The sequence below is a fragment of the Lynx canadensis genome, chromosome X (genome assembly GCF_007474595.2).
Source record: "Lynx canadensis isolate LIC74 chromosome X, mLynCan4.pri.v2, whole genome shotgun sequence".
NCBI lineage: Eukaryota > Metazoa > Chordata > Mammalia > Carnivora > Felidae > Lynx > Lynx canadensis.
Window position 1 is genome coordinate 116,059,965 of NC_044321.2, and position 72,089 is coordinate 116,132,053.

Here is a 72,089-nt window from a genome sequence, read left to right on the forward strand (position 1 = left end):
TGACTTAAGACAAGTTTATTTTACACTCAGATGAGGTAACCCTCACTGTTCCACAGCGGGGGCTCTGTTACTGCACTTACTCAGTCTCCCAAGTTGTCAAGAACAGTCGTCTTGTAACACTGCTTGTCACTGTGCCAGAGGGAAGGGTGGGGGTGACACAGTCACCTCTGTTCACACTCATCAGACAGAGCTGGTCACACAGCCCACCCAATCATGATTCTACCATGTGCTCAGAAGAAAAACCCAACGTATTTGGTGGACAGAATTAATGGCTATCTCAATGGCACAAAAAGGTTTCTTTTGTTCTTTATCTAATGACTCTCAGGAAAAACTAAAGCATAAACATCTTAGATTCTCAGAGTTGTATATGTGATGCCTGTGATCATCTTCACCTAACTTTCCATTCAAAATGACAAGGTCCTCTGAACGATCCCAGCAGTCAGGCTGCTGCCCTCTGCCTGGTCTCTTTCAATGGCGGTGATCTCCCTATCTAACCAGGCAGGATGGCCTATATTTATACACCTGTCACTGATATTCAAGAATACTCATGTTCATACTTGGCTGATATTTGATTTGTTCTAACATTATTGGTTCAGGTTCTGCCCTCTAGAACAATAAGGGTATATTAAAAATAGTAGAAATAATAATATGCATGTATAAATATATGCATTTAATTACCAAAAGAACTCTTTGCGTTAGGCAGTGTTGTAACAATGTGATTTTTTACTCTTTCACATACCAGCCTTTCAAATACATAAAAATTAGTATTAGTGAATCATCCCTTCTTTCTCCAACTGTGTCTCATGAAATGGTTTCTAGCTACTTTATCACTTACTTGTCCTATTCTGAATGCACTATAGTTTGTTGATATCCTTCTAATGTTGTAGTTCTGAGAAATAACCATAGAAGCCTACACAGTTGGAACAGCACATAGTTCAACAGGATTAGACTTATTTTCAGTTGGTATATTATATTCCTGGTGGTATCCACTAAGCACAAATGGCATGTTTTATTTGTTTGCGTCTTCGTGTTGGGAGTCAGGAAATCATTCATCGTGTTCCAAATTTAATTGGCTTCTATAACCTCAGCCCAGGATTTGAACTATATAGTCAACTCTTAATAATCAATGACAGGTTAAACCCAAGATGGATGTTACTTAATCTAAGTATAATATTTTGTATCTTGGTCTATGGCGAGAAGAAAATATTTTATGCTAATTGTATTCACTTTGAGAAGATGGCATCCTCATATTCAGAAAGTAAAATACCGTCAGATGGGCGTGCTCAATATTAAGCATACATATGCACACACATCCTCCCTTCCTTCTCTCTTACTGTTAAAATAAAGTAGCTGTTTCTCTCAACTAAAGCTAATCCCTCTGCCAATACTTGGATGCAATCTGTCTTTCCTGAGAGCTTAGCATCAATTTCCCTTTTACATTTTAGGTATTTATCTTTTCCCTCTCAACTCAATATTTCCATCTCCATCACCAAGATACAAGCCCAAGCTACCACCATCTCTAATGCAGACTGTAGCATCCTCATCCACCCTGGCCTTGCCCTATTCCAGTAAATTTCTCCATACAGGAGCAAAAGTTATGTTTTTATAGTATGTTAAAGTCATATATCCAATAATATGGCTTTCGTGCTTAAAATTCTCCGATAGTTTCACATCATACTTAACATCTAAACTCTTGACTGTGACCTACAAGGTCATACATGATACAAGCTGTGCTTTCCTTTCTGACTTCTTTGCATTAGTTTCCTGTAGCTGTTGCAACAAATTACCACAAACTTGGCGACTTAAAATGACACGCATGTATTTTCTTACAGTTCTCAAGGTCAGAAGTCTAAAATAGGTTAGCAAGGGGGCACCTGGGTGATTTCAGCTTGGGTTGTGATCCCAGGGTTGTTGGATGGAGCCCCACATTGGGCTCTGCACTGAGCGTGGAGCCTGCTTGGGGTTCTCTCTCTCTTTCTCTCTCTCTCTCTCTCTCTCTCTCAAAATTAAAAAAAAAATAAAATAGGTTAGCAGGGCTCCATTCCGTCTGGAGGCTTGAGGAGAGAATCTATTCCTTGCCTTTTTCCTAGTTTCTAGAGTTCATCTGCATTCCTTGGCTCATGGCCCCACATCACTCTGACCTCTTTCCATCCTCACATCTCCTTCTTCCTACACTGACTCTCTTATTTCCCTTCTATAAGGACTAATGTGATTACTTTGCACCACCAGAATAATCCATGATAGTCTTCTTATCTCAAGATTCTTAATCATATGGGAATAGTCCTTTTTGTCAGGTAAGGTAACACATTTGCAGGTTCTGAGAATTAGGACATGTACATCTTTCTGAGGCCATTATTTTTTCAACCACAATCTCCTGAAACCATTCCCATTATGCTTCAGTAATACCAGCTATATAATTTAGGGCTCTAAATTAGAAGCAACAGAGGCTTATGTTGAACACTTAATAATGAAAGGACCTTATTAAAATGAATTTTAAAAACACTAGTGGTGGGAGGAAGGTTGGAGAAACAGGCTCCAGGCTATGTTTCCAGAAACAACAATCTAAATCATCTTCAGAAATGATCTCACAAAGAAATTTCCATTATGACTGCCAAAGAGAAAAAGATTCCCTTCCTCTCCCTCTTGTGACACTACTTCCTGAGTCAAAATTTCAAACAATTGTGTCTGATTGGTGGAGAACGCTTTGCAAGAAAGGCCAGAAAGGTAAATACTTAGTATTTAATCTCTTGAAGAAAGAGGCACACTTTGTGTCCCACTAAAATTCATAAAGAGAACACTTCTCAAAAGAAAAAGGGGGGGGGGGTGTTTAAGACACTGTGTTGCCAAAACAAATTGCAAATGTCTACAACCCCTTAGCTCTCTTTCTAGATTATCCTGTTTGTTCCTGTGTCAAAGCTTTTGTACTTGCAATTACTTCCTCTTCCTGGAACATCCCTCCTCACGCTCTTCAGATAGTTAACTTGTTCTTATTTTTCAAGTGTCAGCTCAAATCTCCTCAGAGAGGTATATCACGACCCGTTATCTAATGTTCTTCTCCGGTTACTCTCTAGTATTAACTTATTCTATTTTCTTCGTATCACATATCATTATCTAAATTTACCATGCATTTTTCTTGTTGACTAGTTATTGCTGTGCGTTTCCATAAGACTATAACTTCCACTAGAGTAGTGACCATATCATTTTTATGTATCACTACATCTGTCATCACTAGCATACCTGGAGCATAGTAGGTTGTCAATGAATGATTGCTGAACTAAAAAACAAATGCAGTGTACTAGAAAATGTACATGCTTTAGAACCATGTACATTTGGAACCATGTACCAAAAATACCTGAGTTTCAAGCCCTTGTTCTACCAATTAAAGCTATATCACCCTATAAAGACTCCACTAAAAAAGAAAATTACTGGCCAATATCCCTGATGAACATGGATGCAAAAATTCTCAAGAAAATACTAGCAAGCTGAATCCAACAGTACATTAAAAGAATCATTCACTATGATCAAGAGCGATTTATTCCTGGGCTGCAAGGGTGGTTTCAATATTCACAAATCAATCAACATGATACATCACATTAATAAAAGAAAGGATAAGAACCATATGATCATTTCAATCAATGCAGAAAAAGCATTTGACAAAGTATAATATCCATTCATGATAAAAAAAAAAACCCTCAACAAAGTAGGTTTACAGGGAACATACCTCAATATAATAAAGGCCATATATGAAAAACTCACAGCTAATATCATCCTCAAAGGGGAAAAACTGAGAGCTTTTCCTCTATAGTCAGAAACAAATTAGTGATGTCCATTCTCATAGTATAAAGTACTGAAAGTCTTAGCCTTAGCAATCAGACAACAAAAAGAAATAAAAGGCATCCATTCAGCAAAGAAAAAGTGAAACTTTCACTATTTGCAGATGACAGGATACTCTATACAGAAAACCCAAAACAGTCCACCAAAAACCTGCTAGAACTGATACACAAATTCAGTGAAGTCACAGGATATAAAAATCAATGTATAGAAATATGTTGCATTTCTATACATGAATAATGAAGCAGCAGAAATAGAAATTAAAGGATCAACCCATTTACAACTGCACCAAAAACAATAAGATACCAAGGAATAAACCTAAACAAAGAGGTGAAAGACCTGTGCTCTGAAAATTATAAAACGCTGATGAAGGACATGGAAGACAACACAAAGAAATGGAAAGACACTCCATGCTCATGAATCAGAAGAACAAATATTGTAAAAATGTTTATACTACCCAAAGCAATCTACACAAAATGCCAACAGCATTTTTCACAGAGCTAGAACAAACAATCCTAAAATTTGTATGGAACCACAAAAGACCCTGAATAGCCAAAGCAATCTCGAAAAAGAAAAGCAAAGCTGGAGGCATCACACTTCTGGACTTCAAGTTATATTACAAAGCTGTAGTGATCAAAACAGTATGGTACTCGCACAAAAAAACAGACACATAGTTCAATGGAACAGAATAGAAAACCAAGAAATGAACCCATAACTATATAGTCAGTTAATCTTCAACAAAGCAGGAAAGAGTATCCGACAAATGGTGTTGGGAAAACTGGACAGCAACATGCAGAAGAATGAAATCAGATGACTTTCTTATGCCATACACAAAAGTAAATCCAAAACCTAAATGTGAGACATGAAACCATTAAAATCCTAGAGAACACGGGCAGTAACCTCTTTGACATTGGCTGCAGCAACTTCTTACAAGATATGTCTCCTGAGGCAAGGGAAACAAAAGCAACACTAAACTATTGGGACCTCATCAAAATAAAAAGCTTCCACACAGCAAAGGAAACAATCAACAAAACTAAAAGGCAACCTACGGAACGGGAGAAGATATTTGCAATTGACATATCTGATAAAGGGTTAGTATCCAAAATATAAAACTATGCCACCCTATTAAGTGATTTTACCTCTCCGAGTATCAAGTTTTTCATTTTTAAGTGATAATGATGCCGCCATGTAGAGATGTTATGAGGACTAAAGTAGCAAACAAATTGAGAATGTGCGACACACAGCTGTTGTTCCTCTTAGCTGCATGCCATCTGAATATATGATAAGTCAGTCTTTTATGACTTGATCAGTGTTCTGAATATCATGATAAAAAGGAAATATGTTAAGATTAAGTCCTAGAGCATGTCACTGGTGAAGTTCCTAAAAGTCATCACTGATTCAACAATTAATACTAAAAAGAGTACATGAAAGTAACATACGTTTTAATGTGAAGAAGAATGGAGATGAGAAGGAGGACAAGGAAGAGGGAACTAAAAAGTGGTAGTAGAACAAAATATCCAGCATTGGGTATGGTGCATGGAACTTGGCATTTTCACGTAACAACACATGGCCATGATAAGTGAGATAACCACTGTGGAAAGTGATTTGTCAATGTCTACCCAAAGTCAAAAATGTGTATAGTATCTAGACTAACAATTCTTCTTCTAGGAATTTATCCTAGGGAAATAAGAAAGGACGTATGCAAGTTTCTAACTACTGCAATGCTCAGTGAAACACTCATGATAATAATGAAAAAATCAAAACTTAAAATATTCAACAACAGGAAAGTAGTTAAATAAATGCTATATATTTATATAACAGAGACACTAAGAAGCCATTAAGTTATGTTTTAAAAGAGATCTGATGATATGAAAAGATGTCTATATATGTTATTTTTACCAGCTTTATTAAAATATAACTTACATACCATATGATTTACCCATTTAAAGTCTACAGTTCAATGGTTTTTAGTATATTTACAGTTGTGCAATCATCACCATGATCAATTTTAGAACATGTTTATCATCCCCCCCAAAGAGACCCTGTACCCATTAGCAGTCATTTTCCATTCCCACCTCCTTCCAAACTCCAGCAACCATTAATCTGCTTTTTCTCACTGTGGATGTGCCTATTATGGAAATTTCATATAAATGGATACTATATGGATAAATGTGAACTTTTTGGGTCTGACTTCTTTCACCTAGCATTGTGTTTCCAAAGTTTGTCCATGTTCTATCATTCCTTCATTGTTATTCCTTTTTATTGCCAAATAATATTCCATTATATAGATATGCCACTTTTTGTTTACCATGCATCAGTTCATAAACATTTGAGTTGTTTCCATTTTTTTTGATACATGAATAATGTTACTCTGAACATTCTTGTTTAAGTTTTTGCTTGAACACAGGTTTTCAATTCCTTGGGCATATACCTTGGAGTGGAATTGCTGATTCATACACTGATTCCATATTTAACTTACGGAGGAATAACCAAACTGTTTTCCATCACAGTTTCACCATATTGCATCCCCACAACCAGTGTATGTGAGCTCCCATTTGTCCACAAGCTTGACAATACTTGTTATTATCTGTCTGTTTGCATATCTCCATCTTAGGAGATGTGGAGTGCTATCTCACTGTGGCTTTGATTTGCATTTCCCTAATGACTAGTAATGTTGCACATCTTTTCATTTATTACACATTTCTAGATCTCCTTTGGGGAAATATCTGTTTAGAGCCTTTTCTAATTTTTAAAAGCAGCGTATTTATCCTTTTCTTTTTGAGTTGTAACAGTTGGTCATATATTCTGGATAAAAATCCCGTATCAGATTTAGAATTTGCAAATATTTTCTACAATTCTGAGAGTGGTCTTTTCATTTTACTGATGATGATGTCCTTTGAAGCAAAAAGTTTTTAGTTTTGCTGAAATCTAATTTATGTTTTCTTTCCATTTATGTCTTGTCCTTCTAATGTGTTACCTAAGAAATATTTGTCTAACTAACCCAAGGTGATGAAAATGTACACCTATGTTTTCTTTTAACAGGTTTATAGTTTTAGCTTTCATATGTAGGTCTTCTATTCGTTCTGAATTGATTTTTGTATACAGTGTAAATGTAGATATCTAATTGCCCCAGCATCATTTGTTGAAAAGACACATTTCCTTACTGAAAGGTCTTGACACTCTATTGAAAAGCATTTGACTGTAAATGTGATGGTTTATTTCTGTACTCTCAATTCCATCCAATTGATCTATATGTCTACTGTGACTCCAGTACCACACTGTTTCTATTACTGCAGGTTTCTGGAAGTTTTTGAAAGTGAAAACTGTGAGTCCATCAACTATGTTATTCTTTTTCAAGATTATTTTGGCTATTCAGGGTCCCATCAATTTCCATATAAATTTTAGGATTCGTTCGTCAATTTCTGCAAAAAAGGGTGCTCGAATTTTAGTAGAGATGGCATTGCATCTGTAGATCAATTTGAGCGTTGCCATTCTGTCAACATTAAGTGTTTGCCTCCATGGATATAAGATGTCTGTTCATTCATTTAGATCTTATTCAATTTCTTTCCACAACATTTTGTAATTTTCAGTGTACAAGTGTTGTACTTCTTTGGATTCTTTTTGATGTCTTTCAAAATGTACTTCTTTCCTTAATTTCTTCTTCTGATCATTCATTGAAAGTGTGTAGAAGTAACACTGATTTTTGTATCTTGCTGTTATATCCTGCAACCTTGTTGAACTTGCTTATTAGCTCTAAGACTCTCTCTCTCTCTCTCTCTCTCTCTCTCTCTCTCTCTCTGTGTGTGTGTGTGTGTTACTTAGGGTTTTCTATGTACGAGATCATCTTATCTTCAAACAGAGATAGTTTTCTTATTTCCTCCTTTGCAAACTAAATAGCTTTATTTCATTTTATGGCTGAATTTCCCTGGCTAAAGTCTCCAGTACAATGTAGAGTTGGAGAAAAGTAGACATCCTTGTCTTATTTCCTGAGGGAAAATTTTTAGTCTTTCACCAATAAGTATGTTAGCTCTGGGATTTATGATAAAAATACTAAACAAACTAGAAAATTTCCTCAACCTGGTTTCTTTTCAGTATCAATTATATTGATGTTATTTTTCATCTGTTATTGATGTTATGAATTATATGATTGGTTTTTCCAAATGCTGAACAATTTCTACAATCTGAATAAATAATCCAAGGACAATATATAATATTTTCAGTATACTGCTAAATCCAGTTGCCAGTATTTTATATTGTATTCATGCATCTCTATTTTGCGTGAGCATAAATAAGATCCAGCTATAATTTAAATGATCTTTTCTATGTTTCTTAAAATTTTTATCAGGGTTGGGGTGCCTGGGTGGCTCAATCGGCTAAGCTTCTGACTTCGGCTCAGGTCATGATCTCGCGGTCCGTGAGTTCGAGCCCCGCGTCGGGCTCTGTGCTGATGGCTCGGAGCCTGGAGCCTGCTTCGGATTCTGTGTCTCCCTCTCTCTCTGCCCCTCCCCTGTTCATGCTGTATCTCTCTCTGTCTCAAAAATAAATAAATATAAAAAATTTAAAAAATTTTAAACAGGGTTATACTAGTTCTATAGGATTTATTGGGTTAATCTCCTTCTTTCTTTATGCTCTGAAACACATTAATAACATAGGAAAATATTCTTTGAAGAAATGAAATGACTCATAGGCAAATCTTTCTTAACTCAGTCTTTTAGGAACTAATTTATTTTTACACTTAAAAAATGTCTTTCATGTTTTTGGTCTTTTCAGATTTTCTATCTTTACATAATCAATTTGGTAATTGATAGTTCCTAGAAAATAATCATTTTCATGGATACTTTCTAAGCTTTCATTCACCTACAATTTTTATTTCTCAGACTTTTGGGAGATCTAGTTTTTTCTCCATTTTCTTTTTGTGTTTGTATTTGGTTATTGGATTTATTTATGATAGATTTATTTACCTTTATTTTCATGGTCTTCAATCCATCAGTCTATATATCACAATTGTTTTCTTTGAAATAAAAGCAACTTTGATTCTATTTAAGATTCTGAATTTTTAGTGGAATAATATTCTAGTCCCTTCTTTTGTTAACTAGGTCAGCATAAAAGAAACCTGATGTTTCAGTACTTGAAGTCTTAACTAAAGGACAAGTGTGTGATAACAATGTATCCTAATTTCAGACAAGGTATCCCAAAGCAAATAACCAGTTTTTTGTTTGTTCAGGGTCTAGTTCTGAGGATTACAATGAAAATTTCTATCAATATTATGCTTTCCAATATTGAAAATAACTAGCTGTGTCACTTAATGTTCTTGTTGTTAAGAGATTTTTTAATACTTTGACTGCAAATACATACAGCTTAACTTATTAATTTCCATGCATCTGAATATAATGGCTCCTCAGCAGAAATGATTTCTTCTAAATATCTATTGAGCATAATATGGAATATATATTTTATTCCATTTCCATTCAATAACATTGGGGCCATGCTATTTTCAAAAGGCATAGAAGTAATACCCCCCCACACACACATCTTAGAAATGAACTTTGCTCATATACAAATAAAATTGACATGAGTTCAACTGGACAGGCACTTGAGTACATGGATCTTTCTAATTGAGTTTATTCTCAACTAAATTATTACTCTAAAATAGCTGTTGTTGAAGACCTTGTCTCTGTGTATTTGATGATTTTTAGATTTCCTAAAATCTCAGCAAGAAACAGATTACTTAAGCTTGAAAAAAATCCATGTGTGATTAGACCTTCTTTGAACGGCATTTAGTCTCCTTACTTTAAGTAATGTTGGTAGCATAGCAACGAGGCTAATATTCAAACATGAATTACTATAGACCGTCTGGATTTGATTTCCCCAACATGTGTTTATGACAGCCCTTTCTTTGTGACTTATTTGTGAACTGCAGACCCATATTAGTCATTTAGAAGAGTTGAAACTTACTTGGTTTTGGAACTCCTAGTAGAAGGTGGGGTTTAATTTTGTATGCAATATTTGAAATGACAGAATGGTGTTTAAATGCAATAAAGTTTATTTACATGCCACAAAACCTAAAACAATAGATAAGAAAAATGGATATATGTGATAAAACTACGGAGACATTAAATTCCTTTAAAAATTCATTTTCTGGGGGCACCTGGGTGGCGCAGTCGGTTAAGCGTCCGACTTCAGCCAGGTCACCATCTCGCGGTCCGTGAGTTCGAGCCCCGCGTCGGGCTCTGGGCTGATGGCTCAGAGCCTGGAGCCTGTTTCCGATTCTGTGTCTCCCTCTCTCTCTGCCCCTCCCCCGTTCATGCTCTGTCTCTCTCTGTCCCAAAAATAAATAAAAAACGTTGAAAAAAAATTTAAAAATTCATTTTCTGTTTTTGTTAAGATCTATTTATTTTGAGAGAGAGAGTGAGTGAGAGAGAGAGCAAGCTAGCACATGACTGGGGGAGAGGGGCAGAGGGAGAAAGAGAAAGAAAGAGAATCTTAAGCAGGCTCTATGCTTAGCACAGAGCCAGATCTGGGGCTCGATTGCACGACCCTGGGACCATGACCTGAGCCAAAATCCAGAGATGGACACTCAACCGAGCCACACACACACCCCTCAAACCTCATTTTTTAAACCAATGTTTCCCAAATAGTTGGGCAGAAAACCTCAGCATCAGAGTGACTTGGGTGTTTGCTAAAAATGCAGATTCCTGAGACTTAGATTTAAGGAATTCGAAATATGTAGGGGTGAGGTTAGGCAATCTGCATTTTAACAAGTTTACCAGTTGATTTTTATCAATAATAAAGTTTGAGAATCACTGATTCCAATTTCATCTTGAATCATCTTTTACCCTTGTCTAGCATTTCCCTCAGCTTATAACCTCTAACCAGTTGTCAACTCCTGATGGTATTTTTCAAGAAACAAAATTATATTGTGCCAGTCACAGTATTAGGCCTTTGGAATAAAAGATAATTAAGACATAAGCCCTATCCTTAAGGAGTATAGCCTTGTTATGGAGCTATTCATGAAAACAGACAATTTTAATAAAAGAAAAATTTTATTATGATAAGATGTGCTCCAGGGACTATGAGAGGGTCAGGGAGGGCTACAGAAACCATTCTGGAAAAGAAATGCACTGTAGTTACCCAGAGGACATTATTATACCTTATTCCTAAAAGAAGGGGAGTAAACTACACTGAAAGTTAAGGCAATGACATTTTAAGTAGAGGAAATATATACAAAAGCATAATGGCAAAAAAGTCCTGTGCTTGAAAAAATATAAAAGCCACTTTTGTTCAAGTGTGCACTGAGAGATAGGTAAGCAATAAGTTAATCTGGGAATATAGTTAAGGGTAAGACCACAGGAACCGTTTCAAACACAGTGAGGGATTTGGACTTTATCCAGAGGGACATAAATATCCCCTGAAAGGGTTTAAGCAAAGGATAAGATGATCATATATGCAATTTAGAAACATAATACCGGCTATTGGGTGGAAAATGGATTTTATAGGAGCAAGCTTGGAGCTAGTACATCCAGTTAGGTGACAGTTGCAATCATTCAGATGAGAGAAGAAAGTAGGGAAGACTTATTTAGAAGGGATGTGCAAAGTGTGCAAATCTAGGAAATACTTAAGAGTTTAAATCAGCGGGATGAGAGTTTAAATGTGGAACGTGAAAAAAAAAAAACAACTAGGTTTCTAGAATGGGTGACTGAGGAGAATGTGTCCCAATCTGAGACAAAGTATATAGGACAAGGAGCTGACCTGGGAAGCAGAGATGATAAGTTCCATAAATGCCATGCTTAGCTATAGGTGCTTATTGGAAGTTTGTGTAGAAATGCTAGGTAGGAAGTTGGCAAGAGGAGCATGGAATTCAGACGAAGTATCTACACTGGAAATACAGGTTTTGGAGTCAGCCATACATAGATTAGAGTTAAATCCGTGAGGGTAGATGAGATCACGAAGAAAAGAACGTGTAGAGTAAGAACATTTGAACTGAAAACAGAACCCTGGAAAACACTATTATTTTCCCAAAGCCACTCATGTGTTTTAGGTGTGTGTTACAGCATTGCCGCACTTCCAGTTACCAAATCTTGTATTAGTTACCTATTGCTGTGTAACAAATTATCCCTAAATTAGCAGATGATCATGTCATGAAGTTTCTGAGTGTCAATAATCTGGGAGCAGCTTAGCTGGGAGGTTCTGGCTCAGGTCTCTCAGGAGGTTGCAGACAAGAAGCCCACCAGGGCGACAATCATCTGAAGACTTGATTGAGCTTGGAGAATTCACTTCTAAGTCCACAGACCTGGATTTGGGGAAGATTCTTCGGTTCCTCAAGAGACAGACCTTCTCATACAGTTGTTTACTTTATGGCATAGGACTTCCCCCAGAGTAAGTAATGTGAGAGAGAAAGAGATAGACAGAGAGAGAGAGAGAGAGAGAGAGAGAGAGAGACTGCTACAATGTCTTTCATAACATCATTTCAGAAGTGACATGCCATTAGTTCTACCATATTTTATTGGCTGCACAAGCCAATCTTATGAGATACACAAGGGTGTTGCCTGGCTATCACAAGTGCAAATCTCAATATCATCTTTTTTTAAAAAAAATCTATATATGTTTATTTATGTTTGAGAGAGAGAGAGAGAGAGAGAGAGAGAGAGAGAGAAAGTGAAAGAGCAACTGAGGGAGGGGCAGAAAGACAGGGAGACAGAGGATCCAAAGTGGGCTCCATGCTGACAGCAGAGAGCTTGATGTGGGGCTTGAACTCACAAACTGTGAGATCATGACCTGAGCCGAAGCCAGATGCTTAACCAAGTGAGCCACCCAGGCGCCCCTCAATATCATCTTTTTTATTCAGAGTTTCCCACCATTAGAAGAGGGATGGTTTCCAATTTCTCTTACAACATGATTGGTATTATTATTATTGATATTATCACAATTATTATAAATCATAAATCAAGTCACTTCACAAGTGCTTGCCATATTTTTTACCTTATTTACCATTATACCCTTCATGCAATGTAACTGAGTATTAGTGTGATGTATGGAAATGAGGTCAGATTCTGCAAATAAACAATCCTATTTAAAAATATGGTTTCAGTGTTGTATGAAAGGAGAGAAGGTTAGCACTCCCCTAGACAAGAATGGAAGAGGCCCTCAGGCTAGACAACATGTATACGGTTAAGCCATTTCCATCTACTTCAGTGGCATCTAACCATCATTTTTTACAATGGGTTCAAACTTAAGTGACCATCTACTTAATATGGACTGCTATATGCATAAGATGTTATATATGAGCCTAATGGTAACCACAAATCAAAAACTTGTAATAGAGGGGTGCCTGGGTGGCTCAGTCAGTTGGGCGTCTGACTGCGGCTCAGGCATGATCTCGCGGTCTGTGGGTTCGAGCCCCGGGTCGGGCTCTTTGCTGACAGCTCGGAGCCTGGAGCCTGCTTCTGATTCTGTCTTCCTATCTCTCTGCTCCTCCCCTCTTCACGCTCTGTTTCTCCCTCTCTCTCAAAAATAAGTAAACATTAAAAAAAATTGTAATAGATACGCAAAAAATAGAGAAAGGAATCCAAGCATATCACCAAGAAGGCCATCAAACCACAAGGGAAGTAAGCAAGAGAAGAAAGGAATAAAGAACTACTAAAACAACTGAAAAACAAGTAACAAAATGGCAATAAATATCTATCTGTCAATAACTACTTTGAATGTAAATGGACTAAATGCTCTAATCAAAAGAGATAGGGTGATTGAATGGATAAAAAAGCAAGATGTGTCTATATGGTGCCTACAGGAGACGCACTTCAGACCTAAAGACACATGTACATTGAAAATAAAGGGATGGGAAAACATTTACCATGCAAATGGAAGTGCAAAAAAAAAGCTGAGGTAGCCATGCTTATATTGGACAAAAGAGACCTTAAAACAAAGATTGTAACAAGAGGCAAAGAAGAGGGCACCTGAGTGGCTCAGTCAATTAAACATCCAACTCTTGATCTTGGCTCAGGTCAGGATTTCACAGTTTGTGGGATCAAGCCCCGTGATGGGCTCTGCACTGACAGTGCAGAGCCTGCTTGGGATTCTCTCTCTCCCTCTCTCTCTACTCTTCTCCTGCTTATGTGCACGTGCTCTCCCTCTCAAAATAAATAACTTTAAAGAAACAGAAAGAGACAAAGAAGGATACTATATAATGATGAAGGGAACAATTCAACAAGAGGATATAACAATTACAAATATTTATGCAGCCAACATGGGAGAACCTAAATACATAATTATTAACAAACATAAAGGAGGAAATTGATAGTAATACAATAATAGTAGGGCACTTTAACACCCCACTTATGTCGATGGATAGATCATCCAGACAGAAAATCAGTTGGTGTAGCCATTGTAGAAAACAGTAAGGTCCCTCAAAAATTAAAAATAGAATTACCATATGATACAGTAATTCTACTGCTGAGAATTTACCCAAAGAAAATTAAAACACTAACTCAAAAATATGTATGGACCCCTAGGTTTACTGCAGTATTACATACAATAGCCGAGATACAGAAGCAACCTAAATGTCTATCCACAGATGAATGGATAAGGAAGAGGGACTATTACTCGGCCATTGAAAAGGAATGAAATCTTGCCATTTGTAACAACATAGATGAACCTAGAGGGTATAATCCTCAATGAAAAAAAGTCAGAGAAAGACAAATACCACATGATTTCACTTATACATGGAACTGAAAAAAGCAAAACAAACAAGCAAAGAAAAAAAGACTAACAACCCACGCTCTTTTTTTTTTTTTAACATTTATTTATTTTTGAGAGTGACAGAGACAGAGTGTGAGCTGGGGACGGGGGGAGAGAGAGACACACACACAGAATCTGAAACAGGCTCCAGGCTGTGAGCTGTCAGCACAGAGCCCAATGTGGGACTCGAACTCACAAACCGCAAGATCATGACCTGAGCTGAAGTCGGATGCTTAATTGACTGAGCCACCCGGGTGCCCCTACACTCTTAAATATAGAAACAAACTAGTGGTTGCCAGAGTGGAGGTGGCTGGGGGATGGGTGAAATAGACAAAGGGGATTAAGAGAACACTTATCTTGATAGATGAACATTGAGAAATGTTTTTGAATTGTTAAATCTTTATACTGTATACCTGAAACTAATATAACATTGTCTGTTATTTATACTTGAATAAAAAAGAAATTCATAAAAAAAGATACAAAATAAATAAAATAAAACTATTCTGTTCCTTGAAAAATAAAATAAAATAAAAACAATTAGGTGCTTTTCAATATTTTAATTTTCTCATGTTCAAATTCTATTTACATGACTTGCTAAAAGTGGAATTTAAAGAATGATAAATGATTTCAGTGAGTGAAGTAAGGTGATTAAATAGAATATAGACATATGTGATGCTTATAACATGTAATGTAAACACTTAAAAATAGTATAAAACATTTAGCATTAAAAATATCTAGTTTTAGTATAAATTAGCTTAGTATAAGCATGTTATTTAAGTTTTCCCAGCTTCACTGCAGTATAACTGAAATATAAAAATTGTATATATTTAAGGTATACAATGTGATGATTTAACATACATATACATTGTGAAATAATTACCACAATAAAGCTAATTAGCATATCCATCACCTCACAGAGTTACAATGTTTGCCAAAATTTGCCAAATTTCTACCATAGTCACCATGCTATACATTAGATCCTCAGAAGTTATTGATCTTATAACTGAAAGGTTGTACCCTTTGACCAACATCTCCCCATTTTTGCCACACCCTTAGCCCCTGGTAATCACCAATCTGTTCTCTGGTTCTGTGAGTTTGACTTTCTAAAATTTCACATATAAATGAGATCATTATTTGTCTTTCTGTGTCTGGCTTATTTCACTTAGTATAATATCTTCGGGGTTCATCCACGTTGTACTGAATGGCAGGATCTCCTTTTGTTCAAAGCTGAATAATATTCCATTGTAAATACACAGACTGTATTTTCTTTATTCATCCACTGATGGGCACTGACATTGTTGCCATATCTTGGCTATTATGAATAATGCTGAAATGAACATGGCAGTGCAGATTTGCCTTTGAGATACTAATTTCATTTCCTTTGAATATGTAAATTTAAGACTACTGATTATATCTGGAAGTGAGATTACTAGGACATATGGAGGTTCTATTTTAAGTTTTTTATGGAACTTCACTACTGTGTTCCATAATGGCTGGAATAATTTACATTCCTACCAATAGTACACAAAGATTCCTTCTATCCACATCCTCACTAATACTTGTTATCTGTGGTCTTTTTCTTTTAAATGTTTATTTATTTATTTTGAGAGAGAGAGAGAGAGAGAAAGAGAGAGAGAGAGCAAGTGGGAGAGGGGCAGAGAGGGAATCTCAAGCAGGTTCTGCACTGTCAGTGCAGAGCCCAACACAGGGCTTGATCTCACAAGCTGTGAGATCATGACGTGAGTGGAAATCAAGAGTCAGACGCGTAATGGAACTGAGCCACCCAGCACCCCATCTCTTGTCTTTTTGATAATAGCCATTCTAACTAGTGTGAGGTGATATTGCATTGTGGTTTTGATCTGCATTTCCCTGATGATTCGTGTTGTTGAGCACCTTTTCATATGCCTGTTGGTCATTTGCCTGTCTTCCATGAGGAAATGTTTATTCACCCTTTTGCCCATTTTTACATTGGATTATTTATTTTTTGCTAGTAAGTTGTAGGAGTTCCTTACATATTTTGGATATTAATCTTATTGGATATGTGCTTTGAAAATATTTTCTCCCATTCCATTGCTTTGCTTTTCATTTTGTTGATTGTTTCCTTTTCTGTACAGAAGCTTTTGGGTTCTATATATCCCACTTGTTTAATTTTGCTTTATTGCCCGTGCCTTTGGTGTTGTTTCCAAAAAAAATCATTGCCAAGACAGATTTTCCAGAAGATTTTCCCTTATGTTTTCTTCTAGGAGTTTTACAACTTCAGGTATCACATTTAAGCCTTTAATTCATTTTGAGTTAATTTGATGTAAGATAAGGATCCAATTTCATTCTTTTACACATGGATACCAGTTTTCCCAACACCATTGATTGAAGAGACTACCTTTTCCACATTGTGTATTCTGGGCATCTTTGTCAAAGATTAGTTGACCATATCATGTGTAGGTTTATTTCTGGACCCTTTATTCCATTGTTGTTTATGTCTGTTTTTATAGCAGTACCACACTGTTTGGATTACTATAGCTTTATAATATAGTTTTAAACCAGAAGTGTGATGGCTCTAGCTTTGTTCTTTTTTTTCTCAAAAATGCTTTTGGCCATTCAGGTTCCATTTAAATTCCCTATAAGTGTTAGGACTGTTTTCTATTTCCATGAAGAATGCCATTGGAATTTTGATAGGGAATGAATTGAATCTATAGATTGCTAAAATAGTATAAATATTTTAGCAATATGAATTCTTTTAATCCATGAACACAGAATATCTTTTTTTTGTTTTCTTTAATTTCTTTCATCAGTGTTTTCTAGTTCTCAGAGTACATAGATCTTTCACTTTCTTAGTCAAATTTATTGCTAAGTATTTTATTATTTTTGATCATAATGTAAGTAGGGTGGTTCTCTTAATTTCTTTTTCAGATAGTTCATTGTCAGTGTCTAGAAACATAACTGATTTTGGTATGTTGTTCTGTATCCTGCAAATTTACTGAATTCATTTATTAGCTCCAACAATTTTTTCATGGAATCTTTAGTGTTTTCTTCATATAAAACCATATCATCTGCAATTTCACTTATATGAGAAATCTTTCTTTTCTATTTGGATGTCCTTTATTTCTTTTTCTTGACTAATTGCTCTGGCTAGGGTTCCCAGTCCTATGTTGGATAGAACTGGTGACAGTGGGCACTGTTTTCCTGATCTTGGAGGAAAAGCTTTCAATCTTTCCCCATTAAGTACGATGTTAGCTGTGGGACTGGCATATATGTCTTTCATTACGTTGAGGTACATCCTTCTGTACCTATTTTGTCGAGGATTTTTATCATGAAAGGACATTGAATTTTGTCAAATACTTCTTCTGCATCTATTGAGATGACCATGTGATTTTTATGTTTCAGTCTATTAACGTGATGTGTCACATTTATTCATTTGCCTATTGTTGAACCATCCTTGTATCCCAGGAATAGATCCTACTTAATCAGTGTATAAGATCCTTTTAATGTGTTGATAAATTCAATTTGCTAGTATTTTCTTGAGGATTTGGCATCTATATTCATCAGGAGTAATGGCCTGTAGGTTTCTTTTCTTGTATCTGGCTTTGGCTTTGGTATCAGGGTAATGCTGGCCTTGTAACATGAGCTTAGAAGTGTTCTCTTCCTTCAGATTTTCAGAAGAGTTTGAGAAGGACTGGCATTAATTCTTTTTGTTTTAAGTTTATTTATTTATTTTTGAGAGAGAAAGAAAGTGTGAGTGAAGGAGGGGCAAAGAGGGAGAGAGAGAATCCCAAGCAGGCTTCACACTGTCAGCATGGAGCCCAATGTGGGGCTTGAATCCACAAGCCCCAAGATCATGGTCTGAGCTGAAGTCAGATGCTTAACTGACTGAACCACCCAGGTGCCCCTAATTCTTCTTTAAATATTTGGTAAAATTAATCATGCAGCCATCTGGTCCTGGAATCTTTTTTGGGGGGATGTTTTTGATTACTGATTCAATCTCCTTACTTGTTATTGGTCTAATCAGAATTTCTTTTTTTTTTAATGTTTTATTGTATTTTTGAGAGAAAGAGAGAGAGAGAGAGAGCGTGAGAAGCGAGGGGCAGAGATAGAGAGGGAGACACAGAATCTGAAATAGGATCCAGGCTCCAAGCTGTGAGCACAGAGCACGATATGGGGCTTGAACTCATGAACCACGAGATCATGACCTGAGCTGAAGTCAGACGCTTAACCACTCAGGGGACTCTGAACTTCTGTCTTTGTTTTTGTTTGTTTGTTTGTTTGTTTTGTTTTTTAATGTTTGTTGATTTTTGAAAGAGAGACAGAGCACAAGCAGGGGAGGGGCATAAAGAGAGGGAGACCCACAATCTGAAACAGTCTCCAGGCTCTGAGCTGTCAGCACATAGTCTGATGCAAGGCTTGAACTCACAAACGTGAGATCATGACCTGAGCCGAAGTCAGATGCTCAACCAACTGAGCCACCTAGGTGCCTCTGAATTCTGTTTTTCTAACCATTGTAGTTTATATCTCCAGCACTGCATAAACACATTTTTCTTGGGTTATTTTAATAAGATTCCAATGCCTTTCCACCATCATGTAGCACCTTTTCTGTACATATTTAGGGTACAGTCAATTCTCAGGTAAAGGCTGGTCAATCATTTTGACACCTGCATTTTCTGCTTTATTTCTTGCTTTGTAAAATCTTCTCTTGATAGTTAACAGGTCTTTTTCAATTGCCTGCTTTGTTGACAACTTATACTTTTATTCTTTGTGTACATGCAATGGAGAAGTGCTTTGGAAGGAAAACAACGCTCTATCCAAAGAAAGGTTTAAGGAGGTGCAGGAGAGCTTAGGGTGATGCTAAAATAGATTTTTACCAACATGGAACAAAGACAAAATGCAAAGAGGTGAAATTTGGAGAAACTAGACAACCTTTGAGGATTTCAGGATTTTCTTTGGGGTCATTCCTTTAATTAATTTAAATTCCAAGATATGCAATAATGGAAGAATTAGTAATGTGACTTTGTTTTGCAAGAAGAAATAATTTGGAAGATGGGAAGGGGAGAGAGTAATTTTATTTATGAAGGCACGACATTTGTGGAGTTTCAATTAAGCAAGTCTAAAACAATGTTTTCTGTTCCTGGATGCTCCTAGAATTTTCTAGTGCACACGTACTGATGAAGATATGCTGCAAGTAGATGTGTAGTTGAAAGAAGGGGGATGATATTCTCTAGTGCCTACAAACTAATGAATACCACTTCCAAAAACCACGTATTTGTTTCGCTGACTGTTAGAATGGCAAAGGACCTTACAAGTCATTCAGAACAACCACTTAACTTTACATTTAGGAAAACCAAGTACCATAGAGAAGTAACTGTCCAGTAAACAACCAGTCACTGATAGAGCTGGGGCACAAAACTCTTTCCTGTCTATAAAACTGTGCCTAGCGCTCTATGTACCTCTTTAACTGCTTTCTACTGGATTGAACTGCTTTTTTTTTAATTTCTTTTTATTCTCCCATGGGTTGGAAGTTATATGTTTTGTTTATATCCATAGCATGTATCCTTAAATTTTTAGTATGTCTAATTAATCTAAAGTCTAAAGTTAGCCAACACCTCTCTCCTCCTCTGGAAGACTATAAGGACCTTAGAATACTTAGGCGGGCTATTTTGGTTGCCTAAACTACAGGGATGCATTCTTTCCTCTTCTTTCTTTCTAAAAGAGCCAGGGTTTTATTCAAATATTGGGCAAAATAAGTTCAAGGATGGCGAGTCTATCACAAGGTGATAATCATGATTAGTCTAAGTGAGACAGGAAAATAACATTCTCTTTGCCAATGATTGGTTGTGGCCAATGGGCTATAAATAAAAGTCTGCTCTCAAGCTACTGGAAAGGATGTCCTGACCTGATAAAAAGACAGAAACATAAGAGAAGATAGTGTTCACTGCTTTCTTTCTTTCTGCGTGAGAATGTGCTTGTGTGAGAACATCGTACTTGAGTTATTCGGACCGTGGGGGAAAAGAGCAGACATGTACTATAGAAGAAATAGCACAATGAGGAAGACAGCTTATGTCCTCAATTGCATAATTGGGCTGCTGTTACAACTCATGGACTATCCATCTCTGGACTTCATGATATACAAAATAATAATGATTTCCAATTGTTTAAGGCTCTTTTAGTAAAGTAATTGGTTATTTCCAACCCAAACCAACTTAAATCAATTGAATCTTTAAGTCACCCTTACATCCGACATATTATTTTTATGTAATGTGTTGGTAATTTTCACTCTTAATGCTTTTGCTAAGTCAATGCTTCTTTAGATTAACAAAAACGATAAACAATTTCTTTTTGACCATGACTTCTACTGTCTCAGGGCTTTCAAGCTTCAGTTTTCTCTTTCATGAAGTTCATCTCCTACTATTGTAATGGTAGTCTGGTAATGAAAAATTCTCAGTCATTATCTGCAAAAGTATTTAATTTGGCCCACTCTTGAATGATTATATATGTATAAAACTCTAGATCAACAGTTTTCTCCTAATTTTATTTCCGTGTGTCTAGGTGTGGATTTATTTTTATTTAATACTGCATGGAACTTGATGTATTTCTTGAAACTGAGAATCAATGCTTTTCAATTGTAGAAGTTTTCAAATATGATATCCTCAAATAGTCACAGTATTTGAAACCCTACGAAACATGTCAAACATTCTTCTTCTTTTGAATATTTTTTTTAACGTTTATTTATTTTTGAGACAGAGAGACAGAGCATGAACGGGGGAGGGGCAGAGAGAGAGGGAGACACAGAATCGGAAGCAGGCTCCAGGCTCCGAGCCATCAGCCCAGAGCCCCACGCGGGGCTCGAACTCACGGACCGCGAGATTGTGACCCGAGCCTGAGCCGAAGTCGGACGCTTAACCGACTGAGCCACCCAGGCGCCCCTTTTGAATATTTAAATCTCCACTCCATAACCATAACCTCTTTAACCTTCGGTGCTTTATTCTAGATAATTTCTTCAAAACTATCTTCCATTTTAAAAACAGTACCTCCTTAAAAAGCCTATTGAGTTACAAGATCTTCTATACATATCACAGTAAAATTATTTTTAAAAGTGCTATTGGCATTTTTTCCTGTCAAAATGAAAACGGGTTTCTTTTCTTCATATGCATGGTTTTGAAATGTGCTGATAACCTCTTTCATGTATGCCATTTTCAACATGCATACTTCTGATAAATGTATTACTTGAGGTTATTATGAGTCTAATTTTTCTTTTTGTTGTGACTTCTGACTCTTCCTCTTTTTAGCAGCTACATCCTGCAAGTCTTGGTGTGAATGTGTGTCCCTCCAGAGAAGTTTTGCATTTGCTTCTGCCTGGAAGCATCACTGGACTTGTATGAGTTTTTCATGTCAATTTGTCAGCTTGGCAGTTCCCAGATAAAATGGATATTAAACATTCAAATTCAAAGTTAATATGCGGGCAGGTCCATGATTACAAATTTACAGGGGAAGCTTTTTCTATCGTTAGCCCAGGCTGAGATATACAAGGGTCCTTTCCATCTCCCTTGGAATATAAATAAGTTTTGTTATTTTTTGACAATTTCGCTGAGCTTGTACATTCCCACCTCATGCCACATTCTCACAGATTCTCTTCCTTCCTCATAAAATTCACTGCTACCATTTTCTTATACTTGGGGGACCCTTGCAATACAAAATTTGAAAAGGAGGAAATGTAAGAAAGACCTCGTTCAAAATGCTAGTGATGTCTCCGTTGAGGAACATTGGCCTAGGCCAATCACAATTCATCCTCTGAGGCTGGGGGTGTGGCACCTGACTAAAGTTGGGGTTCTGTTAGTAAGGAAGAAGAAGGCCGCTGATGAACAGATAAATACCAGTGACTACATTAGGAAGGACCAAATATGGAACAACTAAAATATGTCAAGTGCTCTGCTAAGCAATCTATATACGTTAAGTCATCTTTTTCTCACAGCAAAGTTGACAGGAAGTTTATGATTATCCCCATTTCATAGGTGAGAAGACCCAGCTTCAGTCTGAGAGAGGCAAATCATTTCCCTAAGCTCATAAAGCTAACAAGTGGCATCACCCGGTTTCAAACTCAGCGTTCATAGAAACTTGACGTATCCATCAGAAAAAAACCCACAATACTTGATTTCTATGCTCATGAAGCACACACAGTGCAACAACTATCTCTGAATTTCCTTCTTCAAGTTGATAAGTGGCCAACATAGAAAAATCCTTAATGTCCCATGGAATTTAGTTCTTCATTGATTCTTTCGTGATGAGTGGTGATTATTAAATTGCCAGGACCATCCCTGAACCAGTTATAACTGGCTTTAGCATGAATTCTGACACCCAGCTCTGCTTTAAATAACCCACATTTTCAATATCTAGCGTAAACAGGGTATTTTTACCACTGATATTTGAAAAACACTTTAAAAAGCCTCAGAGTATGAAATATGCTGTAATACTGTATATATCGGTAAATTACATTTCCAGTTTGTCCTCAATTTCAAGAAAATCCTCAGCCAAATAAACTAGCAAGCAAATAAATCACTTTAATTATAATAAATGGCAGTTTCTCTAAATATATTTCTGGCAGCAAATAGCTTCTATTATTGACTTTTGCAAGAGTAATTTAAGGGGAAACTATTCTCAGTAAAGTTGGAGATGCCTGCTATTCCTCATCTATGTATATTATAATCCATTTAGGTTCCTACACCATGGGAAAACTAATTTCCAATTTTAAGGCACTTAAGCTGATATATTTATTATGAAATTATCCATCTTATAAATTATCTTCTTCATAGTGCCTCATTGGCTAAATTTAAGAATGCGATTTTCTATAGTGTAGATAGAAAAATCATGGCCAGGTCAGAAAAGAATGATTGTTTTTCTAGAATTACAATAAAATATCGTAGTATTAAAATGAGACACACTTTCGTTGTCATTTTTCCATTGGTAAGAAATTGTTTCTCATTAGAAATACTTTACACGTAGTGATAATTAAGTATGATAGATGTCTTGTGGTGGTGAACATTTATAGGCTTGAATTCATTCCTTTTCAAAAGAGATATACTATTCAATTTACACAATTTTTTGTGAGTTTGTAAAGTACCTAATGCAATATCTGTCACATCATGAATATTCCATAAATGGTAGTCATCGATAATTGAATTTTAATATTATTGTCATATATCATATGCTCATTTAGAGTCTAGAACTGTTTATCTATGTGCCTTGGTGGAATGTATAATCTCAATCAAGGATAATCAGATCCCCACTGGACCTGCTGGTCAAGTAATTTGCCTAATGGCAAGGATCCATGAGGGTCAGCAGTTAAGTGGGGATGGTGAAGTGAAGATGAATTTAAAAGCATATGTAGCATCCAAAGCATTGAATGACTACTAGAAATGAATGGGTAAGAATAAGTAGTCAGGATTATATCTGAGTTTCTGGCTTTAGTTATTCAGTAAATAAGAGTATCGTTTAACCGGACCACTTTCTCACACCATAAACAAAAATAAACTCAAAATGGAGTAAAGACCCAAATGTGAGACCATAAAAATCCAGGAAGAGAGGACAGGCAGTAATTTCTCTGACATCTGCTGTAGCAACATGTTTCTAGACAAGTCTCCTGAGGCAAGGTAAATAAAAGCAAACATAAGCTATTGAGACTACATCAAAATAAAAGGCTTCCGCACATCAAGGAAAAAAAACCAAAAACCTAAAAGGCAACCTACCGAACGGGAGAAGATATTTGCAAAGGATATATCCAATAAAGGGTTAGTATCCAAAATATATAAAGAACTTACACTCAACATCCCCAAAACAAATAATCCAACTAAAAAACAGCAAGTTTGGGGGCGCCTGGGTGGCGCAGTCGGTTGAGCGTCCGACTTCAGCCAGGTCACGATCTCGCGGTCCGTGAGTTCGAGCCCCGCGTCGGGCTCTGGGCTGACGGCTCGGAGCCTGGAGCCTGTTTCCGATTCTGTGTCTCCCTCTCTCTCTGCCCCTCCCCCGTTCATGCTCTGTCTCTCTCTGTCCCCAAAATAAATAAACGTTGAAAAAAAAAATTAAAAAAAAAAAAACAAAACAGCAAGTTTGAACAAACATTTCTCCAAAGAAGACATCCAGATGGCCAATAGATGCTCAACACCACTCATCATCAGGGAAATGCAAATCAAAACCACAATGAGATATCACCTCACACCTGTCAGGATGGCTAAAATCAACAATACAAGAAACATCAGGTGTTGTGTTGGTGAGGATGCAGAGAAAAAGGAACCCTCTTGAACTATTGGTGGGAATGCAAACTAGTGAAACCACTGTAGAAAATAGTATAGAGGTTCCTCAAGAAGTTAAAAATTGAACTACCCTATGATGCAACAATCACACTACTGGGTATTAGGGATTTATGCAAAGAACACAAAAACACTAATTCAAAGGGATACATGCACCCTTATGATTATAAAAGCATTATTTGTAATAGCCAAGATATGGAAGCAGCCCAAGTGTCTATCAATGGGATGAATGGATAAAGAAGATGTGAGATAGATAGATAGATAGATAGATAGATAGATAGATAGAGGAATATTACTCAGCCATAAAAAAGCAAGAAATCTTGCCATTTCCAATGACACAGATGGAGCTAAAGAATATAATGCTAAGTGAAATAAGTCAGTCAGAGAAAGACAAATACCATGCGATTTCACTCATACGTGGAATTTAAGAAACAAAACAAATGATCAAAGGAAAAAGACAGAGGGAGAGAGACAGACAAACCGAGAATTGGACTCTTAAGTATAAAGAACAAACAATGGTTACCAGGGGGGAGTGGGCAGGGGGATGGGTGAAATAGGCGATGAGGATTAAGGACTTCACTTGTTGTGATGAGCACTCTATAATGTATGGAATTATTGAATCACTATATTATACACCTGAAACTAATAAAACACTGTATGTCAATGATACTGCAATTAAGATGAAAAACTCAATACCTAAAAAAGCAGTATTATTTGATAAGAAAATGAATTCTCAAGAAGCAACAAATTTGAAGAGAGAGAAAGACCTTTTTGACATTTCAATTTTCAGTTTGAGGTGCCTGGGGGATATCTAAAAAGTGACCTCTCAAAGACAGTTGACTGAAGGGTCTGGAGTTCAATAGACAGGTTTGAGATAGATTTAGGGAAGTAGATATTATTAGTACAGTTGAAACAACTGGAGTAGTTGAGATCAATCTGGAAGTATAAGGAATGGGAAGGGGACTTTGAAAAGAAAAATGTCTCCAGACATGTATATATCTAACTGCTTATCAAAGGCCACATATCCTCTTGAACTTTATGTTCTAGATATAATGTATCACAGCATTCCAAAAGTGCCAACGTATATGCTATTCCTTCTACCTAATATTACCTTTCTATCTCCCCCCTACTCCCTCGTTATTCTTTAGTTGATTCCTTTTCATTTTCCAGGACTCCATTTACCATTGACCGAATCTGGAAATGTGCATTTTTCTTCTAACAATATGCATTCACATTCCTATCATAGTGCATGTTGTGAGCTGAATTTTGTCCCTGTACATTTCATACGTTGAAATTCCAATCCCCAGTACCTCAGAATGTGACTGTACTTGGATACAGGGCCTTCAAGGAGGTAATTCAGTTAAAATGAGGTCATATAGGTGGGATCTGATCCAACGTGACTGATGTGCTTATAAGGAGAGAAGATTAGGACACAGACAACACAGAGACCATGGAGTGAACATGTGAGGACTCAGTGAGAAGGTGGCCATCTGCCAGCCAAGGAGAGTGGCTGTAGAAGGAAACGACCCTGTCAGTATCTTGATCTGGACTTCCAGGCTCAAGAACTGTGAGAAAATAAATGTCTCTTGTTTAAGTAGCCTAGACTGTGCCACTTCGTTACGGCGGCCCTTGTACACGAATACAGTATTTTAACATATATACTGTAATTGCTTAAATATATGACTGAAGTGAACGCATCATCCCTAGAGAACACCGATATTTAAGGTACAAGGGAAGGAAACGATACCGTGAAGTAAAATTAAAAAGAAGTGGCTAAGAGGCAGGACGAAAATGAAGAGAGCTGTGTCAACAAAGCAAGGAAGGAAAGAGTTGGCCAGTATGGCTTCACAGATGTAGACAGAAGTCCAACTTATCGGATACATTTGAAATATGTGCAGTTAATTGTATGTCAATTATACCCTAATAAATGTTTAAAAAAAGATCGACTAACATGACCAAATAACACAAAAATGTCAAGATAAGTATTAAAGAATATTCATTGTATAAAGGCAACTAGGATATGTTTGTGAATATCTGGAGAAAGTGGAGCCAGGCGATATGGAATGAAGAGCAAAGTGCCCTTTGTGATACATCTGTAAGACAACTCAACACAAAAGATGACTATGGACTATGGATGTTGTGGTTCACATAGGATAACAGGCAAATATATTCTAGGATATAGCAGATCTTTGAATTCTCAAGGTACATATTTTGGTTACCAATGCTAAAAATTTTACCCCTGAGCCTCATTCCGTCTCCTACAGCAGAAGCTATTCAGTTATGACCATATACTGTAGAAACTTTTAAAATTTATATTAGGTCTGTGACATCCTATATGTTGATCACGGTATGAAATAGGTCCCTGATCTGACTCACTTCACTAACACCTAGAACCAGCAATGTTGTGCTATGACTTGCACAATGAAATGACCTGCAGAGCTGTAAAGACAGTAATGCCCAGGCCCCCAGAGACCACACAGATGCCAATATCTATTGAGCAATATCTAGGCATCTAAATTATATTTTTTAAAGCTTCCCAGATGAGTCCCAGTGTAGAGTGAGGATTGAGAAACATTAGTTCTCACCCTTGGACCATGAAGTTATTGGCAGAAACCTTAAAACTTATGAGAATTCTAAGAAATGAGTTTGTAAAATGAATGAATCACATGATCACACACACACAAAATTGATGGCACTATGTTTAATGTAGACATAGATATTTTGAGGAAAATATAAATAAATTTAACCATATTACTTGAATAATGGTATCTTTCTGTCAAGTATTTTCTTAATCAACTGGTACTAAAATACAATTAAAAGTATTCAGGGATATAAATAGTAACATTAAAAACATAGCCTGAGACTCTCAATGGTTGGGATCCATTTACTACCCATGGTAGCATTTCCTAGTGTGGTTCCAGATGCATTTGGAAACACTACATATAGCGTATCTTTTTAGAGCCTGTGATAAAAATATTCTTTTAATTTTGTTTCCTCAGCATTCCAAAACTTATCTGAGCACAGAACCTTTCCTCCACTCCCACGAACACATATTAACATCCCAAGAGACACTGTTTTCCCAAGATATCCAATCCCCAACTGGGATCACTGCAGAAGGGAGAGAATAATGAAACCCCAGATGCTTGCATTTACAGTGAGCACAATGTTGCAAGTGGTACAATTATCTTTACAATGAAGAATCATACACTTTCAAAGGTGGCTTGCAAGGTCAAAATGATTGAGTTTTGCTTTGTAGCTTTAAAAAAAACCCCTAGATATTGATAATGATAATAATAATGATGATGATAGCTACAGTTGAATAATGTTCCAAGCACTATTCTAAGAACTTTATATCTATCTATCTATCTATCTATCTATATGTTAATCCACAACCCTAAAAAGTAGTTCCTGTTATTATTATTTTTATTTAAAAAATGAGATACTGAGCCAAATAGTGTTTATGAAACTCGTCCAAGGTCATAAGGCCAGTAGGTGACAGAGCTCGGTTTTTAATCCAAGTCTGAAAACCTTAAAACCTAATATCTGAACGACTTACACTCTACATATATGAAGTATATTGAAATGTACTCAAGGTACAGACGTAGACTAGGAAACTGAATCTCAAATTTCGAGCTAATTAAGATCTAGATTTTACAATTTGGGAATACAAGTTCAAATCTGGTGTAACCTGCAAAGAGCTGAAACTGCTATTTATTAGAAATGCTTGAAGGCCAGATAAAGAGATTTTTCTAGCTTGTAGTGGATCTGTATTAAATGAAAACCTAATGTTGGAGTGTCTGGGTGGCTCAGTTGGTTAAGCATCCAAATCTTGATTTCAGCTCAGGTCATGATCTTGCAGTTCGTAAGATCCAGCCCTGAAGCATTGGACTCTGTGCTGACAGCATGAAGCCTTCTTGGGATTCTCTGTCGCTCCGCCCCTCCACCACTCACATGCTTTCTCTTCCTCTCTCTTAAAACAAATAAACTTAAAACAAAAAAAAAACCCTAATGTAATCCTACATCCATAATTAATTTCTCTAGGAAGAACAAACAAGAGTGATATTTATACTATTAGTAATCAAATTTAAATACTTTAAAAATATGTAATTTGATATATCAGTACTGCCTTCTGCTATTACTTTTAATAGTCTTATTTTTGTACAAGACAAAGTTGGAATTGTCAGCTGCTTTACTGCTTACTAGATATGCTTCTAATGGTTTGGGAAGAGCTTGGGAACAGTCTACTTCTTCTATTGAAACCATCCCCCATTAGGAAGATAGTTGATAATTGGAATAGGTTCAAGTTGAATGAGGCACTAATTTTACAAGCCAGGGAAATTTAGCCATGTTTCTTCTAGATTGTATACTATATGATGTCTCTGATTTCCCTAGAATGAGACCATAGGATGTGATGAATCCTAGTCACAATTATAACTAATCTGGCTTAACATCTAAACTTGTGTGGTCATCTAATATGGCTTCTGTATCAACTTGTGATGGGTGTCTTCCTCATTCGCTCAGATTTTCCTAGCATTTTCTGAAGATGTTTTAAATAAACGCATTTTGTTGGGGGGGGGTGTTGATTGGAGACAGTGATTAAGTGATTACCTAATAAAACATTAAAATACAGTTATTTCTTGGAGATTCCGGCCAAGATGGAAACTCAGTCATTTACCACACCAATTTCCTCTCAAATCTACGCAGAATGGCAAATTTAAATCAGCAGTGGAGGCCTGAAGGCATGTGTTTCTGGTGGAAGTATAAATAGGTAATCTTTAGAGGGAAAGCTGGCAACTTACTTTGTTTAAAAGCCCTAAAAACGTTAATACACATATCAATTACACTCCTAAGATTTCATAATAAAAAATAATCCATGGGGCACCCGGGTGGCTCAGTCGGTTAAGCGACTGACTCTTGATTTTGGCTCAGGTCATGATCTCACAGTTTTGTGAATTCAAGCCCCGCACCGGGCTCTGCGCTGACAGCTCAAAGCCTGCTTGGGATTCTCTCTCCCCTCTCTCTGCCCTTTCCCCATTTTTTTCTCCCTCTCTGTTTCTCAAAATAAATAAATAAACTTTAAAAAATAATCCATAATAACAAAATAGAAACCTTTCCATTGCAGCTTTTGTCTTAGCACAAGCGGCCATAACAAAAGAGCATAGAGAGGGTGGCTTCAAAAAACAGAACTTTATTGTCTCCATTCTGGAGTCTAGAAGCGTAAGACCCAGGTGTGGGCAGGGATGGTTCCTTGTGAGGACCGCGAGGGAGAATCTGTTCCAGACCTCTTTCTTATAGGTGGTTGTCTACTCCCTACATCTTCACATATCTTTCCTGGATGTGGGTCTCTGGGTCCAAATTTTCTCTTTTTATAACTGCATCAATCATATTCTATTAGGACCCACCCTCATGACCCTAATTTAACCTAAGTACCTCTGTAAAGATGCTATCTGTAAATAAGGTCACATTCTTAGGTACTGGAGGCTAAGAATTCAACATATGGATTTCGAGGAGACACAATTCAATTCTTAATAAATCTATGTGTCAATGGTTTTGTTTTTGTTTTTTTCTAATTAAAAAAAATTTTTTTAAACATTTATTCGTTTTTGAGAGACAGAGACAGAGCATGAGCGGGGCAGGGGCAGGGGCAGAAAGAGAGGGAGACGTAGAATGTGAAGCAGGTTCCAGGCTCTGAGCTATCAGCACAGAGCCCGACTTGGGGCTCTAACACGCAGACCGCAAGATCATGACCTGACCCAAAGTCGGACACTTAAGCGACTGAGCCAGCCAGGCTCCCCTGTAGTTTTCAAATTTAAACAACAAATATGCCCATACATTTGTAATCTGAGAGTATAATAAGTACTTTTATTTTCATTAAAGTAATACATGCCAGGGTAAAAAAATAAATCAAATAGTACAAAAAAGCTTTCTTTTATTTTTTTAATGTTTACTTTTCAGAGAGAGAGAGAGAGAGAGAGAGAGAGAGAGAGAGAGAAAGGCAGAGAGAGGGAGACAGAGGATCTGAAGCAGGCTCTGTGCTGACAGCAGATAGCCTGATGCGGGGCTTGAACTCATGAGCTATGAGATCACGACCTGAGCTGAAGTTGGACACTCAAACAACTGAGCCCCCTGGGTGCCCCTACAAAAAAAGCTTTGAAAAAATAAAGAGCAAGAGTCTCCTTCCCAAGATTTTGCCACTCACAGCTCTCTACTCCAGAAGCAATTAATTTAAACCTTTCCTTAAAAAGTTTTTTGGTGGTTATCTCCAAATCTCAAATTATAGCTTAAACTGCTATTTATTGATGTATCAACTTTAAACATTAATCGACTTCCTCTTTTGATACACAGCACATTATATCCTCTACCTTCCCTTCCAATACTTGTCAATACTTTCTAAGTCCCTCTCTTTTAAGTCACCTTTGTAACTTCAAATAATGTACTTAAAACTAAGTTTCTTATCCACCAAAAACCAGTTGGTGTTTCCTTCTCTGTTTTTCTTTAACAGTCACGTATGTTTTATTATTTAAAGCCAGAACTGAAGAACACAAAAGCAGTTAATTTCCCAAACTGTACTTACAATTGTGTAAGGTTTGGGTCCTTTCTGCTAGATGTCCAATGGGAGAGTCCCTAACTGTGAAATGTCATGAGCATCTGTGTTTTATTTCCAAGTTAGCATATTAGATGCTCCTGAATAATGCAGACCCTTCCTAGTAGGGCCATCTTCTCCAGGGTAGGTCTAGCATTTTGATGTGCCATATGTGCTGCTGCTGGAAACTTCTGAGTTTTTCTATCGTACCGTCAGTGCATCCATTAGCTGCATCTGGCCAGATTCCTGGAATCCGCTAGCATTTTCTTGAGTCTGCCCTGGTTGCTCTGCAGGTCTGCTGCACAGTAGTTGTTCTGGGCTTCTCTTCCCTGATATTTTATTCTGTGTCCACTATTGCTTGAACTCCATGTATTCTTTTTGCTAGACTTTCTTGGCATACCAGAGCACATTTTTGTTTTGTTTTTTAATTTTTATTTAAATCCAAGTTAGTTAATATATAGAGGGATAATGGTTTCAGTAGAATTTGGTGATTTATCATTTACATATAATACCCAGTACTCATCCCAACAAGCGCCCTCTTTAATGCCCATCATCCATCTAGTCCATCCCCCCACCAACCTCCCCTCCAGCAACATTCAGTGTGTCCTCTGTATTGAAGAGTCTCTTATGGTTTGCCTTCCTGTTTTTATCTTCTTTTTCCTTTCCTTCCCCTATGTCCATGTGTTTTCTTCTTAAATTCCACATATGAGTAAAATCATATGATATTTCTTCCTCTGATTGACTTATTTCACTTAGCTCAACACACTGTAGTTCCATCCATGTTGCAAATGGCAAGATTTCATTCTTTTTCATTGCTGAGTAATATTCCATTATATATACATATACATATATATATACACATTATATATATATATACATATACACATTATATATATACATATATACATGTTATATATATGTGCATATATATGTGTGTGTGTGTATATATATATGTACACACAGACACACACACACACACACACACACACATACATACATACCACCTCTTCTTTATCCATTCATCAGTCGATGGACTTTTGGGCAATTGCTTCTTAAGGGATTCAGGGTGGATGTGTGAACCTGTCATAGTGGTAGGACTAGCTTCCCTTTCCACACTCCCAGGTATTTCATGGTCCTCGTAAGTAACATGGACACAGTATCCTCCACCGAAATCACTGGTTTGTAATATCATTCACAATAGCACTTGTGTAATTTTCTGCCATTAGAAACGCTTCATTTCTCCACAAGAGATGTTACAGCAAATTCTTAGGATTGGGGGGTGGGGTGGGGTGGGGTGGGGGAGATAACCTGTGAGTGTGTGTGTGTGTGTGCGTGTGTGTGTGTGTGTGTGTGTATACCACATCTTCTTTATCCATTCATCAGTCGATGGACATTTGGGCTCTTTCCATAATCTGCCTATTGTTGATAGCACCGCTATAAACATCGGAGTGCATATAGAGCACATTTTTCTAGCACCATCCTAAGAAAGGGTGCAGGAGAGATGAATGCATGAGTCCTCAAATTTCTGAAACTTTATAGGCTCTCATACTTGAATGTTAGTTTGGATGAGTACAGAAATCTAAGTTCATTTTCATTTTCCCTCAGAACTTTGAAGGCATTCACATCTTCATTAGCATCTGGTGTTGCTTGGGAGAAATCTAATGACATCTGATGCCTCTCCTTTGTGATGTGACCTTTACTGTCCTCTCTTAATTTGTCCCCGTGTAGTCAAATTTCACCATGAGCTCTCTTCCTCCCTGGCTGCTTGAGGCTCAGCCGCCATCATGAATGACACAGTAACTATCTGGACCAGGAAGTTCATGACCAACTGACTACTTCTATACTTCCGCTACTACGGCGGAAACAGATGGTCACTGATGTTCTTCACCCCAGAAAGGCAACGACACCTAAGACAGAAATTCGGGAAAAACTAACCAAAATGTACAAGACCACACCAGATGTCGTCTTTGTGTTTGGATTCAGAACCCATTTTGGAGGTGATAAGTCAACTGGTTTTGGCAGGATTTATGATTCCTTGGATTATAGAAAGAAAAACGAACCCAAACATAGACTTGCAAGACATGGCCTGTATGAGAAGAAAAAGACATCAAGAAAACCGTGAAAGGAACACAAGAACAGAATGAAGAAAGCTGAGAACTTCAAAAGCCAATTTTGGTGCTGGCAAAAAGAAGTGAAGTATCTAGCAGTGAGCTGGAGACTGGACAACAGAAGGAGTAAAGATTCTGCAGTGACTGGGTGGTGATTGTGCAGATTTCTCATGACAGGATTAATAAACTAAGAACTTCCATGTGTCTGGTTGTTTGGAAAAAAAAAAAAAAACTTTCACCATGAAGCTTCTTATGGGTCTTTCTTTCATTTGCTGGTTGTTCAAATGGCCCTCTCAATCTGGAGACTTAAGCCCGAGCAGTTAAGAAAATGTTTTGGATAATTTCTGTCTTTCCATTTTTTATGTTGTCTCTTCATGGAACTCCTAATACTTGGATATTGGACTAACTGGACCGATTCTTATGTTTTCTTTGCTATTTCTCATGTCTTCATGTATTTGTATTAACTTCTGGGAGAATCCTTAGAATTACCTCCAATTCTTCTGTTGAATTTGATTTTTGAGATTTGCTACCACATTTTCAAGATCTTTCCTTCATACTGTTCCTTTTAATAGCAACTTCTTGTTTTATGAAAGCACTTAATAAAAAAGTGCTCTGTATTGATGCAGCTGCTTCTTCTTTTGTTTATTTGTTCATTTGTTTTACTTTTTTTAGATTCCTCATATAAGTGAAGGCATATGGTATTTGTCTTTGTCTGACTTATTTTACCTAGCATAATACCCTCTGGGTCCATCCATGTTGTTGCAAATGGCAAGACCTTATTATTTTTGTGGATGAGTAATATTTCATTATATCTACATACTATCTTTTCTTTATCCATTCATCTATTGATGGACACTTAGCTTGCTTCTATACCTTGTATACAATTGTAAACAATGAGGGGAGGTAGGTGGGAAATAGGCAAAATAGGTGAAGAGGATGGAGAGGTACAAACTTCCACTTATGAAATAAATAAGTCATGGGGATGAAAGTATAGCATAGGGAACATAGTCAGTATCGCCATAATGTATGGTGACAGATGGTGACAACACTTATCGTGGTGAGCACTGTGTAATGTACAGAATTTTCAGAACACCATGTTGTACAACTGAAAGTAACATAACATTGTAGGTCAACTATACTTCACTAATAACAATTTAAAAATTAGGGGCACCTGGCTGGCTCAGTCAGCAGAACATACAACTCCTGGTCTTGGGGTTGTGAGTTCACACCCCATGTTGGGTATAGAGATTTCCTAAAAAAATTAAGAAAAATAGGGGCGCCTGGGTGGCGCAGTCGGTTGAGCGTCCGACTTCAGCCAGGTCACGATCTCGCGGTCCGGGAGTTCGAGCCCCGCGTCGGGCTCTGGGCTGATGGCTCGGAGCCTGGAGCCTGTTTCCGATGTCTCCCTCTCTCTCTCTGCCCCTCCCCCATTCATGCTCTGTCTCTCTCTGTCCCAAAAATAAATAAACGTTGAAAAAAAAATTTTTAAAAATTAAGAAAAATAAATCTTTTAAGATCCCCCCCAAAAAAACTCATCATATACCATCTTTTATATGCCAGACCCTGTGTTAAATATTTCACACATATTAACTCATTCATTCTTCACAAAAACACTATAAGAAAGGTACAATTACTATCTCTTAGAGATATGGAACAGAGACTAGAAGAAGAGGTCCAAATAAATATCCTCAGTAAATAAAACAGTGCAAACATACTGGAACACAGTATGTGTGGATAAGACTATGACCTCTGGAAATACATGGCCTGGTTTTAAAAACTGGCTCCATCAATGATGAAACTTTTACAGATGGGGGTGGGGATGGAAGTTAACGCTCAGGCATGTAGATTTTCTTCTATGCATCACCTCTCCGCCACCTGCTTTCTGTCTCTCCAAAATGTGTTGAAAATGCCTGCCTGCTGATATTCCCTGTGTTGGTGTCCTTGTTCTTGGGCATTTGCGTTTGTATTTTTAAAATTCCTGGGGCACCTGGGTGGCTCAGTCGGTTGAGTGTCCGACTTCGGCTCAGGTCGTGATCTCGCGGTCTGTGAGTTTGAGCCCCGCGTCGGGCTCTGGGCTGGCAGCTCAGAGCCTGGAGCCTGCCTCATATTCTGGGTCTCCCTCTCTCTCTCTCTGCCCTCTCCCGCTTATGCTGTCTCTCTCGGTCTCTCAAAAATAAAATAAACACTGGGGCACCTGGGTGGCACAGTCGGTTAAGCGTCCGACTTCAGCCAGGTCACGATCTCGCGGTCCGGGAGTTCGAGCCCCACGTCGGGCTCTGGGCTGATGGCTCGGAGCCTGGAGCCTGTTTCCGATTCTGTGTCTCCCTCTCTCTCTGCCCCTCCCCCGTTCATGCTCTGTCTCTCTTTGTCCCAAAAATAAATAAAAACGTTGACAAAAAAAAAAATTAAAAAAAAATAAAATAAACACTAAAAAAAATAATAAAATAAAATAAAATAAAATAAAATAAAATAAAATAAAATAAAATTACTATGATCTTAATGTGGTCAATCTAACATCTTCCTCTGTAAGTCCACATTGAGTGCTTCTTTTTAATTTCATTTCATATAACTGACTTGTTTCCCTTAAAATGGCTTATGATTCTTTTCATAAGTGGTTTTCATAAATCATACTTTTTTCTTAATATCAGAACCTCTTTAACAATTACCATGAAAGGAGCATTAAGCCTCTAAAATCTAATAACAATTGCACTGTTCTCATTCTAGTGGTACACATAAATTAATAGTGGTTTTTAAAAAAAAACTTAGGAAAAACCACCATTTTGTCTATTTTGGCCTAGTCAGAAACACAGCTTGCCCTTTTCCCGGCATGGTACATCTCTGGGCTATATTTCAGTTCATGGGGTTTTGTGCTGCAACAAAATATTCCCCAACATCATTAAAGCACTAGAAAGAAACATTGACCATACCAATTATAAAAGAAGATGAATTAGTGTTTATATATACCTAGCAAGATAGTCAAAGAAGAAGCTTCATGAGAATTTGTCTAGTGACATAATCTCTCCCCTAATGTCTAGGAATATCATCATCCTGGTTACTCACGTTAAAAACTCTTAAGTTATTTTATCGCCATCTACATGGTCTCCAAGATGATTTGGAACCGATTCTGCTTCTAAAACCCAATCGTGCCCTCTCTTCTCACATTCTCATGGTAGCGCTCCAATTCAGCCTGTCAGTAATTCTGTGCTAATTTGACTGGTCACCCCCATCCCAACTGCTACCAGAGTCGTTTTTCAAAAGCGCATGCTTGCCCACCCTGCTCTTCAATGACAATATATTGATGCTTTGATAATTCTCTAGGACAAAGACCAAAGTCCCAGACATAGCATGCGAGGCTTCTAAGCAAACTTTCATGGTGTACTTACTCTGTCCGTGACTTTGAGATGGCCATTAGGAATTCAAATGTAAGGCATGCCAATGTTTAGAGCATGGAGCTAGTCCCTGAAGGGGACTGACGTACTATTATTATATATCCTATAATGCTGTCTGGGTGCTAAGGATACCAGGTAAGCAAAACAGCTAAAGCCCTAAACTCCCTGCATCTGGTAGCTCACAGTATAGAAGAGAAGGAGACAAGCAAAGAGACAGCTACAAAACAATGCAAGTACCATGAAGAAAAAGTAGAGGGATTAACCGAGAGATTATAGGGAGTACAGACCAGAGCAATAAGGAGTTAAGGGATGACTCTCTTCAAGAAATGATGTTTGAGCTAAGACTAAAAGATGAGGAAGAGTTTGTCAAGTGAAGGGAAGGGGGGAAAAAGAACATTCTAGTCAGAGAGAATAACATGTCCATATGCCCCGAGGAGGGAGGGAGTACCGAGTTTTTGAGAACTAGAAAAAGGTCAGCACGGCTTGGGGAAGATAGTAAAATGAAATGAGGCTAGTGGGGTTGGTCAGATAGAGAAAGGACTGGACGAGGACCCAGAGTGAATTCAGCAAGATGAGACACGACGTTGTTGTTTGGGTCTAGGCAACAGATGAAAGGATAGTAGCATTAGACACTGAAAAATGGGACCCAAACTATAAAATATTTCGAAAGTAGGATCGAAATATTCCTCCAAGTAGGAAGTGGAGAAATTTTGTAATTCGATGAACACGTGGATACCAAGTGTTCTTCCTGACAAAGCAAAAGTTGAATATATGACTAATCGTGATTCCTCAAAATAGGGAACTGAAGTTTCTTTTTTTTAAAGTTTATTTATTCTGAGAGAGAGAGAGAGGGAGAGAGGGAGAGAGAGAAAATCCCAAGCAGGCTCCACACTGTCAACGCAGAGCCCGACATGGGGCTTGAACTCATGAACCGTGAGATCATGACCTGAGCCAAAACCAAGAGTCGGATGCTTAACCGACCGCACCACCCAGGTGCCCGTGAAGTCTTTGATATACACTCTGTGTCCCGGTGGAGATCGGATTAGAAAGTCATCTCGTATGTAGAGACCACTGGTGGCTCTTGCTGAGAAGGATAAGAGAAGGCAGAAACTGAAAAAATGAAATATGAATTACTTGAGTGGAGAGGATTTATCCAAATGATAAATATGCTGAGAGTACCTAAGCATAGTACATGAAATGTGCTCAAGAACACTTTTAGAAGTGGATTAAAATTAATAATGGGGAGAAATGAGGAAATAATTCATTCCTTTGTGTAATAAAGAGCCTTACTCCATTTATGTTGTTTGACTGCTGACAGCTTTCAATCCCCACCTCCTGCTTCCTTTCTGCCCCATATCTGGGCAAGCTGGTGAGAAAGCACGCTAGTCCCCGCCTTGCCAGGACGAAAGTCAGGGCCACTCACTCCCACTCTCTCTCAAGGCACCCAAGCCATTTTCAGAGCCGCTTGGGACCCTGCCCTGCTGTCTCCAAAGGCCTCAACATGTGAATAATAAATGTCTTCACATGCTCGTGGTGGATGTGTGACGTCATCAGCCTTGACATGCAAACTGAGTTTAATGGGGGTCTGTCTAGTGTCCACAAATTGAATATAACATCTTGGAAGCTGGAGAGGAGTGGTGCTTACCAAATATTCCATAAGCTCCACTACAATTTCCAGCCTCTTTACATTTAGTTTGGCGCCACAGAAGTAATTCTAGCCTAATGGAATGTGAGCAAAAGTGAATGTGACATTTCCAGGCTGAGGCAGTTAAAACCAGACTTCTCTTTCCTTGTCAGGGCGGCCCTAGACGCGGCACTCGGCAGTGATGGAGGAGAGCTACCTAACTAGAATTAGACCGTAGAGTGAGCAAGAAATAAACTATTGTGTTAAGTCACTGAGATGGACTTAACCGACAGGGGTTTGTCTGTTTCTGCAGCATAGGCTTTACCAATATGATTGATGCATACCGAACCGAACGATTCAGCCCCGTGGAGCTCGGTACATCCACAAGGTGATGTCCAGAAGATTTCAATGAAAACCACTTATCAAAAATAATGGATACATAAAATATAATGTATACTTATATTCTTTTCATGTCATTCACTTAAAAGGGGAACGATGACATATGTCATACGATATATATATATGTATATATATATATATTTATACGTTTATAATATATTTTCTCTCTTTGAGTGTCTTTTTTTTTAAATTTGAGACAGAGAGAGAGAGAGAGAGTGCAAATTGGGGAGAGGAGCAGAGGGAGAGACAGAGACACTCTCAAGCAGGCTCCGCGCTGACGCAGGGCTCAATCACACGACTCTGTGATCATGACTGAGCTGAAATCAACCCACGCACCCCTCCTTTGTGACATGAAGGACCAAAATTGTTGATCGCATAAAAACACATAACCCTTTTTTATATTTTATTATAAATCTGTTTAATAATTGTATTTTCCTACATAGCACTGTTAAGCAGTAAGAAATCCACTTATACTTCAATCATATGCCCTTAAAAGGCTAGCCACGCACCAAAGTTATTGTATAATGATTTATAAGTAACATTTCACTCTGAGTTTAATCTTAAATTTAAGGTAAAAACTGATCTTTAGAGAAGAGTCAATAACACCAAACACGTTTTGCAATGTAACTAAATCTACTATTTATAGTATTCTGTCAGTTCAAATAAATTTGAACACTCATATTCTGTATTTACTTTCTACACAACACCGAACAATTGACATCCTCTTTGCTTAAGATTATTTTTAACTTCAGGCTGAAGATCTTGATCAAGGATGTTCAAAACGATTTGTTGATATGTTTGACTCAAACACACTGACACACTCTTGGCCCTCGATGACAGACTGTATTGATCAAGTTCAAAATAACGATTATAATAGAGTATACGTAATCATACTCACACTATTTCAACTCAACACCTCAGTGAAAGAGGTAATGCTGCTCTTAAACACATATCACAGAACAATTTTTCGAACACGATTGTTTCACCTTCTGGTTATCTATTGTGGTATAATATTGATTCCCTTATCTATTTCTTCTCAGCTTAGCAAGTTTATCTTTTTATGACATCTGGCAGTTCTCTTGCTCTGTGAATTACATATTTCTGCACAAAGAATGAATGTATCCATCCATGACGTCCATCTTTACATTCCATTAATATTTTTTCAGCTCTTAGAGTCCCTGTTGTCCCTTCTCCTGACCTTGCCTCAGCGTATGTTAAAATCATTGTCTATCTTAATTTCAGTTGTAATTGTTCTGTCTTCATCTTTGATCGTCATAGCCTTTTCCTACTTTGATTTCACTTTGTCATCTTTTTTTCTGCTTTTCCTTTCCAGAATACTCACTCATAACTAGTACGAATCACCACTGGCTTGTTGTCGTCCAACACACTTCCATTTCTCTTATAAAAAATTCCCCTTGTGCCTCTGTGCTCATTTCTTAGTCCCATTCATATTCAACGAATATCTTAAGCTCCATCCACAATCACAGAGGTAAAATTAAACGTTCTTATTATGACTCTATGCTTGGTGGCACATTAATTCTATTTACATGGTTACTGAGATAGATAACTACGAGGTCTTAGATGTGTCCCGCATGTCAAAATCTTTACCTCAGTGTTTCTTAAACGAGGTCATCTGAATTGCTAGCTAGTATGCTCAAAAGTCACCCTTATGGAAAAAACTACCAATCTTTTTCAGTTTCCCATACTTGCCCCTTTCCTGCATATCTCTAGACTTGTTCTGTACACTCTCCTTGACACATATTATTTCAGCTGTCACCTGATCAATATAGTATTTCATGCCTCTGTGCCTTCACACACGCCGTCCCCGCTGCCTGGCATTCTACTGTATCATATTGCACCTGAAAATGTTCATCACAGCACTTGCCACATGATACTATTACTGTTTCCTGACTGTCTTCCTCAGTGCACAGCATTTTTTCAGGGTAGGTACTGGGCCTTTTATCATTTATACCTAGAACCTAATCGGACATACGGCCCACGTGAAATAATAAATACTGAATGACCGATTTACGATTACCTATTCTTTATTTACCTTGAAAACACATCATCCCTTTCTCCCATAAAATAATCGCACATGTATTCATTTTTAAGTTAAAGTGAATCAAGCCATATTTGCTTTATGGTGATAAAAAACATATAAATTACCTTCTTAACTTTTTAAATATTTTATTTATTTTCAAGACAGAGTGAGAGAGAGTACAAGCAGGGGAGGGACACACAGAGGGGGGACAGGAGGATCCTAAGCGGGCTCTGCACTGACAGCAGAGAGCCTGATGCAGGCCTTGAACTCATGAACCGCGAGACCATGACCAGAGGCAAAGTTGGACCCTTAACCGACTGAGCCACCCAGGCGCCCCACCTTCTTAATTTGTGAGTGAACATTTCAGTATTGTTAACTATATATATATATTATTGTACAAGAGATCTCTAAAACTTTTTCATCTTGCATGCCTAAAACTCTGTACTCATTGAACAACAACTCCCCATTTCCCCTCTCCTTCCCGTCCTTGGCAATCACCATTCTTTTTTCCGTTTCTATTAGTTTGACTACTGTGGATACCTCATATAAGTGGCCTCATGTGGTACATCTATTTTTGTGACTGACTTATTTCACTTAGCATAGTACCCAGAAGTGGGATTGCTGAATTTGCATTAGTATGGTATATTCATCAAAATTAATGAACCGATATTGAGACATTATTAATAACTAAAGTTTATACTTCGATTTCCTCAGTATTCCCTAATGTCCTTTTTCTCCTCTAGAATCCCACTCAGGATTCCACATTTCATTTACTGGTCATGCTTAGATAGGCCTCTCTTGGTTGTGACAACTTCTTAGACTTTCTTTGCTTTTGATGATCTTTACCGTTTTCAGGAGTACTGGTTAGGTGCTTTGTAAAATGTTCTTCAGTGGGCATTTGTCAGACTTTTTTCCTCAGGATTAAACTAAGATTTGAGGAGTTTGATCACAGATGTAAAACGCCATTCTCATCACATTACATCATGGTTACTTGCTAACAACGTGACTTATTAATATTTATGCTAACCTCAATAACTTGGCTAAGGTAGTGTTTGTGGATTTGCTCCATTATAAAATGACTCCCCTGTTTTCTTCCTTTACATGATGCAGTGTTTAGAAGAAAGTCTCTATGAACAACTCACACTTAAGGAGTGTAGAGTTATGGCCAAATCCTTAAGGGTAGATCATTTACATAAATTATTTAGAAATTTTCTGCATGAGAGATTTGCTTATACTCCACCAAATTTATTTATTCAACCATTTATTTATGTGAGTATAGACTCATTTAGTTTCTCAATCTATTCCAACTTTGGCTATTTCACTTGGTTCCTGTGTCCCTCTGACAACCCCCATAATTTACTGGGTTTTGTTGTTGTTGCTTATTTGTTTGTTTCACGTGTTCTTTACTTCTGCCATGATAACATGCTCCAGGTTCATCTGGTATATTCCCTGCACTAGTCCTAGAATTAGTCATTTCTCTAAGGAACACTTTTTTTTTTTTTGAGAATAGTATTAGAAACCAAAATCTAGGTACTAGATGTGTTCATTGCTACCGAGGTGTCATTGCTTCTAGGACATTCAGCTGACAAAACAAGATGACTGGGTATACTAATCTATGTATATACACCTATCTATAAACATTTCTGTATGTAACCATCTGTATCTATATTAAACTAAACGTGTTTCATACTGAGGTTTCTAACTCTAATCTTTTATCACATGGATCATTCTAGTGTTCCCCCTTTGCTTACCTGTAAGCTTTTTACTCCAACATTGAGAAATCTGGTTCCCATCATCAACCATTTACTTAAGGTATAATTCCAGTATACATGTAAATTGCTACATGTGTCAGCACAGGGACTGACTTTATCAAATTGAGTACAATTCTTACATATAGTTCTTTTTGCCTTTAGTCTTACAGAATCCACTAATTTCCAAAGTTACTTAGCTTCTTCTTCCAACCACCCACCTTGAGTGAAGTTGCTTCATATATTTGCAACATAGTTAGATTATTTTGTCACATTATGCATTTCATCTGGGGATCTTCCAACCTCCTAATGACTTTCAAAATGTATATACACTAAAGTTTACTCACAGTTCTTTAAAGTTTTATGAGTGTTGACAAACGTTTAATTCTGTGTATTCAGAATTATAATATCTCACAGAATAGTACACTGCCAATGTAGGCTCATCCTTGGTAAAAAATAAAATCATTTTGGTGAGTGATGTTTATAATGGGAGAGGCTATGAATTTGTGTGGGCAGGGCATATATGGGAAATCTCTGTACCTCCCCATCAATTTTGTTATAAACCTAAAACTGCTTTAAAAAATAAGTATTTTTAAAGAGATGGAAATAGGAGAATGGGGGGCCAACATGGCAGAGAAGTAGGGGGATCCATACTTCCTGCGACTCTCAAACAAAGAGTGCGGAAGCCAAAGGACTTTGAACACCAGAGCCTGGGAGGAAAAGAGACTGAATCTACCAGGAAGAAAATGGGAAAGCTGGAGAAAAGATAGGGCTATTCCAAGGAACAAATCAAAGCACACCTGGTGGAGGGTCCAAAATATCATTACGAGTACGGTAACAAAATAACCAAAGTCCCAACAACAGAGAGCAAGTAACAATCTCCGAAAAAACACCTCCTGAAGGGCCAGGCCCTGGACAGTGTATGACCCTCCTTTAATATAGCAGTGCTCGCAGGTGCAGAGCATACAACAAGCTTTTAAAATGCATAAGGGACAGAAAACTAGCCAAAATGACAAAACAGAAGAATTCTCCTCAAAAGAAATTCCAGGAAGTAGCGACAGCTAATGAATTGATCAAAACCAACTTAAGCAATGTAACTGAACAAGAATTTAGAATAATAGTTATAAAACTAATTGCTGGGTTTAAAAACATGGAAATAAATAAAACACCCCACACTAACGGCTTCACTGGGGAACTCTACCATATATTTAAAGAAGAAATAATGCCAATTCTAAAAAGAAAAAAATGCCAGTTAAAGAGAATACTCCCGACGTTTTTTTTAATGTTTATTTATTTACTTTGAGTGAGACAGTGGGGGAAGGGCAGAGAGAGAGAGAAAGAGAGGGCAAGAGAGAACCCCAAGTAGGCTCTGCACTGCCAGCACAGAGTCCAACGTGGGGCTCAATCCCATAAACCACGAGATCACAACCTGAGCTGAAATCAAGAACCGAATCTGATCGGTCAGCACACAGCCTGACTCAGGGCTTGAACCCACAAACCGCAAGATCATGACCTGAGCTGAAGTCTGATGCTTAACCAACTGAGCCACCCAGGCGCCCAAAGACGCCAACATTAACCTGTCACCAAAACCAGAAAAAAGGATATTAAAAGAAAAAAAACGTAAAGATAAATATCACTTAGGAACATAGACAGAAAAATACTTGACAAGTTTTAGCAAGTAGAATCCATCAATATATAAAAAAGATAATACATCATAAACAAACAGGGTTTATCCCAGGATTATGAGGTTTGCTTAATAATATTTATAAATCAGTTTATGTAACTTTGCTTAATAATATTTATAAATCAGTTTATGTAAATCGCCATATTTACAGACTAAAGAAGAAAAACCATATGACTATATAAAAAGATTTGTAAAAACCACATAAAAAAATCAAACATACATTCTTGGAACAAACTCTAAGCAAACGTGAAGGAACTAGAAGAACGTCCTCAACCAGATAAACAGTGTCTATGAAAAACCTACAGTTAATATTGTATTTAAGGACCAAAGACTGAAAGCTTAATTTTATGTGTCCACTTGGCTAGTCTATGGGGCCCAGGTGTTTAGTCAAACACCAGTCTGTATGTTGTTGTAAAGGTAGATAAGATTAGCATTTAAATCAGTAGACTTTGAGAAGAGCAGACTACATCCCAATTGTGGGTGGACTTCATCCAAACAGTTGAAAGCCTCAAGATTAAAAAAAAGGCTAAGGTCCCCCAAGGAAGAGGAATTCTGTCTCCCTACTCCCTTCAAACTCAAGCTGAAACAATTTCTGCTAGAAATTTTAGCTTGCTGACCTGCCCTGCAGATTTTGGACTTGTCTGCTCCTACAATTACATGAGATAATTTCTTAAAATAAATCTATTTTATAGATGTAGATGTCTATGTGTGTATCTATCAATCAAGATCTCTCTCTCTCTTTCTGTCTCTACACACACACACACACACACACTCATACACATCCTGTTGGTTCTGTTTCTCTGGCAATACCTGACTGATACACTTAACTGTACGATCAGAAAAAAACAAAAACAAAAACAAAAACAAAAATAAAACACATGAATATCTACTCTTACCAGTTCTGTTCAATGTTGTACTGGAGTACTGGCTGAGATATCAGGCTAGAAAAAGAAATAAAAGGCATATTGACTAGAAAGGAAGAAGTAAAACCGTCTTTATTTTCAGATAACATGATCATCTTTATAGTAAATCCCAACAAATATTCAAAACAAAGCTACTAAAAAAATAAATTTAGCATGGTTGCAGAATGAATGGCCAATATACAAAAATCAATTGCATTTCTATGTACTAAGAATGAACAATCAGGGGCGCCTGGGTGGCTTGGTCGGTTGAGCGTCCGACTTCAGCTCAGGTCATGATCTCACGGTCCGTGAGTTCGAGCCCCGCTCGGGCTCTGTGCTGACAGCTCAGAGCCTGGAGCCTGTTTCGGATTCTGTGTCTCCCTCTCTCTCTGCCCTTCCCCTGTTCATGCTCTGTCTCTCTCTGTCTCAAAAATAAATAAACGTTAAAAAAAAATAAAAAAAAAAGAATGAACAATCAAAAATTGAAAGTAAAAAATAGACCATGAACAATGGCAAAAAATATTACATACTTGGGGATGAATTTGACAAAAGATATATGCAGGGCCTGAACACTGAAAACTGCAAAACTATGATGAAATAAGTAAGACCTAAATAAATGCAGGAGCACCTGGGTGGCTCAGTCGGTTAAGCATCTGTCTTCAGATCAGGTCATGATCTCACAGTTTGTGGGTCCGAGCCCTGCATCGGGCTCTGTGCTGACAGCTCAGAGCCTGGAGCCTGCTTCGGATTCTGTGTCTCCCCCTCTCTCTGCCCCTCCCCCACTTGTGTTCTATCTCAAAAATAAATAAACATTAAAAAAATTTTTGTAAACAAAGACCTAAATAAATGGAGACATAGACTGTGTTCATGAAATGACTCAGTGATGTTAGGATGTCAGTTATCCCCAAATCAACCTGTAGATTTAACACAATCCCAACCAAAATCTAAACTTAAAGTGTGTTTTCATAATTGGGTAGCTAATTCTGAAATTTTTATGGAAAGTCACTGGACCTAGAATAGCCAAATTAATTCTGAAAAGGAAGAAAAAATGTAAAGAACTCACATTACTTGATTGTAATATTTATTATAAAGCTACGTTAATAAGGCAATGAAATATTGGCATTAAGATTGACATGTAGATAAATGAAACAGAAGAGAGTATAGGGGCATCTGGCTGACTCATTCAGTGGAGCATGTGACTCTTGGTCTCAGGGTCATGAGTTCAAGCCCCATGTTGGGTGTAGAGCCTACTCTTAAGGAAAAAGAGATAGAGAGTATAGCAGTAGACCCACACATACATAGTCAATTGACTTCCAAGAAAGATGCCAAGATAATTTAGTTGGGAAAGGTTAATATTTTCCAAAAATATTGTTTGATGCCGGGATAATTTGATTGACCATATGAAAAGTACAAGAACCTCAATCCTTATGTCATATCAAGTACTAAAACTAACTCAAAATGATTTATATATCTGTCAGTAAAACCTAACACAATAAAATATCCAGTAGAAAATATAAGAGAAAATCAGAGTAAATTTGTATGTGCCAAAGATTTCTTAAATACAACACAAAACATAAACTTTTATTAAAAAAATTAGTATGTTAGAAATTCATAACATAAGAAATACTTTTAATCTTCAAAAGACCCTGTGAAAACTAAAAGGCAAGCCCCCCAATGGGAGAAAAGATGTGTAAAAAAATTTATCAACAAAATACTTATATCCCACTCCACAAATAATTATTAGAATATGAACAACCCAATTAAAATGGGCAAAACATCTGAACAGATACTTCAGTAAAGAAAATATATGCGTACTAAATAAGCATGTGAAAAGGTATATTCAACATCATTTGTCATTAGGGACATGTAAAACAAAAACACAATGGGAAAAAAAACACATTGAGATACTCTTACACGCCCACTAGAATGTGTGAAATTGAAAAAGACTGGTGGGGGTGGCACCAGGGCAGCTCAATGGGACTCTTGATTTTGGCTCAGGTCATGGGCACTGCGACTGACCACATGAACCACAGGTGTTGGTAGAGGATGTGGAGTCAAGGTCACTCTCATCCACTACTGGTAACAATGTAACATGGTACAGCCTCTTTGCAAAACAGGTTAGCGGTTTTCTAAAACGTTAAACACATAACTAGCATATGACCCCAAACTTTTTTTCTTGCTAGCTACCCAAGAAAACTAAAAACATGTGTTCACAGGCCATACAAGAAGGTTCGTAGCAGCTTTATCTTTGATAGTTGGGGAAAAAAACCCCAACTCTATATCAGCAAGCCAATAAACATGTTGTGATGTATCCATGCATTGTTATACTACTCATCAATGAAAAGCAATGAACTACGGTTGTACACAACACGGATGGACCCTCAGTAATTCTGCTGGATGAGAGCTATACCAAAAAATGGCATATAATACACGATTCAATATTTATAAAACTCTACCAAATGCAAACTACTCAATGGTGACAGAAAGCACGTTGATCAGCGATTGCTTGGAAACCAGGCCGGGTCAGAGATGTGTAAGAGAGAGGATAATAAAGGGACATGAGTAATGACTGAAGGATAATGAATACCTTCATTATCTTGATTGTGTTGATGCTTTATGGATATATACTTACGGCAAAACTCATTAAATTGTGCACTTTAAAATGTTCCCTTAAATGTGTATAAATTTTGCCACAACAAGGATGTTGAACAGGAAATAACACCTCAAGGAAACAATCAAAAAAATTCAGGAGTTGGATGCACAGTGAGAGCCTAATCCTTTCAAGTATTTGATGTCATTTAAAAGGGGTTGGCCTTGTATTAAAAGGGACTACAAAACACAGAATGCAGTGAAATATGCAGTCTTGAATAGGGTCCTGGCTATAAAGAACTTTCTTTTGGCAAAAATTGGTAAATTTGAAGACAGACTAATTATTAGATACTAGAAAAGTGTTTATATTAATGTTTTGGGTGTTATAGTATTAACTGACTCCATAATATAATTTTCTTACTTTTAAGAAGCATAGGGTGGCATATTTAGGAATTGAATATCAAGGTATCCATATTTATTTCAAGTAATTTAGTATTAAAAATAAAATGTTAAGTATAAAATACTGGGAAAGAGTTTCCTGGGTAGTGTTTTATGCTGAATGCCTGATTTTCAAGAATAGATTAAAATGGGCCCATGAACAGAAGGTGAGCACTTTAAATGGAGTCTATAGCAATGGCACCTTACGGCCTGGCCTGCTATGCGTCAAAAGAGAGGGCAATACAGCCAACTTTTATTTTATCATCTTTTCTCCTAAAAATAAAAAATAAGGAAAGAGGCTTCTATTAAAAACTTCTCTATTCTCTTTCTTTCATTCCCGTTTCACAGTCTCTGTCATTCTTTTCATCTAGATCCGCTTTGTCACATTAATAGTTACATCAAAAAGGTATCTTTTCCTCTTTTCTCATTCTAGAGTCAAAAAGAATGAATGAATTTAATCATTTATTCAGTCAACAAATATTTACTGAGCACCTACCACAATGATTCTTTGTGCTTTGTGCATTATAATTATCTATGGAGTTTTTTGTTTTCTGTTTTTTGTTTTTTGGTTTTTTTTTTTTTTTTTTTTTTTGAGAAACAGAGAGAGAGGCAAAGGGAGAGGGAGAGAATTTTTAAATTTATTTTAGTTTGAGAGAGAGAGAAAAAAGTGTAAGTGGGGGAGGGGCAGAGAGAGAATCCCAAGCAGAGCCCAATGCGGGGCTCAAACTCATGAAACCTGAGATCATGACCTGAGCTGAAATCAAGAGTCGGAGGCTTAACTGACTGAGCCACCCAGGCTCCCAGCTGTGGAGTTTTTAAGAAATAAAAATTCCTGAGCCTCACCATTGAAATTTTAACACAGTCTGTTGTGGGACTTAGACAACTGTGTTGAAACAGAACAAACAGAAAACTTCCATAGGTGTCTCTCATCCCTTCCTGGAGTTGGGACCCACTGGCCTAGTAAGTGCCACTCTTGTACCAAGCACTGAAAATAACAGCTCTGGATCAGACAAATACACTTCCTGACCCCACTGTGCTTGTATCCTAAGCCTCCTATTCATGATTTAGACTTACGGTTTTAGATACCAATGAGACATATCTTCTTGGATATCGCATTTTCACACCCTCTCGATATGTCCAAAATGAATTTCATCTGATCCTTAAAAATGGCTTTTCCTTTCCAACCATTTGCTCATCAAAAGAATTCAGCCAATATGGGAATTCCTCTTTTTCTGGGCACAGTGTGATGGCTGATGGATAGAAAGTTCCTTCATTGTTAAGGTATCATTATCATTCTAGTTCCCCAGGCTAGATAACTTGGATGGATCTTCCCACTCTCCTCTGTCTTCTATTCTTTATGTAGGTGTTAAGAAGACTTACCATATATTCTCTCAAAATTTCCTTTGCATTTACCTAATGCTGTCCATTAGAGAATTTGTTCAGGCCTTTAATTATTGAATACATTTACAGCAACTGAAATCACTTTCTTATATGTGTATGGGGTGACAATACAGTTTAGAAATGCCTTTCCCCAAGAGATAAGATTTGAACTAAGTCTTGAGTGGCTAATAGGAACTAACCTGAAGAAGGAAAGGTGCTCTAGGATGAAGTAATTCCATGAGTGACGGCATGAAACTTCATAGAATGTGTAGGAAATGTCAGCTGTTCACTAATACTAAGTAACATTTTAAGAAAGGATGTAGCTAAAAAGAAGGCTGAAAAAGTAAGCAGGCATGATATCAAGGAAGGCCTCATATGCTCTCCTAAAGCTGTTCTATTTCATCCTTTATTCTTTAGGCAATGTCAAGGTATTGAAGTCTTTAATGCACAGGAGTGACTTTATTATATATAAATCACTATGACTGCAGTGTAGAGATTGGTCCAGAGGAGAAGACCACAGTCAGGTAAACTATTTAGGATACTCTTAGAGTAGTCTAGAGTAAGAGAGGACAAACTATGTCTGTAAAGGGCCAGATAATAAATATTTTAGGCATTTCAGGTCATACAATTTCTTTTGCAGCTACTCAATTCTGCCCATGTAGGGGGAAAGCAACTGTAAATAACATGTAAATGAATGAGCATGACTATGTTCTAATAAAACTTTATGGACACTTACATTTGAATTTTATATAATCTTCATTTGTCAAAAAATACTATTCTTCTTTTAATATTTTCAACCACCTGAAAGTGTAGAAACTATCCTTAGCTTGACAGACATAGAAAACCAGATGGTGGGCCAGATTTGGCCATAGGCCATGCTTTGCTAAACCCTGGTCTAGATGAAAGATATTATAGGACCATTAGGGAAGAGATAGAGAGTCAAGGACATGTTTTATAACTATTAAGAGGTTGAAATTACCAAGACATGATGTTGACATGATGTGGGAAATAAAGAGAGAACAGAGGTAAGACTTCTAGTTTCTCCCTTGTGCAAGTAAATACACTGGAAAGAGTAGATTTACAAGGAATGTGATAACTTATATTAGGTGTTTTGTGGTTGAACTGTCATATTCCCACTGTCTTCTCTTCTGAAAGTCCTTGCATTCTTTCTCCTAGCTGATCAGATAGGCCTCATCTATTAAGGTCACACGCAAAGCCCCATTTCCTTCAGAAAACCTTTTCTTATCACTATTGCCAACACTGACTTCTTAGAATAAAGAGTAATGTAATGGAAAAAATAATGGATTTAGTATAAAAAAAAATCTAGCTTCGAGTCTAGGATTTGACATTTACTGCTGTGAGACACTAGGCAAGTTATTTAACCTTTTTGGGACGCCTAGGTGGTTCAGTCAGTTGGGTGACCGACTTTGGCTCAGGTCACAATCTCGTGGTTTGCGGGTTCAAGCCCCACATCAGGCTCTGTGCTGACTTCAGACAGCTCAGAGCCTGGACCCTGCTTTGGGTTCTGTGTCTCCCACCTCCTCCGCCCCTCCCATGCTCATGATCTCTTTGTCTCTCAAGAATAAAATAAAATGTTTAAAAGAAAGATAATTGATCTTCTTGAACATTATTTTCCCCATCTGTGAGTCGAGGTAGTAAAAACTACCTCAGGCTGTTATTTTTTTTAAGTGGCCAAAAATTTTTTTGACACTCTTCTCTTTAAGAGATATGGTGTATCTCCCTCCCCTAAACGTGGGCAGGCTTGTGACTGCTTCAACAAAGAGCACAGCCAAAGGGGTACTGTGTGATACCCAAAGCTAAGTCAAAAAAGGCCATGCAGATTCAACCTTCTCTGTTGCTTTACTTGAACTTCAGCCCTGGGCTTCCACATTAGAATTTTGACTACTCTGAGGCCACTATATTGTGAAGAAGGACAAGCCACATGCAGAAGTCACATGTAGTCTTTCTAACTGCCAGACCCTCCCAGATGAGACCCCAAACAATAGCCAACATCAAACTGCAAGCCATACAAGTGAGCCATCTTGGACATCCAACCCAACAGAGCCTTGATAAGACTGAAGTACCAGACAACATGTGATAGCAACTGCATACAAAACCCCATGAGGCATGAGGAATAGCCAGCCAAGCCCTGTCCAATTCTGACCCACAGAATTCCTGAGCATTATAAAATGGTTGTTTAATGCCAGTAAGATGTGAGATAATTTATTGCTCAGCAAAAGTAACTGGATTACTACCTCTAAGGATTGTTGTGAGAAATGAGACAGTTATATAAAAGAGGTTTGTTAGCTTTTTACATTTATTTCAGAAAATTGACCTTTATTATGAGTTCACATGCTCTCTTACATTAACAAAAATATGTAAGTCCAAAATAGCATTAAAGAATTTGAGCCACTTAGAAATTGGCATCCTTCCCAGTTGAATAACCAATGGTGTTGCAAGAATTAACACCTATTTATTTATTTACTTAGTTACTTACTAACTTTCTTACTTACTTGAGTACAGTTGATACACAATGCTACACTAGCTTCAGGTGTACAAGTTAGTGATTTGACAAGTTCATACATTATGCTGGGTTCCCCACAAGTATAGCTAACATCTGTCTTATTATATCACTATCACAATACTATTGACAGTATTCTTTATGCTCTGCTTTTTATTTCTGTGACTTGCTCATTCCAGATCCAAAGGCCTGTATCTCCCTCTCCTCTTTCACTCATATTGCCAAACTCCCCATCCTCTTCTCCTCTGGCAACCATCAGTTTGTTATCTGTATTTATAGTTCTGATTCTGATTTTTGTTTGCCCACTCTTTTTTTTTTAGACAGAGAGAGAGGGTTCAAGTGAGTGAGTGGCAGAGAGAAAGAGAGAGAATCCCAGGAGGGGCAAAGAAAGAGAGAGGGAATCCCAGGAGGGACAGAGAAGACAGAGAGAGGGAGAGAAAGAGAAAGTGGGGCTCATCCAAAGTGGCTCATGTTCACCTGAAGCAGGACTTATATTCACCCAATGTGGGACTCAAACTCACAGACAGTGAGATCATGACCTGAGCTAAAGTCAGATGCTTAATGACTGACCAACCTAGGCACCCCCTCACTCATTTTTTTAAATTCCATTTATGAGTGGAATCAAATGGTAGTTGTCTTTCTCAGTTTGATTTATTTAACTTAGCAGAATACCCTCTAGATTCATCCATGGCATGATCTCATCCTTTTTATGGTTGTGCAATATTCCATTGTGTATATATACCACTTTTCCTTATCCATTTGTCTATTGATGGATGAAGGTCGCTTCCATGTCTTGGCTATTATTATAAATAGTGCTTCAATAAACATGGAGTCCTTATATCTTTTCAAGTTAGTTAGTGGGGGTTTTTTCCTGGATAAATACCCAATAGGGGAATTATTCTAGCATATGGTATTTCTCCTTTTAATTTTTTGAGGAATCTCCATCCTGTTTTCCACAGTGGCTGTATCAATTTAAACTCCCACCAACAGTGCATGAGCATTCCTTTTTCTTTACATCCTTGCCAACACTTGTTTCTTCGCTTCTTGATTTTAGCCATTTTAACAGGCATGGGTCGATATCTCACTGTAGTTTTGGTTTGCATTTTCCCTAATAAGTGACGTTGAGCATCTTTTCATATTTGTTGGCCATCTGTATGTCTTCTTTGGAAAAATGTCTATTCAGGTCCTCTGCCCATTTTTTAATTGGATTATTTGCTTTTTGGTGTTGAGTTGTATGAGTTTTTATGTTTTTTGGATATTAACCCCTTACTGGATAAATAATTTGCAAATATCTTCTCCCATTCACTGGGCTGTCTTTTAGTTTCGTGTATTGTTTCCTTTCCTATGCAAAAGCTTTTGATTTTGATGTAGTCCGAATAATTTATTTTTGTTTTTGTTTCCCTTGTCCTAGGAGACATACCTAGGAAAATGTTGCTATGGATGATGTCAGAAAAATTACTCAGGTGCCTGGGTGGCTCAGTCAGTTAAGCATCTGACTTTGGATCCACTGTCCCCCTTTCTCTCTGGCCCTCCCCAACTCATGCACGTGTTCTCTCTCTCTTTCTCTCTCTCTCAAAAATAAATAAACACTTAAAAAAAAAAAAGAAAAATTACTGCCTGTGTTCTCTTCTAGGATTTTTATGCTTTTGGGTCTCACATTTATGTCCTTAATCTGTTTTGAGTTTATTTTTGTGTGTAATATTAGAAAGTAATCCAGGTTCATTCTTTTAAATGTACCTATTCAGTTTTCCCTATGTATATATATATGGCTTTATTTCTGGGGTCTCTATCCTGTTCCATTGATCTATGTGTCAGTTTCTGAGCCAATACCATATTGTTATGATTACTATAGGTTTGTAGTATATTTTGAAATATGGAATTGTGGTACCTCTAATCTGTTCTTCTTTCTCAGGATTGCTTTGGCTATATGGGATCTTCTGTGGTTTCAATACACGGTTTAGTATTATTTGTTCTAGTTCTGTGAAAATACTGTTGGTATTTTCATAGGAATGGCACTGAACCACTAGATTGTTTTGGGTAATATGGACATTTGATAACATTAATTCTTCCAATCCATGAGCATGAGATATTTTTCCATTTGCTTGTATCATCTTTAATTTCTTTCATCAGACTTTTATAGTTTTCAGAGTACAGATCTTTCACCTTTTTGGTTAAGTTTATTCCTAAGTATTTTATTCTTTTTTTGTGCAATTGCAAATGGTGTTGTTGTTGTTTTTTTAAATTTCTCTGTAACTTTGTTGTTAATGTATAGAAACACTGCAGATTTGTGGGTATTAATTTTGCATCCTGCCATTTTACTGAATTTATTACTTCTAGTAGTTTTTTGATGGAATCTTTAGGATTTTCTATGTATAGTGTCACGTCTGAGAATAGTGACAGTTTAACTTCTTCTTTACCAGTATGGATGCCTCTTACTTTTTTTTCTTGTCTGATTGCTGTGGCTAGGACTTCTAGTACTATGTTGAATACAAGTGGTGTGAATGAACATCCTTGTCTTGTTCCTGGCCTTAGAGGGAAAGCTCTCAGTTTTTCACCATTGAGGATGATGTTAGCTGTGGGTTTTTCACATATGGTCTTTATTATATTGAAATATGTTCCCTCTAACTCCATTTTGTTTAAAGTTTTGGTCATAAATAGATGTTGAATTTTGTCAAATGTTGTTCCTGAAATGATCATATGATTTTTTTCTTTCAAGTTTTTATTTAAATTCCAGTTAGTTAACATACAGTGTAATATTAGTTTCAGGTGTAGACTTTAGCTATTCATCACTTACATACAACACTCGGTGCTCATCACAAGTGCCCTCCTTAATACCCATCACCAATTTAACCCATCCCCCTAGCCAGTTCCCCTCCACCAACCCACAGTTTGTTATCTATAGTTAAGAGTCCGTTTTATGGTTTGCCTCCCTTTTTTCCCCTGTGTTCATCGGTTTTGTTTCTTAAATTACATAAATGGGTGAAATCATAAGGTATTTGTCTTTCTCTGACTTATTTTGCTTACATAATACTCTCTAGCTCCAGTGACATCATTGCAAATGGCAAGATTTCATTTTTTTAATTGTGTGTGTGTGTATATATATATATATAAAACTGTATTTTATTTTATTATTTTATTTATTTATTTTTTAAAGACAGAAAGAGACAGAACATGAGCAGGGGAGGGACAGAGAGAGAGGGAGACACAGAATCTGAAGCAGGCTCCAGGCTCCGAGCTGTCAGCACAGAGCTTGATGCGGGGCTCGAACTCATGAACCGTGATATCATGACCTGAGCCAAAGTCGGACGCTTAACTGACTGAGCCACCCAGGCGCCCCTATAACTGTATTTTAAAAAATACATTGGGGCACCTGGGTAGCTCACTTGGTTGAGTGTCTGATTTTGGCTCAGGTCATGATCTAACGGTTTGTGGGTTCGAGCCCCATGTTGGGCTCTGTGCTGACAGCTCGGAGCCTGGAGACTGCTTCAGATTGTGTGTGTGTGTGTCTCTCTCCCCCTCTCTCTGCCCCTCCCCCACTTGCATGCATGCACTCTTTCTCAAAAATAAATAAACATTAAAAAGTACATTAAAAGAGAGCAATGCATTAACACCAATAGCAATTATCTCAAGATGGCAGTCATATAGAAGATTTTGTGGGTTTTTTTTAATGTTTATTTTCGAGACAGAGAGCATGAGCAGATGAGGTGCAGAGAGAGAGGGGGACAGAGGACCCAAAAGTAGGCTCCATGCTGACAGCAGAGAGCCCAATATGGGGCTTGAGCCACGAGATCATGACCAAAGCTGAAGTTGGATGCTCAACTGACTGAGCCACCTAGTCGTCCCATTACCTCTTCTTTTTTTTTTTAAAATTTTTTTTTTCAACGTTTATTTATTTTTGGGACAGAGAGAGAGCATGAACGGGGGAGGGGCAGAGAGAGAGGGAGACACAGAATCGGAAACAGGCTCCAGGCTCTGAGCCATCAGCCCAGAGCCTGACGCGGGGCTCGAACTCACGGACCGCGAGATCGTGACCTGGCTGAAGTCGGACGCTTAACCGACTGCGCCACCCAGGCGCCCCCCATTACCTCTTCTTTAAATGTCTGGTGAATTCATCTGGTCCTGGACTTGTATCTTTTTTTTGTAGTTTTTGATTACTGATTCAATTTTGTTACTTGTAATTGGTCTATTCTGCTTTTCTATTTCTTCCTGGTTCCATTTTGGAAGATCGTATGTTTCTATGAATGTATACATTTCTTTAAGACTGACCACTTTGTTGGCATATAATTTTTCATAATATTCTCTTACAATCCTTCGTGTCTGTGTGGTATTGGTTCTTACTCATTTCTTTTTTTAAGTTTATTTATTTTCGGAGGTGTAGGGAGGCAGAGAGAGAGAGAGAGAGAGAGAGAGAGAGAGAGAGAGAGAATGAGTGGGGGAGGGGCAGAGAGAGAGGGAGAGAGAGAATCCCAAGCAGGATCCATATTGTCAGCATGGAGCAGGATGTGGGGCTTGAACTCATGAACTGTGAGATCATGACCTGAGCTGAAATCAAGAGGCAGATACTTAACCAACTGAGCTACCCAGGTGCCCCTCTCTCATTTCTGATTTTACTTATTTGGATTCCTACCCCTTTTTTCCTGATGAGTCCTGGCAAAGGGTTTGTCCATTTTTTTTTAATCTTTTCAATAAACCAGCTTTTGGTTTCTTTGATTTTTTTTTCCTCTTTTTTTTTTCTGTCAGCTCCCACCCCTGGTGCTCCCTTGCACCCCAGGCTTTGGTTTGTTTGCTTGCTTTTTTAAATCTCTATGTCATTTATTTCTAGTTTGATCTCATCATTTCCTTTCTTCTCACCTTGTGTTTTGTTTGTTCTCCTTTTTGTAGTTCCTTTAAGTGTAAGGTTAGATTATTTGATTTTTTTCTTGTTTCTTGATATAGGCCTGTATTGCTCTATACTTCCCTCTAAAAAACTGCTTTTGCTGTGTCCTAGAGATCTTGGACTATTGTGTTCTTGTTTTCACTTGTCTCCATGTAATTTTTTATTTTTTCTTTGATTGCTTCAATGACTCATTGGTTGTTTACCATCACGTTTAGTCTCCACATGTCTGTGTTTTTCCCATTTTTTTCTTGTGATTTATTTCTAGTTTCATACTGTATTTGGAAAAGATGCATGGTATGACTTCAATCTTCTCCAATTTATTGAGGCTTGTTTTATGGCCTAATATGTGATCTATTCTAGACAATGTTTCCATATGCACTTAAAAAGAATGTGTATTCTGCTGTTTTGGGATGGAATGTTCTGTATGTATCTGTTATGTCCACCTAGTCCAATGTGTCATTCAAAGACATTATTTCCTTATTGGTTTTCTGCCTGGATAATCTATCCATTGATGTGAGTGGAGTGCTAAAGTCCACTATTATTATATTGCCATCAGTTTCTCTCTTTATGTCTGTTAGTATTGGCTTTATGTATTTAGGTGGTCCAGTTTTGGGTGCATAGATATTTTCAGTTGTTATATTCTCTTGTTGGATTAATCCCTTTATCATTATGTAATGCCCTTCTTTGTCTCTTTTTGCATTCTTTGTTTTAAAGTCTATTTTATCTGATGGAAGCATTCCTACCACAGCTTTTCCCTTTTCTCGCTTCCATTTGCATGGTGAATGTTTTTCCATTCCTTCACTTTCAGTCATATGTGTCGTTTAGGTCTGAGGTGAGGTGTCACTTATAGGAAGCATATCGATGGGTCTTGTTTTTCTTTCTTTTTTTAGTTTATTTTCATTTATTTTGAGAGAGAGAGTGCACGAGCTGGGGTGGGGGGCAGAGAAAGAGGGAGAGAGAGAATCCCAAGCAGGCTCTGCACTCTCAGCACAGAACCTGACATGGGGCTTGAACTCATGAAGCCATGAGATCATGACTTGAGCCGAAATCAAGAGTTGGGTGCTTAACCGACTGAGCCACCCAGGTGCTCCAAGATGGGTCTTGGTTTTCTTATCCATTCTTCCACTCTATGTCTTTTGATTGGAGCATTTAGGACATTTAAATTTAAAGTAATTACTAATAGGTATGTACTTATTGTCTTTTTAAAAATTTGTTTTCTGGTTATTTTGTAGTTCTTATTCCTTTATTCTTCTTCTCTTGCTCTCTTTCTTAGTGATCAATGAGTATCTACAGTGTTTTGTTGGCTTTCTTTATTTTTTGTGTGTTTATCATAGATTTGGGGTTTGTGGTTATCATGAGGCTCATTTATAACATACCAAGTAAATAGCAGTCCATATTAATTTGGTGGTCATTTAAGTTCAAACACATTAAAAAATTTCTTTTACTCTCTTTTCCACATTTTATGTACATGTTGTCATACTTTACATCTTTTTATTCATATTTTTCTTATGTCAATTATGGTCATTTCTTTTCCACTTAAAGAAGTCCCTTTAAGATTTCTTGCAAGGCTGCTTTAGTGGTGATAAACTCCTTTATCTTTTGTTTGTCTGGGAAACTATTGATCTCTCCTTCAAATATGAATGAAAATCTTGGCTGGTAGAGTACTCTTGGCTGTAGTTTGTTTTTTTTTTTTTTTCATTTCAGTACTTTGAATATATCACGCCCCTCCCTTCTGACTAGCAAAATTTGATGATTTTTCTGCTTAAAAATCAACTGATAGCTTTATTGGTTTTCCCTTGTAGGTAACTTTTCTCTTTTGCTGCTTTTAAGATTCTCTCTTTATCTTTAAACTTTGACATTTTAATTATTATATGCTGTGGTGTGGGACTCCTTGGGTTCATCTTGTTTGGAACTCTCTGTGCTTCTTGAACTTGGCTGTCTATTTTCCTCCTTAGGTCAGTTTTCAGTTATTATTTCTTCAAATAAGTTTTCTACACCTTTCACTCCTTTTCTTCTTCTGGGACCCCTATAAAGTAAATGTTTGCTTGATGTTGTTGAGGAGATCCCTTAATCTATCCCCATTTCTTAAGGTTTATTTATTTAAGTAATCTTTATACCCAATGTGGGGCTCGAACTCATGGCCCCCAGATGAAGAGCTGCATGGTGCACTGACTGAGCCGGCAGGTGCCCTTATCTTCATTAAAAAAAATTATTTTCACACTGTGCTGTTCAGCTTGTGTGCTTTCCATTACCCTGTCTTCTAGATTGCTGATACATTCTTCTTTATCCTCTAATCTACTGTTGATTCCCTCTAGTGTGTTTTTTAAATTTCAGGTATTGTATTCTTCAGCTCTGATTGATTCTTTTTAATATTTTTCATGTCTTTGTTGAAGGGCTCACAGTGTTCTTCCATTCTTTTCTCCAGCCTGGTGAGTGTGTTTATGATCATTACTTTAAATTCTTTATCAGCATGTTGCCTATCTTGATTTCATTTAATTTTTTTACCGAGGCTTTTTTCTTATTTTTTTTCTTTTAGAGTATATTTCTCTGTCTCCCCAGTTTGCTTGACTTTCTGCGTTTGTTTCTATGGATTAGGCAAAATGGGTGCTTCTAAAGTTGAAGGAGTGGTCCTGTGTATGTTGTCCCCTATGCAGACTTTGTGTACTTGGTGACTTTTACTGGCTGGCTAGAGCTGTGCTTGTATATGCTACTGTTTTAAACCATGGGGTATCTCCATATGTCATGTTCTCTTGCCATTCTCTCTTTGATTGTTCAGCAGCTGTTCAGTCAGCCCTCAGTTCTTCCTTAGGAGGAATTGTCCTATTAATAGGTGTAATTTGGTGTGTTCTGTGGAGGAGGTGAGTTCACAGTCTTCTTATGTTGCTATCTTGAATTGGAACTCAAGGTTTGTTAAATTTTAAGTATTGTGAGTATATAAGTCATTCTTTAATATCTACCACATTTATTGTTAATAAATAAATAATATATCATAAGTCAAAAAAATCATATATCAGTTGGTCATGATCGTTTCCTACATATTAGTTTTGTCTTCCCAATTATATTGTGAACTCATAACAGCAGAGTTTAGGTCTGATAATACCTTTGTGTCACTGGAAGCCATTAGAATAGAGCTGGACACAGAATCAACAAAAACTTTTGGAAAGATTGTTGCCCTATATGTAGTTTTGAAAGAATTCAGCAAAACTAGTTTGATGTATTTCCAAAGCATCTATTTTAGTTTAAATAATCCCATTATCCAAAATCTGGTCACAGGCATTTTCTCATATATGATTATTTGTTGTTAAGGTTGGCTCAATTATTCGACTTACTAAGTCTTACTTTAATTGATAAAAAAAAAATAAGTTTAACCAGATGGCCTATCTCAATCATTTGCCTTTTTAAAGGAAAAGTTATACCTCAGCACATAAACTATCTGAACAGCTAATTCCTTTTTCAATTCTTCCTTTTAAGCATTCTAATTAAGTTTCTAAAGTAGTGCAATATAAAATAATCAGTGAAAACCAAAAAAAAAGGCCATTAAGATTTTTAATTCCTTTCTTAACTTTTATTCTTAAATTCCCCTCCCCCCCCCCATGAACTCTCTATTTTTCCTCTCAATTTTTCTTCATCCTCTCCTTGGGAGTTTAAACTCCTACAGCAATTTATTCAACTTTTATTTCTATACGAGCCAGATGAAAAACTGCAAATAAGTGCAAACCACTGCAAATATTAAGTTGGAGGAAAACATTAATTCCATTGGAAGCTTGACTGCATCCACATTTGACTTGTGATTTAATTTCAACTAGGTCTTTCCTGATGCTCAGCAATTCCTCATCCTATTTCTTATTTTACGTTGACTTTGTACCACCTTCTCCACAGCTGTTGTTCTAAACCTCTCCACTCTCCTGCCAGGCTACTAGAAGGAACTGACATTGCCACTTTACTTAGATGGACGCTATCCAGAGCAAGCTCCTTCATTTTCTTACTTTAATTCACAATCTCCCCATATGTTCACTCATTTTTATTATTTTTCTTGACTATCTCAAAGCAAGAGCAGCTCCTCTTCCATTCTGCGACTAATCTCCCCATTGGTGACATGGAATCTATTCTTGCCCCTTCTAGAAACTTACTTTATCAATTATCAGTTCTGGTATTTTCAGTCTCTGGCCATTGGCTGCTTTTCTTTCTCTTAAAAGCATGCTAAGATTTCCTGATCCCCCCTCCACCCCCCCCCTTTTTTTTATTTTAGAGACAGAGAGAGAGTGCAGGGGAGAGGGATAGAGAGGGAGACAGAGAGAATCTCAAACAGTCTCCATGCTCAATGCAGAGCCCAACATGGGGCTTTATCTCATGACCCTGGGATCACGACCTGAGCTGAAATCAGGAGTCAGATGCTCAACCGACTGAGCCACCCAATCGCCCCTTCCTGATCCTGAAATAGACTTTGCCTTTCCTAACACTCTGAGTTACCATTTTGTTTTTCCATTAAACAGAAGTTTGGGAGACATCCACCAGAACAAATAGACTGGTCCCTATACTTTTAAGCCAGTCTAACCCATTCAGGCCCTGCGTGTACCAAGTAATAGTAGAAGGCTTAACACTTCTTAAGTAATAGTGAAGGCAATCCCATAATTCTCATATTTTCCCCTTCTCTACTCTATCTCTGCCTGGCTTTTAACCTGTGCCTTTTCTCCCACTTTAAGTCCTATTTCTGCCCTGTGGACTGAAAAGCTTTTATTTTACCCCTGGCTATCTCTAAGAAACCTCTCTAACTCTTCTCTTTCTTTCTGCAGTAGGATTCTGCAAAGCAACTCCAGGTACCAGTTTCTTTGGTGACCTTCTTTTGAAGAAACTGTTCTGACACAAAGCTGATAAACTAGAATTTGCTAACCACCTGGCCTAAGAGAGAAAAAGTTTCTGGAACATGATCTCTGGTGTTCTGACCTATGTGGTGGTACTCTTACTACTAGCTAACCTTGATTGAATACTACAACAACCTTTTGAGGTGGGAACCATCCTGGTCTCAGTTTTGTATAGAAGGAAACTAAGTCACAGAATTACTAATGTCCTTGCTCAAGGTCCTGCACAGATTCTTGAGAGAACAGGGAGTCTAAACTGCCAGGCTTTCCCTAGAAACTATGCTCTTCAGGCAAACTTCTCTAAGGAGTTTGTACACAGTTTAAAGAAGAGCTCTTAACTGCTTCAATCATCGCTTAATACGATTCTTCCAATACTGTAGAACACCTCTTGGGAGCCTCATGTTGAAAGAAGAAAATGACTGATAATCAAGTCAAGATCTAACTGGCTTGCCTCTTCTACTGATTGAATTTCATAATCGATAGTCTCAAGTGATTCCAACATATCTAAGCACGCCAACCACAAATGAAGTCACGAGCAGATGATATTCACCGTGTGGTGCAAGAATTTTAAGTGTCAAGAACAACGATTTAAGGATAATCACTAAATTTTAAACTTGACAAACTTCACCCGCAGATTAGATGCATTTAAATGGCTATGCAAATAACTGGCGTCTTTCTTAAGAAATTGTTAGTTAATGTGCAAATTAGCCCCTGATAAAATTGGACATACATCTACTGATTAAAAGAGCCCTTCTGCAAAGGCAATATGGTGAATAGCTAAAAGAATGAGCCCAAGAGACTCTAGAAAGATTTTCACTACTCTATTAAGTTCATAAAACGTAATTCATAGCCAAAGGAAGGCCCATTTAGTAGTTTCCCAAAGAAAGATGAGTTAGGAATTTCCGGACTCAGTCAAATCAATCCCCTAAACTTATATGGCACTTTACATTGTATAAAGCATTTTTCTTCCCATTATTACAATTGAGGCTTTCAATTCCACTAGGGCAGACAAGCTCTCCAGGAAATTTTGTTCCCATTTTAAAAATTTATTTCCTTTTCTGTTTTGGCCTTCAGAAAGCCTAGAGATAAATTGAATGATCAAGGGTAAAAATAGGTGCAACTTTGTATTTCTTACTTATATATTATTCTGACCTTTCTTCCTTACTGTTTATTTAAAAAACTATTTAGTTGCTTTAAATGTCTTGACTATAAGCTTCCACAAGTTCTTTATGAAGAATTGGGGGGGGGGTATAAATTTCAAATAAATAAAAATTGATAAATCCCCTTCCTAGCAAAATGGTAGGCCCAAAGCCTGATTACCAAGGGCACAAAACCCAATCTAGCCCCAAAGTGCTTCCATCAAAAGAGTCCTGCTATTTCACACCATCATAGAAGACATCCCAGAGCAGCATAATATGATGTACAAAGGAATACGCACTTAACATTTATTAAGATAAATTCATAATTCACATATTGTTCTGCCACTGATTTTCTTAGCTATCGCTACATCATGAACATATTTCCATGTAAGTGCAGTATATAGAAATCTACGTGCTTGTTGAAGTGGATTTGTAGTATTTAATTTTATGGATGATTAAACTTTTAACTCACCATTAATAGGCCTTTACAAGAAAGGTGGAACATATTGTTATAATATTGTTTGCACTTAAAAAAAAATCTGTATTGCAGCACCTGGGTAGCTCAGTCGGTTGAGCGCCGGACTTCGGCTCAGGTCATGATCTCACCGTTCGTGGGTTTGAGCCCCGCGCCAGGCTCTGTGTTGACAGCTCAGAGCCTGGAGCCTGCTTCGGATTCTGTGTCTCCCTCTCTCTCTGCCTCTCCCCTGCTCACATTCTGTCTGTCTCTCTCTCTCAAAAATAGACAATTAAAAAAAATAAATGAATAAATAAATAGATAAATAAATATAATTTAAAAATCCGTATTTCCTGCTCCTATCTTTACTCATCTTCCTATTTGGCATTTTCAGGGGTTTTATATTAACTTTGAGACATTATGCTATGTGAAATAAGCCAGCCAGAGAAAGACAAATACTGTATGATCTTCTTTATATGTAGAGTCTAAACAAGCCGAACTCAGTAGAAACAGTGAGGAGATTGGTGCCTGCCAGTGGCTGCAAGAGGGGAGAGATGAGATGTTTGTCAGAGGGTAGAAACTTCCAGTTTTCAGACGAATAAACTCTGGGGATCTAATGTACAGGATGGCGATTGTTGACCCTTGAACAACACAGGTTTGAACTGTGTGGGTCCACTTACATGTGGATTTTTAACAGCAAATACAGTACGGTACTGTACATGTGTTTTCTCTTCATGACTTTCTTAAGTTTTCTTCTCTCTAGCTTACTTCATTACAATAATACAGTATATACTCCATATACAAAATATGTGTGAATTGGGGCGCCTGGGTGGCGCAGCCGGTTAAGCGTCCGACTTCAGCCAGGTCACGATCTCGCGGTCCGGGAGTTCGAGCCCCGCGTCGGGCTCTGGGCTGATGGCTCAGAGCCCGGAGCCTGTTTCCGATCCTGTGTCTCCCTCTCTCTCTGCCCCTCCCCCGTTCATGCTCTGTCTCTCTCTGTCCCAAAAATAAATAAACGTTGAAAAAAAAATTTAAAAAAAAAAATAAAAAAAAATAAAAAAAAATAAAAAAAAAAAAGAAACAAAATATGTGTGAATCACCTATGTCATTAGTAAGGCTTCTGGTCCACAGCAGGCTATCCGTCATTAAGTTTTGGAGAAGTCAAAAGTTAAGTGTGGATTTTCAACTGTGCAGGGGGTCAGCACCCCTAACCCCTGTGTTGTTCAAGGGCCAACTGTAGTTAATAATAGTGTGTATTGTACACTTGAAAGTTGCTGAGGGTAGATTTTAAAGGTTCTCACCACCACCACCACAAGAAGTAATTAGGTGAGGTGATATTTGTGCTAACTAACCTTATTATGGTAATTATTTTGCCAAATCTACATATATCAAATCATCACATTGTGCATGTTCAACTTTTCCTGTATAAGCTCTTTAAAAGTCCAACTTCTCAAAATCAATTGAACAACAATCTGCTAGTTCCTATTTTTACAGCAGAGGAAGGAAAACTGTAAATCCTTGCAGAGTCAGAAGAAATAACACCCTATCAAAAAGTAAATTACAACTTTATATTAATACAACTCATCAGGTAATTACAATCATTTAAATATAGCAGGATTATAAAAGTGGTCTTAAATGTCATGAAACAAACTAAAGATTCTTTTTCTTTGTGTGAGAAAGAAAAAAGGAATATCATGGCAAACTGAATTATCTTGAGAGTAGGACATCCATTTAGTACTCTTAAACACAGAGCTGTGTTCCTTTAGGTAACCATATACTTAACATCCAAACAGGAATATCTTTTTTTTTTAGGAACATTTTTGATAGTGAAAAGGAGCACTAAAAATAATCACAGGTCATAAACCAGGATATATGGTCATCCTAATACTGTTTGATATATTAGAAATATTGAACCTGAGTTTTTGTTATGGTTAAAAAATAAATCCTAGTAGAAAAGTCTAGTGAATTATTAAAAATAAGTGTTTGGAGTTCTGAAGGAAGATCAGACTAGAGGTATTTTTAGGAGTCATTTCTTTTTTTTTTTAATGTTTATTTACTTTTGAGAGAGAGAGAGAGAGAGAGAGAGAGAGAGAGAGCGTGTACAGGGGAGGGGCAGAGAGAGAGGGAGACACAGAATCAGAAGCAGGCTCCAGGCTCCGAGCTGTCAGCACAGAGCCTGACATGGGGCTTGAACCCACAGACGGTGAGATCATGACCTGAGCTGAAGTTGGACGCTTAATAGATTGAGCCACCCAGGCGTATCGGGAGTCATTTCTATGGCATAGAAAAAATGGGAATTTTCAGATAACATATAAAACCTTAGGGTTGAGACCATCAAGGAGTGAGGGTAAATGGAGAAGAGAAAATGACCAATGGTTTGAGTGTAGAGCCTCTCCTTTGTTTATTAGTAAGATAAATGAGGAGAAATCAGTAAAGAAGAAGAGGTAAATGATGAGGTCGGAGGCTGTACCCCTGATGTCAAGTGAACAAAGTGATTCATGGAGGAAGGGGTAATTGTGTCACATAAAATGAAACCTGACAACGAACCACTGAACTTAGCATTGTGGTACCCACTAGTGACTTTGACAGGCACTGTTTCAGTGCAGTGATGGTAACAAATGCCTGAATAGAGGAAGCTCAAGGAAGAATAGGAGGAGAAGTAGGGAGGAAGTGTTGATAACTCTTTCAAAGAGATCTAAAGTGGAGGAGAGAGGCGGCGTCTGACTGGCTCAGACGGTACAGCGTATGACTCTTGATCTCAGGATTATAAATTTGAGTCCCACATTGGATGTAGAGATGACTTAAAAAAAGATCTCAAGGAATAAATAACTGAAGTGGAGGAGAGAAATGAAGCAGTAGCTTAAGGGGGTTGTAGGGGTTAAGGGAAGGTGTGTGTGTGTGTGTGTGTGTGTGTGTGTGTGTGTGTGTGTGTTGAACAACGGGAGAAACAAGAGCATATTGACTGACCAGGAATTCTCCCCTAGAGAATGAAAATGGATGCAAGTGAGAAAGGGGAGACGTGCTGGCGATGTGTATTGAGTCGTGTGTCGAGACGTGCACTTGAGTTGGTACACAGTGATGGTGCTGTTGCCCCCCAGACGGGAACATGAGAAATTCACAGCTGGCAAGAAGGTGGGGCACAGGGGTAAACACGCCAGGAGGTGGTAGACGTGGGAAGCATATGAGGGAACTCAGTTTGGATCCCTTCTGTCTCCTCGGTGAAAGAGGCAGCAGTGTTGTTAGACGAGCGTGGGGGCGAAGGGGGTCTGGGGACGTGAGGCGAGAGCGAGGGGTGAGTGGACTGTGTGACGGCGAGGACCTGCATGGATGTGGTGCCGTGGATTTAAAGCGAGCAACAGCTTGGGCCACGTTCGGCTCCGGAACAAGAAATGTATGAATTCCACATGAAGAAAAACTTTCACGTGGTGGGACACGGTAGGTTCAGATTCCTGTAGCGTTTTTTTTTTTTTTTTTTCTTAACATATTGCCTACGATACTGAAGTGTCTAATTCAATTGTTTTAAAAGACCCATGCTTGAAAGCTTCCGCTTTTGTGGGGACATTTCCCTCCTGTTCATTTATGTTGGTTTCACTCTTAAAGTCTGAAGAGTTTCCTTCACTACCTGGCTAATTTTGATCACAAATTCGTATTTCAGAATGAGGCAACAGGGGTGCCAGCATGGCTCCGTTGGTGAAGTGTCCAACTCTTGATTTTGGCCCAGGTCATGATCTCACCGTTCGTGAGTTTGAGTCCCGCATGGGGCTCCACGCTGGGTGTGGGGCCTGTTTGGGATTCTCTCCGTCCCTCTCTCTGCTCCTCCCCTGGTAGCACGCACACTCTCGCTCTCTCAATATATAAATAAAACAAAGAAAAGAAGGAGGCAGTAAATATGCAATAGATGAGCTACCTAAGAACATTACGCTTTGGGTGGTACTTTTTGTTGGCCAGTCTCGCTTCAGACTGAGCGGACTCGGGGACGGCCACCCTGCCAGAGTCTGCATTGTGCGGATGGAGGCCTCGGTTCTCGGACTCCCCGTGAGGAGATTTAGGCGAGGATCTGCATGAATCGCGACAGCCAGAAGGAGACTGGCGAGCACAGGACGGTTTAGTAAAGCAACGATACACTCTCCATTGCTCTGAGGCTACCGGGATCCTTTCCTTTTATGTGAACAGTCTTGCATCACGGATAGGGTGGTCTCTAATGGAGACCATTCCAATCATTGGGGGACTCCTCCCACCAGTCAGGAAGGGGAAGGTTTGGACCCTACAAAGTTTGTACTGGAACTGTCATGGCAGCCCCTCCCCATGTGGGGGGCTATGACTAAAATGCAAATGCATTATAAGGAGTCCAGGGGTTACTCTGGGGCAGAGGTGGAAGAGGAGAACACATGCGCTGCACCTGTGACTCTTGGTCTGTCAGCCGCAGGGTCTTGGAAGCCACAAGGTCACAACGCTGTGCCACACTGGCTTCTAACGTGTAACCTATTTATCAGTGTCCTTGCCTCCAGCTCCTGTCTCCATCGTTCCCCTCTCAAGGACTTCGGGGTCTGCCTCTGGGTGTTCCTTTCAACTGCTCATATCTAGCTTCTACCTAAGAGTTCATTCTAGTTCAGGATTTCTTTATTTTTGTTAAGCTTTTTTTTAAGTTTATTTATTTTGAGAGAGAGAGAGAGAGAGAGAATGCATGCGTGTGTGTGTGTGTGTGCACGTGCGGGGAGGGGCAGAGAGAGGGAGAGAGAGAATCCCAAGCAGGCTCCACACTGTTAGCTAGGAGCCCAACGCAGGGCTCCAATTCATGAACTGTGAGATCATGACCAAGAGCTGAAACCAAGAGTCTGACACTTTATCCACTGAGCCACGGAAGGTGCCCTCTCCATCAGGACTTCATAATCCTGGCTGCACATCAGAATCATTTGCAGAGCTATTACAATCAATGCTGGCTTTTCCTCCCAGAGATTCCCATTCAAGTACTCTCTTCCACAAAAGAATGCATATTAGAATGCAGACGAGGCATGCCTGGGTGGCTCAGTCAGTCAAATGTTTCAACTTCCGCTCAGGTCATGATCTCCCTGTCCCTGAGTCCGAGCCCCGCATCGGGCTCTGTGTCGACAGGTCAGAGTCTGGAGCCTGCTTCGGATTCTGTGTCCCCCTCTCTCTGCCCCTCCCCCATTGCAGCTCTGTCTCAGTCTGTCTCTCAAAGAAATAAATGGTAAAAAAAAAATTAAAATGAACAATGCCGACGAGTGTGATATAATAAGTAGATCTGCAAATCCTTCCAATTGTTAATAGTGGGCACTTCCCCATTCCTCGTGATTTAATGTTTCAGATTTTGGATGTCGTGTTACACTGTATTTGAGAACTGCCTCTATTCTTTCCATACCATTCCACAGAAATTGTTTATTGTCTTGCTTCTGGGGGGGGGGGTGGGGAGAAGATCCCAAACTTAAAAACAAAGCAAAAATATAATTGTAGGACCTTTTAATATTACATTAGAGTATTTCTTATTGAGTCCATTGGAAGTCAGCCCTCTCTCAGTAAATGCACCTCTATCTGATCACCACGGCCCAGATGTTCCACAGTGCCTGAAACTGTAGAGCACTGAAAAAGTGAAATGATGTGGGTTTTTTCCCCCAGCCGACAGAGAATATAGTACCAAAGGTTATAGCTTTATTCCCAGAAATAGGATAGTAACAATTTTTGCATCTAAGCCAGCAAGTGTATTTCAATATGTCTGTCCCCAATAATTCTACAAGTCCAAGTTTTCTCAAATCCTTCTGGAGCTAGGCCTATTACTTCTCTGGTTCCTTCAATAATGAATTGAATAAAAGTTTGACACATGCTCACTACCTATTTCTATGAGAATTATGTTTCCAACAATTGGGTTATACGCTTTTGGAGCTGGTCGTTTCACCCAGATGCAATCACCGCCTGAGGACCGCTGGAGCAGAGAGTAACCCTCAATCAACGAATGTCCTAACAGGAGCCCCTTTTAGGGTCTTATTACCTTTCCCGAATTCCCTATTCCAGAGCTACTAAGACCAGCTGCTTAGTTTGAGCCTGAGAATAGGCAAACTGGGCAGATTTTCAGAGATCCCACATGACAAAGTCTGCCTTTAAGGCATCTTTATGTTTTAAAATTAGACTCTACTTTTATATGTTATTCCTGTCTGTTGGGAACTGATAGGACCTGGCGATTACTTTCCAAGGCATCTGAAAGGCTTGTTTTAGGTGCCAGAGGTGGTCTCCAGATTAAGAATTTGGAAGACATCTGTGGTCATCTTCCAGTTTGAAGACCAAAGGCTTAAGCATGGAGTCCCAGCGATGGCACCAAATTTGTATCCGAAGTTTGCACAATATCAACTGTTGCAGCAAAGTGGTGGTGGACCGGCAGGCATATGAAAATGCTTCTTTTGTTTAAGAAATGCTACGGGTTGTTGGCTGCGAATCCCTGCAGGAATGGGAGAGGACTTAGTGTAGTCAAGTGCTCTTTCTTTGTGAACAATGGCAAACGCCTCTATTTAAAAAACATGCATTGGGGGCACCTGGGTGGCTCAGTCAGTCCGGCCTCTGACTCTTGATTTCGGCCCAGGTCATGATCCCAGGGTTGTGGGATCGAGCCGCGCATCAGGCTCCGCGCTGAGTGTGGAGCCTGCTTGGGATTCTCTCTCTCTCTCCCTTTACCCCTCTCCCCAGCTCTTTCTCTCTCTGTAAAATAAACTAATAATAATACTGGATTAGAATGAGTAATTACACAGTCTCTAAGGGTTCTATTTATTTGTAGAAGTTTTTTTTTTTCATTTTTGTCTGGGTTTTGTTCACATGTATATATTGCTCACATGTATATCTTTATCCCTGTATTTAGCTTATATTTGTGTATATATATATATTTGTCCCTATATTTATTTTATATTTGTGTATATGTATTTATCCCTATATTTTATATTTATGTATATATTTATCCCTATATTTGTCTTATATTTGTGTATATATTTATCCCTATATTTATTTTATGTTTGTGTGTGTCTATGACCTACCCTATAAAAGAGCAGTTTTCACTCTTCCTCACAGAGGGGAAGTTGTTGACAATTTCCAATGATCTGCTTGTGTTTGCAGCCCTCTGTATCTGTGAATGGCTTCCTGGGGGGCATTCTTGAAGGTTAATCGGCCATGCAAGTATCCCATTTGTCCAAAACACGGGGATATAGACCTCAAAAGACAGATTTAGGCTCAAACAGAAAGAAAATGCAAATTGGTATCGAGCTAACCATTAGTCGTCATAAGATTGTACTCATGATAATTTCTGTGAATCATTTTTAATACTTGGGAAGTAAATGCAGAATTATATCTGGATCCAAGCTCACATAATATTCCTGATCAAGGTGAATCCCTGGACGCACCAAAACGGTGTGAAAATTTTGGCTTATCAACATGTGTATGTATTCTCCATGATTTCATCACTGTAGAAGATAACACAAGCTGTCTTAGTTTGGGTCCCCCCAAAAGCAAATTCTGAGACAAAGAATTTGCTGGCAAGAAGTTATTTTGGAAGCTGATCTCAGAAAGCACTGTGAAAGAGTGGGGAACTGGGACTCAGTCCCACTGTTCCACTGAGAGCTAAGGAAACTGGAGATTTAATTTATCAGCTCCTTTCATTGGTTGTCTCTCTGAAGTAGTAACTCCAGAGAATGTCTGCTATCCCCACAGACAAGACGAACTTGCTCTAGTGGTGAGAAAATGTCCTTGGCAGAGAGATGCAAACAGCTGTTTGTCCTGACTTCTGGGATACCTGAAAGGTTCATTCAGGTTGTAGCATGTATCAGAACTTCGTTCACGTTATGGCTAAATGATATTTCATTATATGTATAAATCACACTTTATGTATCTACTCATCTGTTGATGGACACTTGGTTCTTTCCACCTTTTGGCTATCATGAATAATGCTGCAGTGAACATATTTGTTCCTAAAAGGACAGGAATAAAAACATCTGTTTGAGAATGGCTAAAATTAACAACAGAGGAAACAAGAGACATTGGCCAGGATGTGAAGAAAAGGGACCCCTTTCGCACTGTGGGTGGGAATGCAAACTGGTGCAGTCGCTCTGGAAAACGTATGGAGGTTCCTCAGAAAGTTAAAATTAGGACTGCCCTATGATCTGGCAATTGCACTAGTAGGTATTTACCCAAAGAATACAAAAATACAGATTTGAAGGGGTACACGCACCCCAATGTTTATAGCATATCATTATAATTTTTAAATTATAATAATTTTTTAAAAAATTATAAGGGACGCTTCGGTGGCTCAGTCAGTTAAGCATCAGAATCTTGGTTTTGGCTCAGGTCACACACGATCTCACGGTTCATGGCATCGAGCCCCACATAGACTCTGTGCTGACAGCGTGGAGCTTGCTTGGGATTCTCTCTCGGCCCCTCACCCTACTCATGCACGCTCTCTCTTTTTCAAAACAAATAAATAGAAAAGCTTTAAAAAATATATAGCCACC

The 72,089-nt window shown here is 38.0% G+C and overlaps 1 non-coding gene and 1 pseudogene across 1 annotated transcript; both read left to right on the forward strand.

Annotated features, from left to right (window-relative positions):
* The first annotated feature begins 12,918 nt into the window (after positions 1-12,918).
* LOC115507982 lies at positions 12,919-13,045 on the forward strand. Its single transcript, XR_003966892.1, has one exon. It is a non-coding gene; the product is annotated as a U6atac minor spliceosomal RNA (small nuclear RNA).
* Positions 13,046-33,201: 20,156 nt separating this feature from the next.
* LOC115507398 lies at positions 33,202-33,685 on the forward strand (annotated as a pseudogene).
* Positions 33,686-72,089: the final 38,404 nt, after the last annotated feature.